This window comes from Mytilus californianus, unplaced genomic scaffold (genome assembly GCF_021869535.1).
Source record: "Mytilus californianus isolate M0D057914Y unplaced genomic scaffold, xbMytCali1.0.p SCAF_5, whole genome shotgun sequence".
Lineage (NCBI taxonomy): Eukaryota > Metazoa > Mollusca > Bivalvia > Mytilida > Mytilidae > Mytilus > Mytilus californianus.
Genome location: NW_026262701.1, coordinates 101231497 through 101295408, shown reverse-complemented (window position 1 = coordinate 101295408; position 63912 = coordinate 101231497). Strand labels below are relative to the sequence as shown.

Below are 63912 nucleotides of genomic sequence, written 5' to 3'. Positions count from 1 at the left end.
AGTCAATTAAGATTGGAGTCGAGTGCACCCGCACGGGCGGGGTTCAAACTCACAACCTCAGTGTTGACTGGCTAGTGATTACAGTAGTAACTACTTAGACCACTCGGCCACCGAGGCCCCCGAATTAAAGTTTGATGTCAAGCTCTTAATCTAAAATAGTTATTTAATAAAGTCATAAGAGATTGTTAATACCAAATTTTCTAAATGACAAAATTACGTTACGATATAACAACAGACAATCTCATTGCTTTGTTTAGATTGTAATTTATATTCTTATGTGACATTTTAAAAGTGCTTCTGGCCCATATTTTGTTTAACTTAATCTGATTCTTATGTGTGATTATCTTATTTAAAATTATATGTGCTAACATTTTTATTGTTATGTGTACCCGTCTCATTTAAAACCTTGTTGTGCTTTGATGCTTTATATATATGTTATAGTCGGTTGTTAAGAGCTTTCTAAAGCTCACGTTTATTGTTGTTTGTAAATATGTGCCGACTCTAAATAAAATTTACTTAATTACTAAATAACCTCTGATGAGGTACAGTAAAAATCAGTGCGTAAAGGAAAAATAGTTAACTTAATAATACCAGTATAAAAGTTCACAAAAAGTTACCAGCAGAACAATTATAACAACTATAGATTGAACACAGTTACTAGCTTTTAACTCAAAAAACTTCACCTGCTGATAAGAAAACTTCTTATATAGATGGCTTTACTTCGGAATAGATCTTTTTACAGCAAAGCAACAAACAACACAGGCTGCGCAACACCAAACTAAAGCGTGTATAGAACTTCAATGCATAATAATATCAATGCAACACACATCCCAGTCTTGTTCGCCGACCGAAGATGCGATATTATCAGACGACGTTAGTATGATCACGCATGAGCGCTCACAAAAGGAGATAATCAGAACAACGTTAGAATGATCGCCAACAAAAGAAGATATATACTTAGACAACGTTAGGATGATCGCCCTAAAAAGGGATAAAGTGACATCGTTATCACGGTTGCACACAGAAGAAGAGATGATTAGACAGATTTAACATGAGACGATATAACCAGACAACGTAAGCGTCATTGAACACAAATGTAAGCATATTAGTCTTAAAGAATAAAGGATATTTAGAAAATTTAAGCATGGAGATATAATAAAACAGCATAAGCATGGTCGTTAACGAAAGAAGAGATTATCAGACGACGAAAGAATGATCGACGACAAGAAAAGAAGAGATAATCACTCAACTTTTGTGGATAATTGTCTCATTGGCAATCATACCACATCTCCTTATTTTTCATAAAAGAAGAAATCAGACAACGTAAACATAAAAACCAACGAAATGAAACGATATTTAGACAACATTTGCATAAACGCAAACAAAGGAAAGTATATTTCGATAGCATAATCACTGTTGCACACAAAAGAAGAAATGACCAGACAACATAACATGATCACCCACAGAAAAGGTAACATGAGAAAAAAAAGCATGATCGCCCACAAAAGAAGAAAAGCAAACAACGTTAACTAGGTCGCTCATTAAAGTAAGGATAAAAGGACAATAGAGTTACCATTGCACTCAAAAGAAAAGATCAGACATCGTAAGCATCATCGCTTATAAAATATGAGAAGACCAGATAACGTTAGCATGGTCGCCCATAACAGAAGAGATTATCAGATAATGGCATAAGCATAATCGTCTCAAAAAGATGAGATCATCATACAACGTAGATTCATCATCGCTCACAAAACTAGAGATTATCAGACGACGAAAATATGATTGACGACAAGAAAAGAAGAGATAATCGCACAACATAAGAATGATATGCAACAAGAGAAGATTATCAGACAACGTAAGAATAATCACCTACAAAATAAGATGGAATCACACACCGTGAGAATAATCACCTACAAAATAAGATGGAATCACACACCGTGAGAATAATCACCTACAAAATAAGATGGAATCACACACCGTTAGAATAATCACCTACAAAAGACGATATAATCATACAACGTAAGAATGATTGCCAACATGGGTGTTATTAATGCAAAAGAACCTAATCATCTTCTATTGGATTTTTTTTACCTTGTCTGATATGTTTTTGTGCTTAAACGACCACGATTACGATTTCTGTTGATCTCTTTTTAGCAGTTTACCTTGATTTTGTTGTTTGTTTCTCACAAAAGCGTCTAGGAATAACTAAAAGATGAAACTTTCGCTTCCTATGAATTCTGGTTCTATTCGATAGAAAAAATATCTTAATTCTTTTTAACAATAGTGTTACTTCTAATGCAAGCAGAAAAAAAACAGCAAAGCAACAAACAACACAGGCTGCGCAACACCAAACTAAAGCGTGTATAGAACTTCAATGCATAATAATACCAATGAAACACACATCCCAGTCTTGTTCGCCGACAGAAGATGAGAGATTATCAGACAACGTTAGTATGATCACGAATGAGCGCTCACAAAAGGAGATAATCAGAACAACGTTAGAATGATCGCCAACAAAAGAAGATATATACTTAGACAACGTTAGGATGATCGCCCTGAAAAGGGATAAATTGACATCGTTATCACGGTTGCACACAGAAGAAGAGTTGATTAGACAGAGTTAACATGAGACGATATAACCAGACAACGTAAGCGTCATTGAACACAAATGTAAACATATTTAATTAGTCTTAAAGAAAAAAGGATATTTAGAAAATTTAAGCATGGAGATATAATAAAACAGCATAAGCATGACCGTTAACCAACAAAATAAAATGGAATCACACACCGTGAGAATAATCACCTACAAAATAAGATGGAATCACACACCGTGAGAATAATCACCTACAAAATAAGATGGAATCACACACCGTTAGAATAATCACCTACAAAATAAGATGGAATCACACACCGTTAGAATAATCACCTACAAAAGACGATATAATCATACAACGTAAGAATGATTGCCAACATGGGTGTTATTAATGCAAAAGAACCTAATCATCTTCTATTGGATTTCTTTTTACCTTTTCTGATATGTTTTTGTGCTTAAACGACCACGATTACGATTTCTGTTGATCTCTTTTTAGCAGTTTACCTTGATTTTGTTGTTTGTTTCTCACAAAAGCGTCTAGGAGTAACTAAAAGATGAAACTTTCGCGTCCTATGAATTCTGGTTCTATTCGATAGAAAAAATATCTTAATTCTTTTTAACAATAGTGTTACTTCTAATGCAAGCAGAAATTTTGTATAATTTAGACGAAGATGTACCGTTATATAGGGGGAAGAAAAATTGGCAACGGTACGCGTAACTTAAAATGCATAAATATAGTTTTTTTTCTATAGAAACATAATGGAGTTGCCCGTAACTGAGTAAATATTCGCGTAACTTTGTCAAGTGCGAAATACTTTATGCCGATTCACTTCACAAGAACAAGTTAACAATTAATCGAATTGTTGAATATGAAAACTCGTTATACTTGAGGGAAAGGCACATTGCCACTGGAAAACAAGAGAAAAAATGGAAAGGTAAAAGGTCTGCCGAACAATAAGTGACATACTTTCTATAGAGTTGTTGGTCATTAAAGTGCAGAGAGCAGGACATTCTACCAAAACTTGTCATTGAATTATCGTTTTATCATAGATAAGACGTTATTAAATTTAGAAACAGACATGCTTTTATTGCTGTTATTCATTTTGAAATTTTACATAATTTTATGCATATTCAGTAAGGTCTTAGAACAATAGGCTTATTTTGGCTTCATATTTTCAAGATAAGTTTCTCGCCTTTTTCTGTTCAAATTATGATGTTTATGGTAGATAGGTAGATATACAAGTTTAAACGATTCAAAGAAAAACTTTGACTAAGATAGTCAGTCCCCACGAATATTACTAGATGAATTAGGTGAAATAATATTAAGGTATCAAGATTTGATGCGAAAATACTAATTAAGTTGTAGTTTTTCACCGCTTTGAATATCTTTCCAAGCTTGTTGCATCACAATAATCATACTACAACATTATATTGGCCATAGAAATATCTTTTTTGAAGGACACACTTTAACAAATGAATAAGGGACCAGTTCCCCCTGTATTTGTTTCACTCGAGGGGCTGAGATACGAAAACTGTTCCAACCTACTAGATTTTGAATATTAGAAAGCCTTAACAATACACGTATTAGATTTTATAAAATTAAACAAATTAAAATCTTTTTGGTTGAGATACAGATTTCTGTATACAGTTTTTACATCTGGAACAAGGGATTAACACTAGGCGGAACCTAAACAAAATATGTGTATGTGAATATTGCTTACCAAGTTACAACAAAACATGAAAACGAAATGTCAAGCGAAAGCCAGTTATTCTGTTTCTGACATTTTCGTTACTTTTTAAAATTGAATGAGATTGGTTTTTCAGTTCATACAAAGTGTGAAGAAAAAGAGTTATAAAGTAAAAATATGATCAAAGAAATCAGGCTTATATTTTTGTAAGCTTGACCTGCTTTTCGTCTACATAAGTCTCACCAGTGACGCTCAAATAAAACAAAAAAATATTAAAAAAGAATAAAATGATGTTGTTTCATATACACTTGTTATTCATTGGGTTCAGTTGTAGTTCGCAAAAACTTATCTACACTTATTTCGATCAATGTAAACATAAAATTAATACAGATTTTGTAATTTTCTTGAAATAAAGAGAACGATACAAAGTGCACTTTTATGGTCGATTTTTTCTGACGATTCTTGAGACCTACATATAGATATTACAGAAAATTCTTGGGACCTACCAATGGATATTACGGGAAATTCTTGGGACCTACATATAGATATTACGAAAAATTATTGGGACCTACATATAGATATTACGGAAAATTCTTGGGACCTACATATAGATATTACGGAAAATTTGTTAAAATGCAGAATCTCGAATATATTTATTTTTAGAAAAAAAGCGATTTAATAATACATCTAGTTCAATGTCAGTGATATAATATAAAAAATAAGGAGATGTGGTATGATTACTAATGAGACAGCTATCCACAGGAGTTCAAATGAAGTGGATGTAAGCAATTATATGCAACCGTACAGCCTTCAACAATGAGAGAACCCCATATCGTATAGTCGGTTGTAAAAGGCCCCTACATGAAAAACGTAAAACAATTCAAACGAAAAACCTAACGGCAATATATATATGTAAAAAACAACAAACGAAAACAAATATGCCCTTTTTTACGACTATCCTAATTTGTCTGATGATGTTTTCATTGTCTTTAAGTTTGTTCGTCTGCAGACACATCGACTCAAACGAATGTTCAAGATTATTTTTCTGTCTAGATTTTAATATTGTGTTCTTACTTCACTTTGAACTTGAAAAAGTGCACAAAGGTAAAACTGCTGATAAAAAGTGGGAGATGATACCAAGAAGCGACCAAAAGCAACGAGTTGAAAGAAAATAGAGCATACCATGGCCTAATGGGAAACGACGAAAAGAAATACAACAGTCCACAAACCCCATCAAAATAGGGGTTAACTCAGGTGCTTCGGAAAGGTCAGCAATACCTGCTCAACTGGTGACACCTGTCATTTTACTCCTGTTTAAAAAATAAATTGATGAGTATTATACTTAGAATAGGCATTGCTTCGTATACGGAAGTAGTTAATGTCTATTGTCTATCTCATCACCAATTTCCTAAATATCGATTCATGTAAGTGCATTAGTCCTTAAGCTTGAAAAAATGTAAAGGTTTGAAATGAGTACACGGTTTACAGGCCAAAGAAAAGAAAAGATGGAAGAACTGGTAGAAAGAACACATCGTTAGAAAGTAAATCGCACAAAATAAAACATTGAAAACTAAAATGATAGTGGAGTTTTGACAGATTTTAATTCATATTTTATTTATTTTTTATTTGCATTATTTCTTATACCTAGTCAAAAAGATTCAATATGAGATTCAATCAAGAAAGAGAAGGATGGACCGAATCCCAATTACTTGCAGATTTTTCCGTCGTCGGTTGCATTCTTGTGTTTTTCCTTTGTCCGTCTGTCAGTATTCGTTTGTGTCCGATTTTTTCCAGCAAGTCCAATTTTCATCAGATTAATTAGAATTTCTTGGTTATTGAATATAATGATAATGATTAATTATCATTTGCTTTATTTTACATATCTTAATAGGTTTTATAAATAATAATAATAATAATAATTTATTTTATTAAAGTGTCACATACTTGTCTACAGATTTATATATATATTATATAATATACATTGCACAATAATAAAATATAACAAATAATATTTATATCATCTTAACGAACCTTTATCTTTTCATAATTTACAATGAAGTTTTGACAGAGCAATACTCATGCCAAACATTTTTATGATTATTATTTATTGATGAGATTGATATATCAATTAAAGCGTTCCATTTTACAGGAGCCACAAGCCTAGTAGATTTTTTTCAGGTAAATAAACGCGGAGTGAAAATGTTCCCAAGGTTAATAACACCAATTCACCACAGAATAAAAATTTATGGTATAACTATTTTTTATCGCATATACGTATACAAAGGGGGAATTAGTATATGAGTCGTATAATAAACTACAACATTGTATCAATTTAGAAAAACTTATTGGAAAATTTATAAATAATTCTTCAAAAAATATCTAAATATAAATAAAAATTCTAGAAGAGATTTACAAGTGCAGATGGGTGGGTGCAAAAAAATTAAACCGGGACTATGTCAAAAGTAAAACCGTAAAAATTTATAACCAGGACAAAGCTAGAATTGAAACTGAGAGAACTAAAATCAGCGTCAAATGTTCAATAAATAATAACTGAAGTAATCGCAAACCCACAAAAATAATTACCTTAACCAATATTCTACTTTCTAAGAAACCTTAAACAACTCAAAATAGCAGAAACCAAAGAGACATATAAAGAAAGTGGAAATGTTTCCAAAGATATAAAGAAACAAATAATCCCCCGGAAATGGAACAACATCAGGTGTGTGTGTAAACTAAGGTATCGGTTATCGAAAACTCCTACATATATCAGAGTATGATCATATCCTGACAGTTGTTGATCAGATATGCTTAGTTTAGTTTAAACATATTTCATTTGCAAAATTAGCAAAACGGATTCGACACAAGTGATAACAACATAAAAGAAGTCCTCTCAGATATCTTAGAAATGTGATAGATTGTTTGAAATATTATGCGTGTTGAAGTTTGTGTTCCACGCCTCAACACGACACGCAAGATGAGTATTTTCTTTTCACACGTGTGACCTAAAATTCTAGAACGCAAAATATTTTATCCGAAATGATTTGATTTCGTTTTCATGACAATAATGTCTGAATAGGGCACTATTTACTGCTGCAGATTTGCGCTATACCACAAAAAGATGGCATTTTATACTAAGAAATACTTTGTAGTCACAAGATCTCTTTTGGAAAAATTTTTGCAGGAAAGTCAATAATAATTTTCTGTCTCCTGTGATTCAAAAGAGTTGAATTGTAATCTCAAGCAGCTATCGATTCGTTGATCTGGGATAAAGCTCGGTTGCATAATACATTATGCATTAAACTCCATCATTTAACCCTAAATCTTGATAAAAAATATTTGATGGTAACGTAGATGACTTCCATGAAAAAGAAAGAGTAGTTGAGTTTTTTTTTACATCTGTTTAATAATAAACGAAGAACTTCAATAAGTGGTTCACCATTTTGAAAATCAGCTCAAATTTGATTCAATTTTATCTTGTTCAGCCATAAGTGATTTTTGAAAGTTTCAAGGTCTTCATTTCATGTGAGTTCCCAGGGTTTTCATACTATTATGTCTTTTGCTTTAAAAAATTTCGACTTTTGACTTTTTATTGATTCAGAAATTAAGCGCTTCATACTCTTAACTTGTTATTTTGTTTATTTTTGAACTCGTTTACCCGTATTGGAATATCTGTTTTTTATGGGTTTTCATGTTACTCAATCTTTAGTGTTCTGTGTAGCGTTTCTTTTAAACGCTACACAGAACACTAAAGATTGAGTAATATGAAAACCCCTAAAAACAGATATTCCAATTGTTGTCTTTCTGTTCGTCGTTGCCGTTTGATCATAAATTTGGTTTTGATGAACATGATAAATTCATATATTTGATTTTAGTAATTTTATAGTCAGTGAATAATAACACGATAGAATTCGAAACGCCAACAAGTATATTCTGACTTCAAGTCAAGACAATCAAGCTGTATTTAAAAATCAGAGAAAATAAAGTTAATTTTGTTTCATTGTGATATTATGGAATAAATCGTTGAAAAGATATATCTAGCATAAAAAATTATCGATTCTATGTTATATGAGAAACAAGAGTCATACTTACTAACATTGATTTTGTTTCAATAAATCAAAACATAAGTAATTTACTTTACAGTTATGAACAGTTATGAACACTTATTGGCCTATATCATGTCAATACTTAAAATTGGTTTTGCACAAGATCATGCTTTTCTCATGTTGTTTATGACGTCTTTAAACATTGTACTGATTGATATTTATTTCAGGTAAACATGATTTATGTTTTAGTTGCATTGAGCTTTAAAGGGGCATTATTTACGAGAAATAAAAAAATTATATACGATTTTTTTTTTTGTTCAATCATTAATGGAAGTGAAATAGTGAAATAATAATTCGCTTTTAACAGCCAGTTTGGTTCAGTTTTGTCAACATAAGCAAAGAGACATTGCTACTGAATTATTCACTTGCAAGTGAATAATTCGACCTCATTGAATGTGAACTGAGCTTGATCCCTATAGCTAGAGATGGATTACGCATGTACTAGGCGTGTTCAGTTATTAAATAGAAAAGAATGTAAACATTGGAAGTGAAACAAGGGTAAACCATTTGATTCACTGATTCAATCTAGAAAAACTCATTCTTATACAGGTAAAAACGATTATTAACATATTTTTTAAACCTATACAATGAAATCAAACAGACCTAGAAAAATCAAATTGCACGAGTTCGCAATCTATTTATATCTATGTTTATGTTTATATCTGGTTATATGAACGTCGGCAGTCTTTGGATGTCATCTCGATAGTGAATTAGATGGCGTCTTTGTATAACTGTTAAACCTTTGTTAGTGGAAAGGTTATTCGCTCAGAAAAATACTTAATCCTGTCACATTCCTAATGTTCCTGACTTATGCCTGTTACAAGTCAGGAACATGTAATTCAGTGGTTGTCGTTGTTTGCTGCATGCAATATTTGTTCTGGTTTAAATATTTAGTATAAATCAGTTCTTTGCTTTTGTCGTTTGAATTGGTTTACATTTTATCATACGGGGTTTTGGTTTTCTCATTCGGTTAAAAGACGATTAGACTGAATTGTCAAATAGAATACAACATTGTATCTACTGACGGTCCCTGGTGTCTTCAATATATCTCTTCAAATCGATCAAGTTATACACCAGCCATTGACTGATAGACCGTCAGAATTGACTCTCTGATAGATGGTCCTACATGTTTATAGACGGACAAACTTATCTCAAAAGACGATCCGATTTGACTATTTATAGATGGCCCGAATTGTCTTCGGGCAAAAACGTTGTATACACTGACATTGACTGGGTCTATTTTTTAATTTTGTAAGGAGTTCCAGTAAGGCGTGATTAGTTGTCCCTTTGGTATCTTTCGCCACTCTTTTGTAAGATACATAAAAAATTCCGGAATAGCTTCAAAATTTACGGAATATGATACTTTTACTTATTATCTCATGTGCATGAACAAAAAAGTCTCTACATAACTTTAAAAAAAATGAAGTCTAATGAATTTATTTTTAAGATAACTCTTGTAAGTTTTCAACATGATAGTATTTAAAAGGTTTTGTCGCTATTTGCAAGATATTTACTTGACAAGCAACGAAACTATAGCACCATTATAGATAACTCAAGCGTTCTTTGAGCTTGAGTTAAATCGACTCCGTATAACAGCAATAGACAGAAAGAAGATGGATTTGCAAGATATATGGACATTATTCAGCCTAATATTTCACTGAAATTTTGATTTAAGTTTTTCATTATGTCTCTTATAAAAACGTCAAAATAAATGTAATTGTGGCGTCATGATTAGCCACTTCTACCCGATCGCAGACATTGTGAATTTTCAAATAGTTATGCTCAATATTTCCAACTCACGAATATGTGTGAAAAGAGCAATTATTGTCATTTTTGTACATTTATTGGAATTATGCTATCGTTTGAGCGTAAAATCTCTGTGAATATTCCTAATATTTCAAAGATCCTACAATTTTGAACTTTACACATACATACTAATCTATTATCTAAAAACAATAATCATCTGATTTTTAGGTCCAAATGGACCCTTAACGCACCTCTTCCTTTCGTGGAAGCTATTGCACACCGTATGCAATGTCTGTTATCGATGTTTCAAGTAGATTTTCGGATGTCTGTAATTTTGTTTATTGCTATTACCTATGAAAAAAAGCTTAAACTCAAGATGTGACAAACTGGTTTGAATATAATTATCTGCTAAATAACAAATTGCTGTTACACATGTGTAACCCAGAGACATTCTTTATGTGCCTGTAATTCTGTTGTTGTCGTTGATTGCAGTCTGACATATTTGTTTGTAGTGTAAATCAGACAGTTGATTTTCTATTTTCAAACTCATTGTTGAAGGTTGTGGCTGTGCCCTAAATTTTTTAACATCCTTATCCTTTGCTCTCTGGTGTATAAAGTTGTAGCATTGGTACTCAAACCAAAATCAAATCTCATTATTTTTAAACAAATAATGTATTTTTTTCATACTGTTTAAACTTGCAATATTGAGGCCCCTCATGGGGGGATCCCAATAATCAAATAATCACAAATTTTTTGCCAATATAATCACAAAATCATTAAATATTTGCTTAAACTCGGTAATCAAATAATCAAAAATACATTCCAAGATAATCAAATAATCAAATAATCATGAAATGTTTGGTCAAGTAATCAAATAATCACTATAAAAACTACCAAGTAATCACATAATCAAAAACCCCATTAGGAGGCTCAATATTTTGTGATTGTACTTTCCCTTCAAGCCCTTACTAACTTATGTATCAATTTGATTTTTTAATCATTTTTATAAAAGATATATTGAATGATGTGTGTTTACCTAACGTCCAGTTATCAATGGATCTATCTAAAAAAACAAATTAGTAAATCAATAAGTAGGGCCTCGTGGGAAAACTACAGTCACCAAATATTGCAAGTATTAACAATAGCAATTTGAGAACAAATGATAAGATTATGGAATTTGTTTTCGTATAAACAGGGTCACTAAAACTGGCTTTTTTTTAACGATATGTTAAACGATAAATTCCACAGGATGAGAATGTCAATTTAGCCATTTTGAAGGTTTGATGCATAAAATGAGGTAAATTTGGTGGATAGTTGTCTCATTGGCAATCGTATCATTTTAACTTTGGATAACTGTCTCATTTGCAATCATACCACATCTCCTTATCTTCAAATTAATATCGTGTCAAAAATTAAAATCATAATTGAACAGTGAGGGTTAAAATAAAAACCAATGAACCAAATTCACCAAAATCAAGATTTGATAAAAAAAAAACTTGTGCCGAAAGACGTTTTGCTTTGTATACACCATCAAAACGGATTATCGCACTAAAGTCTGATGATATAGTGGTAAATGTAAGTTTTTTATGCAAATAAAGTATAGATAAACAATAAAAGTTGAAATAGAAACCGTAAAAACGGTATCATTGTGCCAAAAAGACGTCTTTCTGCTTAGGACACACTTAATAATTTTGTTATAACAAAAAATAAGTAAACATTGAATAACAAAAATGCATTATAAATTGTGTAACAGGTCAAATTAACACGAAAGTACGATTTGAGAGTACTCGCAGTTACTGAAAGCTAGTGAAAAGCCAAAAACAATTAATAATAAAAAAATCATGCATCAGAGACTAAAATCAACTAAAACACATCTCAGGGATTTAGTGTTTCAACGCCATGGACAGTCAAAGAAGACATGACTTGTGCAATGCCAAAGTAAAAGTATCGACAGGCAGTAGGATAGTTTGGATTTAACCTTATGATTAATATGTATAATATTATATATAGATAAAGCAATCTCTAAATAGAAAATGAACGTAAATGTGTATTTATAGATCCAAAAAAACATTCGAAAAGAATACAAATTTAGTTATGTTTTAATTTGTTGATGACAAAATCGATATTTGTGCCAATGGAAACAATATTCAAAGATCTTATTACAACATTAATAAGATAACCTTTTCTAATAAGTTTGTTTAAAGGTTCGATGAGTTTACACGGATCACATAGTACAATATTACCGTAAAATTTAGGATGTGAAATACCGTTTTCAATAAGTTTTCTACAGGTACAGTCAAATTTACTAATCAAATCTTTGTATCTATGAAAGAATTTAGTTAAAGTTTTAAGTAATAAATGTTTGTTTCCATGACAACAGAGCAGAAATTTCCAAATTATTGTGATATTCGTAAAGGTGGTAATATAAATGATCTTCACAACAATTTTCATGAAATTTAAAGACTATGCAGTTCCATGAATAATTGTTTGGCAAAATATTTCTATTAACAATCTAAAGAAGGTTCGTCAAGGACAAAGCCTTTATCAAAAATACATCACATACAATAATCTCATTTAAATCAAATCGACAGTGATAATGTTGATTAAATCATTTGAGATTTGTTAAATGAAAATTGTATCAGATAAAATCTTTGTAGTGGTCTTAATGATGCTAATTATTTCTGCGTGTACTCGATCCAGTGTTATACTTTTAATACTTCACCATTAGAATTATCATTCATTTTACTTAATCGATCATTCGTCGGTTCTGAAATAGCAAGTATGATTGGTTGCCCTTATATTGTTTTTATAAAATATTTCATTGAATAGACTCAAGTCCGGTTACTTTGTTCGTTTGAGAAGTCCGATAACTGAAAATGAACGAACTTGCGGGACAAACCAAATTACCGGTCAATATTGTATGGCTTTTTTTTTTATTTTCTCACAATTATTGTGCTTTGCGATTAATAACTATAATAAATCAGGAAAATTGCTACATGAACGACTAAAATGGAATTTTGATATATTTGGACTAAAGATTCAAGGGAAATCAAACGTTTATCGCGACTCGATGCCATTAATTACCATTTGTATATTATATATATAGCTAAATGATTTCGAATTCAAATTGAAAACAAAAATATTCATATCATGGCAATTCTTGGAAAACTGACAATAAAACGTCTTGACATGAATTCTACTGTGCACAGGTTTTAGTCATAAAATGTTATTGCAATAAAATGACCATATTTCTTAAAAATCATTTGTCTTTTATAAGCTGCGTCGGATAGAAATTATATTTCAAATAAAAGATACCTATAATTGTTCTTTGAACAATTCGCAGTTCAAAGTGGATTCCATGGAACTTTCATAAAAAGAAAGAGATAAAACCAATAGGGCAATCAAAATTCATAAGTCATAAAAAAAAAACCAGACAACAACATGCATGGCCACAAAGAATAAACAGCTGCGCCATGAGCGCATGATACGCCCGTCGCTTTTTTAAAGAATAAAGTTCAATAACTTCTCAATGTCATTTCAGAAATTTATGAAAAACTAAAGGGAGGTTAGCTTAATAGATATAAATCAGTCAACAAAGTTTCATGAAAACTGCTCAAAGCACTTTAAAGATATTGTCCGAAAACTGGAAAATCACCCCCTTTTAATGAATAAAATCCCATAACTCGGAAACGTAAATTCTAAAATTTATAAAAATCGCAAGGGAGCTTATGTCAATAGATATAAACAATTCACCAAACTTTCATGAAAACTGCTCAAAGCACTTTAAAAATATTGTCCGAAAACTGGAAAATCCCCCTTTTTTTAATGAATAAAACCCCATAACGCGGAAACATAAAATCTAAAATTTATAAAAAACGAAAGGGAGCTCACGTCAATAGATATAAACAATTCACCAAAGTTTCATGCAGATTGGTTAAAGCGTTTTTGAGTTATTGTCCGACATGTTGACGACGGACGGACGGACGGACGGACAACGGTATACCATAATACGTCCCGTAAACGGACGTATAAAAACGACGATACGACTAACAACAATAACAAAACATTACACAGAAAACTAAAGATTGAAGTTCTAGCATGTTAACTCCCTACTTTACTTTTTTTCGAAACTATCCTTTTTCAGTTTCCAATAGCATAAGTATTAGCAATACATAACTTGTGACATATCTATACAAACGAGAAAGCAGAATATTCAATATGATTTTGTAGTTTGTTGTAGTCTGGCATAACGTATATTTGAATACAGCAAACCCTTATAACCCTTATAACGACCTCATGTGTTGTCTTGTTAATGGTCACTTGTGTGGAAGTATACTTCTGAACTTCTGAAAAAATACCGCATATGTTGCCTTTGGAAGCGTTTTGATTTTTTTTTTAATTCTGTGCGAAAAATCATTTTGTTGTATAAATATATAACGACATAAAACAGTTTGAAAGAAATTTCATACAACTGTGACTAATTCCTGAAAGAAATCTATATGGCAGTTTCTTGTTTGAATTTCCTACGATTAAATGTCGTTTTTGAATTAATATGAGAATTTTTTTTCATAAAAAAGAAACCATGGAACGTGATAAACAACATTTTAAGAGGACTCACTTAAAATTCAAATAATGAAAAAGAAAAAAAGGTTTCAAATGACATTAAGTTTTACTGAATAAGTAACGGACGACAAGTGGAAGTTATTATGTAAGACCCTACGTTTTTGTTTGTTGTTGTTTCATTTAATGATAGAGAACAAGTGTACTATTGAAAGCTTAAACTTGCTTTGAATTAAGTTTGACTTATTTATACGGAAGTAAACAATATGGGAATAGTGGATTGTGGGGAAAAAATATTGATTTTAAACAGAATGCAGAACATTTTAGTTCAGATTACAAAGCCACACATGATATCATAGTCATTACGGTACCGTGCTGTAGCTCGTCAATGTTAGATAACTTCTCAACACAGAAAGTCATCTTTGTTCAAACTAAAAATCTACTAAATGGAATTGTACAGGATGCTCAATTTCCTAACTCTAACAATAAGAATATATCGTTTTCTCATTTCTGTCTTTCCCAAACAAAATTATTATAGATCGCCAATTAATACATTAGTTCAGATTCAAATTGGTACTTGAACGCTCGAACAATCTTAAAAAAGCATTTGTTCTCATTGTTTGTGAAATGTTAATGAGCTAATCCAGCATTAAATGTGTCTAGCTGAGTCGGTATGTTCTTGGTGTTCACTGGTTTTCGAATCGCCAAAATAGCGCTTACTTTATGGTATGAGTTTTGCTCATTGATGAAGGTCGTACGGTGCCATGTACTTGTTCACATAGATGACAAAGATCCTTATTGCTACATCCTCTCCTTTGTGTAGATATAAGAAGATGTGGTATGAGTGCCAATGAGACAACTCTCCATCTAAGTCAAAATTTATAAAAGTAAACCATTATAGGTCACAGTACGGTCTTCAACACGGAGCCTTGGCTCACACCGATCAGTAAGCTATAAAGAGCCCCCAAAATTACTAGTGTAAAACCATTCAAACGGGAAAACCAACGGTCTAATCTATATAAAAAACGAGAAACGAGAAACACTTATGAACCACATCAACAAACGACAACTACTGAACATCAGATTTCTGACTTAGGACAGGTGCAAACAAATGCAGCGGGTTTAAACGTTTTAATGGTACCAAACCTTCACCCTTTTTCTGAAACAATAGTGTAACATCACAACATAGAAAGACACACTATAAAATATCAACTGAAATAGCTTAACTCAATCAAAGGACATATTAACACCATTGAACATACACTGAACAAATAAATTTGACCTATGATACAATGTAAATACAAAATAAATAAACTAAGGGAAGAATAATAAAAGTAACATGTTATATCGGTATGAAATGTTAAACAATTAAAGAAAAACAATCTGCTCGAACAAAAATATCAGCCGTTTGCAATAACTTTAAACACAGGTAAATGAAAACAATTTTGTTGTTAGGTATACGTATACAGTTCCAATAGAGAAAGGAAATATTTTTACAAAATAAATAATTTTGATGTTCATAGTACGAAGTGAAAATTTATAGTAATACCAAACACTTATAAAAGCTGGTATATAGACAGATATAACCCTGAATAACATTAAATAACAAAAAAGCAATACAATTAGTATCAACAGGTCAAATAAACAAGAAAGTACGATTTGAGAGTACTCGCAGTTACTGACAGCTAGTTAAAAGCCAAAACAATTAATAATAAAAAATCATGCATCAGAGACTAAAATCATGTACATGTTTAGATTATTTTTGTAAATCTTCCAGATGGTGAAATTTGTTCAATTTTCAACACAATTCTCAATGGAGGTTACCCATTTCAGTTATTCAACTATTCATATACACGGTCACAACTTTCCAACATTTTAGAATATTTGTATATATACGGAAAATGTTAACCTCATGTTATGTACACACTTACAGAAATTTTGCAGGTATTAAAGATTTTACAGTAAAATTCTCTGATTGTAACACAATATAATAATGCTAACCGGAACCGCCAACCCCTTTCCAAAACAAAAAATAACAACAAAAAACAAAAAAAGACCATCTTGGTCCATTATTGCTCTTCTGATCTGTAGTGTTTGTGCTACAAATTATTACTTACTAAATCCAATTTTATATAAACAATTTAACGTTATGTTTTTATTCATATGAAACATGATTTCATTTTATAATCCTGAAGCTCGTGGAGGATTGTAATGCGACATATATAATGATTTTTTCCACTGAGATAAAAAAAAAAATGCGTAATAAAGACATAAATTCACCACGTGGACGATAGCATGATACCTATAAATATTTATAATTTATTTTGTAAATACCCATCAGCGATGTTGCTATAGTACACAGTCATTATTATACGTATAAGTTATACGTTTAAACAAGCAATATATTCATAAAAAAGTTAACCAAATTTGTTTATCTACTAGATATTCTGTGTTGTAGTCAATTATTTATTTTTCGAGTTTTTGGTGTCACTGGATTTTTTTTAAATGGTGAGTGGGGGGGGGGTCAAATATATATACAAGCAAGCAAATAAAAATTGAAAAGTAATCCTTCATTTAAATGTGTATTGTTGAAGACACTATGTCTTTTGCCTATTTATATAGGTTGGTTGATGTCTTATCGACGTATTTTTTCGGGTAGGTGTGGGTGCTGCCTCATTGACGTATACCCCATGTCTTTAAGTTTTCGAGCACAGTTGTCTACTCTTTAATTTTGTTTTGTGAACAATAAACATAGAATGGTATATAAAATATCTTGTTTCGGTGTAAATATAACGATTTGAATAAGACGGAGCAGAAGGAGGTGTGGGGTAAACGTCAATTAGACAGCAAGACAACAACAAAAATAACCAAAAGGTATCTGGAGGTCAACATACGGTAAAAGACAGATGGTTATGCAATATATTACAAGCTCGGTATTGCCCCGGCTTTAAAAGTTTTGGAATAAATTAAACAGAGACTATGAAGATCTGTCAACAACACCAAATAACCCTCCCGCCCCCCAAAAAAAAAAAATAAAAATCACGGTGTTAAACTAGTTTTTTTATATCTCAAACCTCTCCTTTGTTACCTCGATTTGTGGACTAATATATTTATCAGTATAGGAAAGGCTCTTTAACCTGTACCAACTATATGTAAAGGACAAAAATACAAACAAACAAAGACAAAAAAATACCGTATTAAAACACGACAGGACAAAGCCGTACAGAATATCAATGCAGAAAAACAATACATCATTTCAGTCTTGCTTCAAATTATAAATGAGTGAATCGATCTTTTATACCCGAAAATACAAGACACAATGATTGTAGAGAAACAGTATAATAACAACTTCCTTTAAAGAAGTTTATTAGGTTATAAAGGTAAGTACAGTGAAGGAAAATAAATTTCTATACGAGCAATGATCTTGTTTCCTAGTCCCATTTTAACTACACGATGTGTAATTCATAGATATAAGAAGATGTGGTATGAGTGCCAATGAGACAACTCTCCATCCAAGTCAAAATTTATAAAAGTAAACCTTTATAGGTCAAAGTACGGTCTTCAACATGTAGCCTTGGCTCACACCGAACAGTAAGCTATAAAGAGCCCCCAAAATTACTAGTGTAAAACCATTCAAACGGGAAAACCAACGGTCTAATCTATATAAAAAACGAGAAACGAGAAACACTTATGAACCACATCAACAAACGACAACTACTGAACATCAGATTCCTGACTTAGGACAGGTGCAAACAAATGCAGCGGGTTTAAACGTTTTAATGGTACCAAACCTTCACCCTTTTTCTGAAACAATAGTGTAACATCACAACATAGAAAGACACACTATAAAATATCAACTGAAATAGCTTAACTCAATCAAAGGACATATTAACACCAGTGAACATAGACTGAACAAATAAATTTGACCTATGATACAATGTAAATACAAAATAAATAAATAAGGGAAGAATAATAAAAGTAACATGTAATACCGGTATGAAATGTTAAACAATTTAAGAAAAACAATATGCTCGAACAAAAATATCAGCCATTTGCAATAACTTTAAACACAGGTAAATGAAAATAATTTTGTTGTTAGGTATACGTGTACAGTTCCAATAGAGAAAGGAAATATTTTTACAAAATAAATAATTTTGATGCTCATAGTACGAAGTGAAAAAAGCATTACAATTAGTATCAACAGGTCAAATAAACAAGAAAGTACGATTTGAGAGTACTCGCAGTTACTGACAGCTAGTTAAAAGCCAAAACAATTAATAATAAAAAATTATGCATCAGAGACTAAAATCAACTAAAACACATCCCAGGGATTTAGTATTTTAACGTCATGGACAGTCAAATAAGACATGACTTGTGCAATGCCAAAAATAAATGTATCGACAGACAGTAGGATAGTTAGGAGTTTAACCTCTTTATGAACGTGGGTGTGTCTTTATACATCCCGTTTGAAAAGAATACAAATTTAGTTATGTTTTAATTTGCTGATGACAAAATCGATATTAGTGCCAATGTAAACTATATTCAAAGATCTAATTACAACATTGGTAAGATAACCTTTACTAATAAGTTTGTTTAAAGGTTCGACGAGTTTACACGGATCACATAGTGATTTCCGCGCTTTAAGGTAGATAGGGTGTCTTCCTCCATCTTGGATTTTGATATACCAGAAAACAATCGGTCTAGATCTTTAATAAAAGGTGCAAATTTTGAGAGTAGTAGGTAATTCATGTGTAAGAATTTTCATTTCAATAACGAAAATGATCTATTTTATCATATTTATGGTTGTATTTTATAAAAACAAGAATACTTTTGTTTGATTCTATTTTTTCCAACTTTGCCACATTAGGGGAGGCAACTCAAATGTAAGGGCAGATAATTCAGATAAAGTTACATTTACAATAGAATGTGTTAGGAATTTACCTATTTTATTATGTAGCAAGAAAACGGGTCCCGTGACCCCATTTTTTCTTTTTCTTATCTGAAAGCATACTAGTAGAGCTACCTTCTCATATTTTATCTCAAAATTCTATGGTGTAGTTTTCGTTTTATGGCAGAAAATTGGTTTTTCCATGCATAATCTATACAAAATCTGTCAATTTTGCACAACCTGAGGCGTGAAAATAAGCCCCGTGACCCATTCTTTTTATTATTTTTTTTTAAAAAGCATGATATAAACTACATTTTGGCAAATTATTAAAAAATTCTATGGATTATAATTTAGACACCCCATCTACCTTAAGTACAATATTACCGTAAAATTTAGGATGTGAAATACCGTTTTTAATCAGTTTTCTACAGGTACATACCTGTTTGTATCATCATTTGTACATGACGATTTCATAAATAAAATGTGTTTTCCGGGTGCGGGAGTTTCTCGCTGCATTGAAGACCCATTGGTGGACTTCGGCTGTTGTCTGCTCTATGGTCGGGTTGTTGTCTCTTTGACACATTCCCCATTTCCATTCTCAATTTTATTTCACTCAAGTTGAGTCTGTTGGTGACCAAAAAAAAAAAGAAGAAGAAAAGAATATTGATTAACATCAATAATAATCATTTTTTTTTTTATATAAATATCAGTTTAAGTCATCGTGATTGATTTTAATAGTCTTCTCTACGTATTGTCATCAAATTGATCTATGTCTAAAAATCTATTTAGTTTTAATTTTGATATGCCCCCTCCCCTTCTAGAATGTCTAGTCTACTAATGTACGTACGAAGAATATTGAGGAAATCTCTGTGACATTTTCAGGAAGAAGAAAAATAAATTGAATATGGTACGGAAGACTTTTGTTTTCATAGCAACAGCATAATATAAAATTAAGGAGATGTGGTATGATTGCCAATGAGACAACTATCCACCAAAGTTCAAATAAAGTGGATGTAAGCAATTATAGGCAACTGTACGGCCTTTAACAATGAGAAAACCCCATATCGTATATTCGGCAATAGAAGGCCCCGACATAAACCTATTTTGCACAAAATTTAAATGACAAATTATTCTCCATGTTTGTTACAGTGAATAAGCACTAGTACATGATAAATCAAATACGATTTAGTGGTGAAGTTGAGATCGTTCCTTCGTAAATTTTACGGACGCCTTCACGAGTTGGTTTACCGTTATGGAATATCCGTTTCACAAATGGCAACGGATATGTTCCAATTGTAGTAACTACAATCCCGTTCCCTTTTCCCCGAATGTGACTTAACGAATTAGACATATCACCGGGTTTGTACTAACATGAGGAACACGACGTTTGCCACATGTTGAGAAGGATCTGCTTACCCTTCCGGAGCACCTGAGATCACCCCAAGTTTTTGGTGGGGTTCGTGTTGCTCAGTCTTTGGTTTTCTATGTTGTGTTTTGTGTACTATTGTTTGTCAGTTTGTCTTTTTCTTTTTTAGCCATGGCGTTGTCCGTTTATTTTCGACTTATGAGTTTGAATGTACCTTTGGTATCTTTAGCCTCTATTTTAATGTTTTATAACATGCTTCAGTATAGTTATAATCATTAAACTCCTCGCGCCCAACATCACACACAACACAAGGTTGAATTTAGAAGGGAGATAATGATTTTTTATTTACAATTCACAATGTCATATATAATATATCGACTTGAAATATTAATGATGTAGACGTGTAGCACAAGGTTTAAACATAATAAACGATGCATTTCTATCGTGCGCAGGACGTTTTCGCTTTTCTTAACGTTTTTTTACAGCGCAAATGTCAAATAAATTGAAGGGCCAAATGTCCACCAACGGATGAAAAAATCTTTTTGCATTATCAGTATCACGTTACCAAATATTACATTTTTTAAATGGATTTTAGAAAAAACATACACTGAGGAACTATAAGACAGCAAAAAAATACAAATATGTGAATCGGAATATGTCTTTTGGTTATTTTTGTCGTTAAAATGCAGTCTTATTGACGCACTCCAAAACTTTTAAAATATGAAAATAAGGAGATGTGGTATGAATGCCATTTCGACAACTATCCACCAAATTTAAAATGAAGTGGTAGTAAGCAATTATAGGCCATCGTACGGCCTTCAACAACGAGAAAACCTCATACCATATAGTCGGATATAAAAGGCCCCGACATGAAAAATGTTAAACCATTAAAACGAGAAAACTAACGGCCTAATTTATAACAATCTAATTTACGAAAAACAAATATGACAGACATGAACCAACGACAACCACTGAATTACAAGCTCCTGACTTAGGACAGGCACATAAAGAATGTGTCGGGGTTATACATGTTTGTGAGCGCTCAACTCTCCCCATAAACTGGGACAGTGGTGTAACAGTACAGCATAGGAACAAACTATAAAAATCAGTTAGAAATGGTTTAACTTAATAGATCGGTACGAAGCACATAAAACGACTAACATAAAAACAGTAGACACAAAGCACCGATATAAGAGTACTCGCAGTTACAGAAAGTTTGTTCAAAGCCAGTTACAACTAATAAATAATTCATGTTCTCCCAGACTAAAGTATCAATCAGTACACATACAACGGATTTAATAAAAGACGTCATTAACACTCTGAAAAACGCATAACCGTGTGCAATGCCAAAATATATAAACAGTATCAACAGGATGTAGGATAATGAGTACTCGTAACTCTTCATATATAGCAATACATATTTAGTTATGTTTTAATTTTTCAAAAACAAAATCAATGTTAGTACCGATAAAAACAATATTTAAAGATTTTACTACGGTGTTAAATTGACAACTTTGAAGAATAAGTTTATTCAAATGATCAACGAGTTTACATAGATCGTATATAAATTTACGGACTCAATAAACATCATCACCGTAAAAATTTGGATGTGATGTGATATCCCGTTTTAATAAGAAGGTAACATCCAAACTTCCTAACAAAATCTATGTATCAATGCAGGAACATATATGTAGGACTCGGAACCGCGATGGTCACGCTGAAGTGCGATGGTCCACGCTGAAGTGCGTTGGTTAACACGCTGAAGTGCGTTGGTTAACACGCTGAAGTGCGATGGTGACATTGTGACGTTAACTTGTTGATAGCTACGCTGAAGTGCGATGGTGGTTACGCTGATGTGCGATGGTCTTCATGTGACATTGAGTAAAAAGCAAAATGTACATTGGCTGCATGAAATAACATCATTAAGATTTGACCAAAGTAGCTGCTAGCCTCGCATTTGAAAGATCGTTTAATTTCTGTTCAGGTCAAACCAAAATTTTTTTTAAATCTAATTTTACAGTTGCCAATTCTCCGATTAGCACGTAGCAGTATGGAGTCAGAAAATAGATTGGATGGTTCAAATAAGCATAATGGGTTTGAGTGGAAGAAAATTTCTTTTTATGGGGTGTTCATGGGCGATAAAAAAAAAGGTCCAGCGTATGTGGTTATATATAGTACTGAGCAGGGTCCATCTCATTTTATAAAATATAATGTGTTCACGTCATGACAAACTTAGAAATTTCTCCCAACAATCATTCATCCATTTATTTGATGTCGGAACAGTGTCAAAGAAGTAAGAAATAGCCAATTATATCTATGCTTGATTTATAGCGTGACGTGTCACGTATTCCCCCAAAAACTTTAAAATTAGCTGCATCTCGCTGAGGTGGAGAAATTTGGAAATACACAAAACTGTAACTACAATAAAATTATGCTAGAGTGCCGGTGTTCTTACAAAGCAGGATTTATCTTGGGAATAAAACAACATTATATCAACTTGATATAGCAAAAACATAGGTAATAATTAATTTTATTATTTAATTGTCTACACAAAATCACGTGACGCATACTTGAAGTCAAAATTTATATCTAAATCAATATATTTTATATATTGTGCAAAAAGTTTGTGGCATACGTCAGAACACTGGTTAGCACATTTGCTGACCAAGTTCATCTTTCAGCTGCTTTGTTTCCCACGATTTGCTGCCTGAAATGGTTTAACATAGTTTTGTAACATCCACCTGTACTGCTCAAAACTGTTCGGGACTTGTATCGTTCGTTACATTTTATTTTTTCATTCCTTTCTTTCCTTGCCTGCGAATCAATGTTGAATTTTTAAAAGTGACATTGTATTTGAAAACGTCACTATATTCAAGTGGCATGCAAAACCATCGCACTTCAGCGAAAGGACCATCGCACTTCGGCGTGGACCATCGCACTTCAGCGTGACCATCGCACTTCATCGTCCCCATCGCACCTCCGAGTCCTACATATATATTGTTAGATATACTGTTCTCAGATCAATGAAAATTTTTTGTAAAACTGTTGATTAATTTGGTAACCAAATCCCTGCCATAACAATTTACCAGTTATACATAAATTACGTTCTTTGAAAACTAAAACACAACTATACAGACAAGGGCATAGCGAACAAGTTGTGAAATATACATACTGTAAAAAGAGGTCAAAATTAAGAAACATCACCGTCTAAAAATGAAAAATGAGAAATAGGAACGAAAAATCGTCTCTTTTTTTCATAAATTCTAGTAAACAATTTCCCGTTTTAAACTGATATATCCAAATCTAGACTAAAAAGGACAATTATTTCTTTCCGCAGTAAAATTCGAAAATACTTGATTATTTAAACAAAAATGTCATCAAGGTAACGGTAATTAAGTATTGGTTAAATATAATTTAAACGGACCTTTGCCGAGTTTGGCCATAAACTGTGATTCATAACAATACAGGACTTCCTATATATTGTAAAATTATTTTCAAAGTCTTTCTTTGAAAGCTCCCATATTTAACGAGTCAAAGTTCATTCACATTTTTATGGTGTCTGTTAAAGATTAATGAATATTTTCACCTTATTCCTCACGGCCCATAATCTTCGTCAATAAAATCTAAAAGAGGAAACAAATCCCAGGAGCAAACATTGTCGTTAAAATTACAATGCATTTTTATTAAGAATGAAAACTATAGTTTCGATATCATATTTACTTATTATTGAACTAACTTCATTAAAAATTTATCGAATGACAAAAAAACAACCTATCTTTTTTTCTCTCCAGAGTATGATTAATATAATAACTGTCACACGTGTATTGTTTCTTTATTAATTTTATATTCGTATATTAGATCAAATATTCTTGCCAAACACGATCTCTTTAAATACAGTCACTAAAAAACAATCACAATATTTTGTTATTTACAAGCATGGCTTTGCATTTGACTCTGGTAACAGTGCGTACTATGGCTCAGATCAAATGTTTGGACCACGAGATTCCTATTCTAATTTAGATTTGCAATAATTCACTAGCGACTGATGAGAACAATAACTTATTTTTTAATACAAAAATAAAACAAATAAAAAACCACTTAAGGTAGCTGGGGTGTCTAAATTTTCGATGATAGATTTTTCTTAAACTTCTGTAAAAGACTTCTTTCAAATTTCAGTATAAAAATTGGGAGTCACTGATCTTGTGTTTTCGTTAAAATACATTGAAATTAACGAAATCTCAGTTATTTTATATGTGTTATATAGGAGAAACTTTAGATCAGTTCTGCCTAACGGTTCAGAAACATGGAGAACAACTCAAAAATTAGAAAGTCGAGTTAGAGGATTTGAGGGACGCTGTTTGAGACGAATTGTTAACATCAGATGGCCAAATGATAAATATTACGAACAGTTAACTACCAGAAAGAACAAGTGTGATGAATATAGTAAATGAGATCATCAGAAGTAGGTGAACTTGATATATTGTACATATATTGAGAATGGTAACAACCGGCATGTGAAAAAAGTGCTGACATGGACACCACAAGGGACAAGAAAGCCTGGTAGACATAAAGACACATAGAAAAGAGACATAACAGGAGAGATAAAAAGACATGGTTACACCTGGAATCAGATAGAGAAAATCGCGAAAGATAGAACGAGCTCTCTTGTTGATGCCATATATGTTCAAGAACATGAAGAGGATTAAGTAAGTAAGTAAGGGGAAACTTAATTTTTCCTTGTTAAGGAAACATCAAACGGTAGAATTGGTTAAAATTCAATGATACAATTGCTTTTCATTTATACTTCAAAAATATCAAATGTAAGAATAGGGGGTCATGGGCGTTATTTTCTTGAAAAATCAAAAAAAACACAAATTGTCCTAGCAAATATTTGTTTTTATCAGTTCTAAAAAGGATTTTTTTCTGAAAATTTTAAATACACTTATTTTTTTAATAGTTTAATATTAAAATTTCAAGTTTTAGCTGTTTCTGTTGAATATTGAATGATACTTGGTCAACCATTTTTAAAACAAAGTATTTTTGAAACATGCCCAATAATGATATTCCCCATTTCCATTCTCGATATTATGCTCAGAAAAAGACACCCGATCTACCTTAACACTTTTGATTGGTTGGTTTTTTGATTGATTGGGTTTTCCTTAAAACGTCCAGAGGCCAATGTTGGCTATGAAACGTCCGAATTATCAAAAAAGAAAAGAAAAAAAGTTTCCTGTCTTTTCCGAAATATCGAGACAATATGATCCTAACTGTATATCAAATAAATCATACTGCACGGGGGGTCTCAACATGGGATTTTGGGTACAGTTGTGCCGCTGGGATTTAAAAAACGCCCCCCATTCATATATATTAGATAATTGTGAAATCCCTACCTATAGATATATTTCACAGCGAAATCATAACCCATTCAGTATAATTTTTATATTTGGCAATCAAATTCTTTCAGAATTTAAAATTAAGCAAGACACACAATGAGAATAAACGCAACAAAATTAGTGCAAATAGATCGATTTATTACGCAATAAGTGCAAAAGGTTCGATATGTGACCTTTTTTTTTACTATACACTCTAGTGGGTAAAGATTATTAATACACCTTATCGCTATTTGTCCGCCATTACTGGACATCACACAGGTTCCCGTAAAATTTTGACGTCACAATACAAAATATCTGACGCCACAATGGAAAAGTGATTGTTGTATGACGTCAAAAGTTCAAGCGGGACAGATTCTCGGGTCAGCCGGGAATAGCGATAAGGTGTATTGTGACAGTGTAATAAAATTTGATCAATAACAAAACTTGTGTCAATAAGTTTCAGCAGATGTGGAAATTTTAATGACAAAGAGTTTGGGAAATTCAGTGAAGATCGTTGCACAACAAACTGAAAAATTATGACCCATTGATATATATCACAATTGGTCAATTTACTACCTATTGATATATTTCATCGGTTAAATTGCATCCCATTGATATATTTCACGTATCAAAAAAGGGAACCATTCCATCGGCACATATGTTTATACCTTCATATAGGAAGAGACCCCCCCGTGTCATACTGTACATAACCAAAAATTGATTTTTTGAAAACATGACTTACAAATTTAAATGTGATTGCAGTATTATGTCATAATGATAGAGTGTTAATATTAATTGCAATCATTACTATGCTTTTAACCGTCTTATGGGTGTAATTTGTGCTTAATAAAGTATTGAGTATTATGTACAGAGGAATTTTATAAATCCTTCTCCGTGACAAAAGAAAGAAAAGGAAGCAACAGCTATTTTAAAAATAAGCTAGATCTAGTTAAGGTGGCTCGGCCCTTTAACAGTGCGCATATTTTAACGCATGTTTCTAACGACGAGCGCCTTGGAAACGGTCGCTTTGAGGGGTTTTCTCAAAAATAGTTTTGACGACATTGGAACGCGGGCGTGTATGAAAGCAACCTTTCCCCGATGTCAACAAACCATGCAAAACGTTCTACAAAACATGAAATTATACGTACGGTTAAGACTACAGAGTGGTTTGTTTATTTTTCACATAAAAAGGACAGAATTATACATGATATATTAAAGCATAACATTAAAAAAAAGAAAATATAAATATTGACATGTACGACTGTATCTGGTGCGTTCGCCCCTTGGATCCGTTCGCACCCTATTTTCATTTAAACACTGGTTGAATATATCAAAAGATGTCTTTTAGATGTATTAGTATATATATATATATATATATGAAAATATTTTGCCAATGACACAACGTTTAACAACGTTTAACCGTAAACAAAGGATAGCGATGTAAACAACTGCATGTCACCTTACGGCTTCAGTGGCGGATTCAGAACTTTTTGTAAGATGGGGCTCACTGACTGACCTAAGGGGGGCCACTGCAGTCATTCTTCAGTGATTCCCTGTATAATCAACCAATTTTTTTCCAACAAAGGGGGGGGGGGGGGGGGGTCGGGCCCTCCCAGCCCCCCCCCTTTTCCCCCTGGATCCGCCTAGCCTATGGGCTTTCAAAAACAAGTAAAACCCATATAGTATGCTATTATAGTATAAAGGCATCGGGTATCATCTGCACGCTATAAATAATAAATAAATAAATAATAGTAAATAAGCGTTTTTTAGAGTCGGCAAAGTATACAAATAGAGTCAACATAAGCTCTAATGAGCTTTTAACCGTTTTATCCGCTTGGCGTATTATAACATTTTGTTACTGTCATACATTTCTTTTTTACTTGAAATATCTTCATTTCCAAGAATTGGTAGGATCTTATTCCGGAGTATGTGAAATATTTTCCGACTGCAAAATTTTGATAATAGTTACGTATTTTTTATTTGCCATACATTTTTGAACATAACAATTCCGGAGTATGTGAAATATTTTAACACTGCAAAATTTTGATAATAGTTAAGTATTTCTTATTTTCCAAAAAAAATTTGGACATTACAATTTTCAAACAAAGACTAAATACTTGACAGTCACACATAACATTTTTATTTAAAGATTTATATACTTTATCAAATAATGGGCACGGAAGTATATCTAACAAATTTTCTCGTATCATGATTCTATGATTTTTGGAACTCTAGTCCTATAACATGAGATCTCGGGGCCAATGTTTTCTATTTATGATATTTTCCTTTTACTTATTTCGATATTTGTTAATTTGTTAATTTTCTATTTTCTGTTGTATCTTTCAATATGCCAACAGAGTTCGCATTAAAAAAAAGAGGAAATATCAGCGTAAAAACTAAAATAATTGATTAAGAATGAGTTATTATAATAGTCTAACGGAACTGGAGCAACACATTTTTTGTTTTACGCAGAAAAAAAACCAGACACGTCAATAATTTGCAGATTTCCACCTTTGATCATGTAGATGAAAATTGGTCAAAAGCAACCGGGACCTTACTAGTATTCCGACCTTATATATCGGTATATGCTATTATCCCTCAATACCGCATGCTTTGCGGAGAAGCGCAAAATATTAGGTTTGACCAAGTCGGGATTTTGCCTAGGACACACATCCGCAGTCTACCGGGCAGTTCCAAACACTACCAGTTAAAGACATTATATATAAACAAAATCTATACTACTTACTAGGTTCAGGAAAAGTTGGGATTGTTATTTAAAAACTCCGCGCCCAGTACACAGGGACGCTATATTAGTCGGTGATATTGGCAAACTTTTAACTTCTGTCTTACTTTTTGACATGCGTTCTTTTCAAAAGGGAAGCTAATAAGGGAAGATCTCGATTTAAAAAAAAATAAAGTGCAGTGTGTCATTGCGGCAAGAAATATAAATGAAACTGACTTTTTTAATGACGTGTGAACACTGGTTTGCCCCACCTGCTAGCTGCAAAGAAACGTAATTATCGGCCTATGATGATAATATGGAGATGACTTTTAAATTTGAAGTTTGGTGGATAGTTGTCTCATTGGCAATCATACCACATCTCCTTATTTTCATATCGTAGGGTATCGTAAGGAGGGGGGGGGAGCACTTCAATACTTAATTGATAGGGGTGCCGCTTAGGCCCACCTTTTGCATATAATTTATATTTCAAAAATGTATAACTTTTCATATATTGCGTAGGTAAAAATGTAATCTTTTCCCTATAATGCTTGAGTTTCATGTAGTGTAATATAAGACTAGAATACCAGTGTTAAAAGAGAAAATTTGGTTGATAAAATCACACCCGGGAACACCAAGAGAGATGACAGACGGAAAAAGTTATGGAAACTTTATTGACCTTATCATATATTTTTGAGTTTTCCCGACCTATTCACATATTTTCAAGCTTGAAAAGGTGACCTATTCCAGCGACACGTCCTATCACCTTGAATATAGGAAATACACCCACCCACCCCGAGATAAATACGCAGCCTCGTAGGGTAAAAAGGAGGAACTTCTTCCATACCAAGCATGCATTGTCCATTCATTTTCTAGTGGCAGCAGTCCATATAATTTTTGTGTTAACAAGAGTGCACAAGCTGAAATGTCTCACCTGCTTTACTAATCACCATTCATGATTGGTTTAAGGTTGATATTCCTAAAGATTAAGTTTTACTACAAGTATCAGAAAAAATTGATATTATCAATGATCATGAAAATGATCAGATAAACCAATCCAAGCCAGCCTTACACAGTGGCAGAACCACAATTTTTCATGAAAGGGGTAGGGGGACTGCCTAAGAGAGGCCTGCTCCAGTCACGCTTCAGTGATTACCTATATAATCAACAAATGGTCCCTCCCCCCTAAATCCGCCTCTGTTACAATCACCCCATCTACCAACTATTTTGAAACATATATATAGTATGCCAGTAACAGACAAAACCATGAACATGAGGTTAAGTTCAGATAGACCCTGCAAGACAGGCATATTTGTTTTTCATTCATTATTTTGTACATAAATCATGCCGCTAGTTTTCTCATTTGAATTGTTTTAAATTGTACATTTGTCATTTGGAGGCCTTTTATACCCAACTATGCAGTATAGGTTTTACTCATTGTCGAAGGTTGTATGGTGACATTTAGTTGTTTATTTCTGTGTTATTTGGTCTCTTGTGGAGTGTCTCATTTACAATCATATCACATCTTTTTACTTAATATTTCAATATATACATTTAATAATCATACCATACACCAAATATAATAACCTATTGATTATACAATGTAGCATGTTAAAAGAGGACTTACCATTGACCAATGAACCTTGCAAATGTGGTCAATGACAACTGCCAGACAGACATGTACTCCTTACATTTGTGAATCATTGCATAGTACATATAGTTTATCTACTACATGTACTTTTAGTATTAAGAAAAAACAGACAAAATCACAAAAATCAAAGCACGAAAGCGCTGTAAAGGCAGTTAATTACAGGTTGTGTGTATTTTAAGTCCAGTTATATCATTATCTTGCATAGTACAGTGTACTTATCAGAGGTGGCTTTCAGTATTTAAGATTTAGAGTTCTCTATGTCATATTCTGAGCACTATATGAAGGCGATTGTTCTCACTTGTTTATGAACTAGTGCATTATGTCCAGTTTGTACCTTTTTTATCTATGTTTATAGTCAAATTAGTTATCAAAGGTACCAGGATTATAATTTAATACGCCAGACGTGTGTTTCGTCTACATAAGACTCATCAGTGACGTTCAGATCAAAATAGTAACAAAGCCAAACAAGTACAAAGTTGAAGAGCATTGAGGACCCAAAATTCCAAAAAGTTGTGCCAAATACAGCTAAGGAAATCTATTCCTTGGATAAGAAAATCCTTAGTTTTTTCATTGGCAATCATAACACATCTCCTTATTTATATAATGATCTATATTCAACGACCTCAGGTATTAAAAAAATGTATGTAACTAAACTATGATGGGAAACCTTTGACTTCTTTCTTTATATAAACTTTTGATTTGGTACCATAGAACTATGTAGAGTAAATGTACATTGCAACATGTCAACTCTTTCAACTCCAAGCAAAATTATATTTCCAAGCATAAAGTAATTTATGAATGAAATAAAATGCTCCGCTGGGGCGCAGCTTGATACGACCGCAGAGGTCGAACCCTGAACAGTTGGGGCAAGTATGAACACAACATTCAAGCTTGATTCAGCACTGAATTTGGATTGTAATTAAATATTTGACACAGCATAGGTTTCTGACACAGAATGAAAGTGGTCTAAGATACTTAAAAAAAATTAATTTACCTATTCAAACCATATCATTATTATTTGCTTTTATATATAAATCAGAAATAACCAATTTAAAATGGAAAATTTTAAAGAAAAAAAAGGAAAAAGAATCCCCCCCCAAATTTTTTGAACCCCCTTATGATTCATCACCCCAAAACTCAATCCCAGCCTTCCCTTTGTGGTATGGTACCTTGCAGTACAATTTCAGAGAGATCCATACACTTGAACACATGTTATTGTCTGGAAACTAGAAAAATGCTTGTTTTTTGGCCCCTTTTTGGTCCCAAATTCCTAAACGTTTAGGGCAATTACCCCCAAACTCAAACCCAGCTTTCCCTTTGTGATATGGAACCTTGTAGTACAATTTCATAAAGATCCATACACTTACACACAAGTTATTGCCATGAAACTAGAAAAATGCTTGTTTTTTGCCCCTTTTTGGCCCCTAATTCCTAAAATTTGGAGGCAATTACCCCCAAAATCAATCCCAGCATTCCCTTTGTGATATGGAACCATGTGATACAATGTCAGAGAGATCCATAGACTTACACACAAGTTATTGTCATGAAACTAGAAAAATGCTTGTTTTTTTCCCCTTTTTGGCCCCTAATTCCTAAAATTTGGAGGCAATTACCCCCAAAATCAATCCCAGCATTCCCTTTGTGGTATGGTACCTTGCAGTACAATTTCAGAGAGATCCATACACTTGAACACAAGTTATTGTCTGGAAACTAGAAAAATGCTTATTTTTGGCCCCTTATTCCTAAAGTTTTTGGGCAATTACCCCCAAACTCTATTCCAGCTTTCCCTTTGTGATATGGAACCTTGTAGTACGATTTCATAAAGATCCATACACTTACACACAAGTTATTGCCATGAAACTAGAAAAATGCTTGTTTTTTGCCCCTTTTTGGCCCCTAATTCCTAAAATTTGGAGGCAATTACCCCCAAATTCAATCCCAGCATTCCCTTTGTGATATGGAACCTTGTGATACAATGTCAGAGAGATCCATAGACTTGCACACAAGTTATTGTCATGAAACTAGGAAAATGCTTGTTTTTTACCCCTTTTTGGCCCCTAATTCCTAAAATTTGGAGGCAATTACCCCCAAAAATCAATCCCAGCATTCCCTTTGTGATATGGAACCTTGTGAGATCCATACACTTACACACAAATTATGTCTGGAAGTTACAAAAATGCTTATTTTTGGCCCCTAATTCCTCAACTGTTGGTACCATAACCCCCAAAATCAATCCCCACTTACCTTTTGTGGTATTGAACCTTATTTTAAAATTTCATTGAGATCCATTCACTTAAACTAAAGTTAGAGTGCGAAAACTAATGTGTCTTCGGATCACGACACCGACGACGACGCCAACGTCATACCAATATACGACCACAAAATTTTTTTGCGGTAGTATAAAAAGGAGTTCTTAATTAAGAAATAAACTGATTCGCTGAGCGCAGCTGGATACACCCGCAGAGGTACTACCCTGAACAGCTGGGGCAAAAATGGACACAATATTCAAGCTTGATACAGGTCTGAATTTGGATTGTAATTAAATATTTGACATATTATAGTTTCTGAATAAATGTAGTCAATGAACTTGAAATCGGTTATATGAATTGAATTTATATTCAATTAAAGATTTCTTGCTGTTGTGCAATACACCGTGCTGTTGTGCAATACTTAATAAATCTGTTGCCAGACTATAAACAAATAAAGTTCAATTTCTTCTCAATGTCATATTTGAAATTTATGAAAATCAATAGGGAGATTACATCAATAGCTATAAATAATTCACCAAAGTTTCATGTGAACTGCTTAAAGCATTTTTGAGTTGTTGTCCAAAAACTGGAAAATCCCCCCTTTTTTAATGAATAAAACCCCACAACTCAGAAATGTAAAATCTAAAATTTATAAAATTCTAAAGGGAGCTTACGGATTGATAATTTAGTCTTAGATGCAAGATTTTTTTATCAGTTGTTAGTGGCTTTGAACTAGCTGTCAGTAACTGCGAGTACTCTCAGATTTGTACTTAGTGTCTTTTTGTTGTTTGGATGTACAACTACCCGACCACGTCCACTTGTATTTGTATTTATCCATCTGATGAGTTTAGCCTCTTTCAACTGATTTTTATAGTTCTTTCTTATATTGTACTGTTACACCACTGTCCCAGGTTAGGGGGAGGGTTGGGATCCCGCTAACATGTTTAAGCCTGCCACATTCTGTATGTACATGTATGTGCCTGTCCCAAGTCAGGAGCCTATAAAAGTGTAATTCAGTGGTTGTCGTTTGTTTATGTGTTGCATATTTGTTATATTTGTTCATTTTTTTACATAAAATAGGCCGTTAGTTTTCTTGTTTGAATTGTTTTACATTGTCATTTCTGGGCCTTTTATAGCTGACTGTGCGGTATGGGCTTTGCTCATTGTTGAAGGCCGTACTGTGACCTATAGCTGTTAATTTCTGTGTCATTTGGTCTCTTGTGCATGTGTGGAGAGTTGTCTCATTGGCAATCATACCACATCTTCTTTTTTATATTTACATCAACAGATATAAAAAATTCACCAAAGTCAAGGTGAGACAACAAAACTTAGTTGTAAGATCTCTGAAATTTTTTACAGGGTACGAGTTTTTCTCATTGTTGGAGATTGTACGGTGACAGTAACACCTGTTACTGCTTAAACCCATTTCTTATGCACTTTAGTTTGATAAACTCACTGAATATCATACCACATCTCCTTATTTTAATATGCATTACAATTTACATGTGCATGTAATTGTAAATATATATATATCAGAACAAAATTCATTTGCGTCACTTTTATTTATGCATCCTTTGGCACAATACAAGTTCTTAAATTACACAACATACAACAACTAAATGTTATTTCAGATGAAAGATTTGTTTCAGTTTCATTCATAGGATTTATTAGAATTTTGTATGTTTTGCCAAGTCCAATAATTCGCTCTATGTGACATAGAGACATAGTTGACTAAACCACCAGGTGTCGAACATTCAAGAATTTTCAGTGTTTCTGTTTTTATTTGATGAAAAGGTTGCCTGAGCTCTAGGAGCTTTAGGTTTTATCACGGGATATTCTGTGCTGTCAATAATAATCCAAGTCGTAGGAAACTTTAATTTGAAGTTGGATGGTGAAAAATACCTGACTAAACCACTAGATGGCCAAGTGTTAGCCTCACACCACTGTTTAGACATAAAAATAATCCATGTATACACAATATTCTTAACACAAGATTCAATCTAGAATCTAGACAGTTCAAAGTTGGTTGTATGATGCCTCAATTTCATCAAAGTCATAAAAAAACTTATTTTCAACTGACACCCTATCAATTTGAAAATATATGTATCTCAAACAATGTGCTGCTGGACCAAGTGTGGTCAAAACAAATAAAAATTTAGTATACAACTCTAAACCGGTATAAAAATGCATGGCTGTGTCACGTGTCTTAATTTCAAAATTCTCTGCTGAAAACATAGGCATTGATGGTGTTTGCGTAATTCCATCTGTGAAGCTCAACATTAGCTCGGCAGTTGGTGGTGGACAGTCATAAATCCTTTCTGCAGTGTGAATGACTTCTTCAGGAAAACCAACTTTACAATCAAAACTTTCCTCTAGATTTCTACTACAATATTCATCAAGTTTAGTTCTTTTGTTTTCACAGGAAACTGCCCTGATTTTTCTTTTTGCGGACGATTCAGTCTCTTGCTTGGTCCAGGAAAATAGGCTGGGAATTGCAGTAGACTTAAGTCTCTGTATGGTGGGTTTGCGTCCTGAAAAAGGTTATAAAACATTAGCTTTTTATAATTAAATGAACTTCCATTAGCAATGTATACTTTGTACTACCTGGCGAAATATTAACTAGATTTATTCATTACAATCTGGATAAAACTATGTTTGCCTGATTCAATGTATGTTATGTAAATCCAAAGGACAAACAATGAGAGACTTATGCAACAAAAGTACATTGTTTGTACCTAAATAACTATAATATAGATGAGAGCATGTCATTGTTTTGTTCCTGTTAACATTGTCATTTATATTTTTCAAGAAAGTCTATGAGGCATAGCTTATGCATTCCTGTCATTACTACATTAGCATAATTACTGCTAAAATAATTCTCAGTATGATATACCTCTTGTAAGAAATCATTATAATTGTAGCAATCACCAAAAAATCTCAAACAGATCACATTGAATCGTAATCCAAAAAATTATGACGTCTTGAATTACCCACCCCCTTTTATTCTAAAACGATAATTGCGGTTGTAAACAGACTTTGTTTTATTCGCATGGAGATTACATATATAACTATATATTTCACAAAGAAAATAGAGTTTTACCATGAATAGTTTCCTGCACGTAGTCTTTTTCAGTAAAACGTGCCTTGCAAACAACAGCTGATTGAGATGGACTCCACGATATCATCGTGTTCTCGTCCAATCTGCGTATGGGCCATGGCGTTGATCCAACTTTTCCTTCTTTTTAAGTCATTTGGAAATGCATGTCCTCCTCTTAAATGACATCCAGGTACACAACAACAAGTACTTGGCATCGTTAATTAAAAATATAACTGAAATAGTTGCACAGTGCAGAAACCGGAAGAAGAGGAACATGATCCGCTACCACGGCGCCACCTATTCAGGAACGATAATTTGCTACTTTATATAACTGCGAAAATAACGTTAGACGGGTTCACGTGCATAAACAGAAATGCGCTTTAAATTGTATAATATAATTCATGTTCAGTCGACCTTTAATTATTATATCAACGACTGAAATGATTTATAAACATCTAGATTGCAGATAACACTCGAAATTAACCCGAGCTCTTTCCACACGGAATTCAAATAATTCTAGTTTGTCAATCGGTTGACTGCTTATAATGCAAAATACTAATATATCAAAAGTTTTTAAAACTAACAAAACACAATGATCGTTTCTCTATTTCCCAATGTAAATGAAATGAAACAAAAAACATTTTATATCGCAATAAGAAGAGGAGAGAATTCAACATTTCCGGATCTACTTGGAGTCTAATGACCCCCCACGTAGATAAGTTGGATATCGCGGAAGGAAGGATTAACCCGGCAACTAGAAAGGCATTAAAGCACTGCCTTTAAAAAATGATATTGACAAATGACCTATTGCAAACAGTATCTGATAAACAACCCTAATCAGGTAACTTTAACCTTGATCATTGATCCATGAAATGAGGTTGAGATCTTTGTAGCAATCTATATCAATTTGAGTGCATATCTTAATTTACAAAACAATATTAATCTGGATCATTGTGATACTGTAAATTTAGAAATTATTGTGAGGTTTTTATTAATGCAAATAATGCGACAGGGTGAATATCACATATAAGAACTTGCATTCTGAAAACTGAATTAATCAATTATAGATCTTGATGCAGATTTTTTTTGTAATCGCAATAATTAAACTTGCAATTTAGTCCATTCGTCAAAAATCGCAATAATAAATGCACGCAATAATTTCTGAATTTACAGTTGGTAAAATGTCAATTAATAGTGAGACACAAGTTTTCCCAGACAATATATAATTCTTTTGTTTTTTTGTTTGGTTGCTGTCTCATTGAACAAAACTGTATTTTATTTCTCCTTTTATCCAGAAAATATAACTATTGAAATAGAAACTGAATAGCATATGGATGGAAAACAAATGCCAAATGATGTAAAATAATTCAAGTTGCAGGGGTTGGTGGGGTAAAAGATGAGGCAAAGGCATGTGCATTTACCACAACTGCCACTTGGTATCATGTTTTCCAAAATTTACAAATCTCATAGCTACCTTCTGTAATAAAGACAACTGCATATATTGCAGTTTGCATATCAATGATTGTGTTTGCAGCAAAATTGACTACAGACAGCAAAAAAAAAATTAATTCAGCTCTATTAAAATTCATTTTTTGAAACATTTTTTATTTTTATTCCTCAAATGTCTATGAGATCAAATTTATAAAACATTTATTAGCATTGTTAATTTCAATATACTAGTAATTGTTGACATGTATACATCATGTACATGTACAATCATTAGCTCTATATTTTCAATATTTTTATATCAATATTAATCTTCAGTGTTTTTTTATAAGACTCAATAATCTGTATTCATCATTGGGACAGGTAGGTAAAGTAGGTCCTTTTGATCTTGGATTTTTTTCATGGATTTTGACAGCACTAAAGCATGATATAATTCCAAATTATAGTTGATCTTTGCTTCTTAAGTGGATTCTGACAACACATTTCATATAGACACCAAGTGTAGATGATCTTGGGATCTCTCATATGGATTCTGACAGTACTTTGATTATACATGTAGTTCCAAGTATTGTTGATCTTGGCTTCTAATGTTGGTTGTTCTTAAGTTTCAGCACTTTACATATAGTTCCTAATTGCAAGACAAGATGATACTGGCTTCTCCTGTGAATTCTGTCAGTACTTTGTCAATAGTTTCAAAGTAAAGTTGAACATTCCAGGACCTTTCACAACAAATCACTCCTTCCTCTTACATGTACTTGAAGCCTGAAATTAAATGTCAGAGTAATTCTGTCAGAAAATCAACCATGATTGACATTTAAAAGCACAATCTAATACATATTTTAAATTGACTATATCAGTCAGGGGACTTACTTAAATGAGTGATTTTCTAAATCACTGATTCAAGTAACATTATGTCCATAAAGGTTGGAAGTAAGAGTTGTCTTTCTTTAATAATCACCTATTTAAGTAGTACAAATTAATCACTAAACTAAGTGATTTAATTTTATTGTAGCTTTAAATATAGAATAATAATGATCCAGGGACTAATTATGTTGCTAGAATTATCAGAACCAACATCTGTGTTGATAGGATGACCAGGTCATGTCAGGTGATGACCTTGTACTAAATCTAGGATAATGACATAAAAAACACTTGTTTAAGTATCATACCTTAATTTCCTTCCAAAAAATCACTTCTTTAAGTATCATTATTTTAAGATGAAACCTTGAATTTTACAGAAAAAATAATCCCACTGCTGGGAAAAATCTGTTAAGAAAGTATCAGTTCATTATGTAAAGCCATTTTTAAAGCATTTTTTCAACTAAAATAGAATTTGCAGCCAAATGATTGTATCAAAGGCATAAACCTTGCTGCTTAAAAGAAGCAAAAAGTTCATTTTTTTCAATTTTACTAATGAAAAGATATTATCTAAACATATGTGTTTAAAATTTTGGTAAAACTACAAAATCACAATTTGTGACAAAACTTCGAATTTGCTACTTAAATAAGTGATTTGAAAATCACTTATTTCAATAAGTCCCCTGACTGCATATAAAGTTATATTAAAGGAACACAACTAAGGAACGGTAAGAGTGACACTACCCAACTTTTTACTTGATCTGAGTTTTGTTGTAATAAGTAATGTGTATAACATGTATAAGTTTCATAACATTTGGATGTCAGAGGCAACCTAAAGTTAGAGAATGGAAACAAAAAATTCAGCAATTTTTCCATTTGTAAAGGGGCATAGTTCTAGAACAATAAAAGTGACACCACCAAAAAAAATCAAATTTGATCTGTGTTCGTTGGTAATAAGCATTTTGTATACGTTTCATAACATTTGGTCGAGGCAAACTGAAGTTAGAGAATGGAAACCAATTTTGGGACGTACATGTACGTACAGACAGACAAGGGTAAAACTTAATGCCCCCTCCACTACGGCGTAAAAAAAAGAAGAATTTGTGGCAACAATACTGAGCAAACAAAATAAAATTACATGCACAGCAAGTGTAAATAGTGATTTTGTTTTTATATGTTGAATACAGGCTTTTCAGGGCATGCTGTTTCGCTGCCAGGGACAAGTTATTTCTCTCCCTAAAAATTCTGAAATGCAGCTGAGCTACATTTGTACTCCTCGTCAACCAAATTATGCTGAGGTGTCTTGTACCTTATTTGGAATATGGAATACATAAATTTTGTATTTAAAAATACTAAGCACAAAACAATAATGAATTTTTCAACTCAAATGTATGTGTTATTTGGTAAACAAGATAAGCCCTACGTGTATGTTTAAACCTGATACTTGATGTTATGAAATTTTTTAAACCTAAGAGAGACGGGTGGGGGGGAGTTTAATCGTAAACAAATTGTGATCAAGACAAATCCATCAATAAAATGTTTACAAATTAGGCCATTCATATTCTCAAAAAAACAAACGAAACCATCGAACCCCATTAGGGGACGACCATTTGATATTCTGGGGGGGGCCAGGAGGATTTTGAAAATAAATAACTCAGCCTTGATAATCACAAAAATAAATGGTTTGTTCTGTGGTAGTTTGAAAATAAATAACCTGACTTGCAATGTATTAAAAATAAATAACTCGGCAGGTCTATTTGAGAGCACGAGATTGCACCAGATTCTTCATAAAATTCAACTTTTTTTTCAAAAAAAATCGGGAATCACTTCCCAAATCTTTGATTAATAAAAGTATAAATATTATTTAAAAAACTTGAAATGTCTGAAAAATGGGTTTCATTTAACTTGAGGTATATTGTCTCAGGAACACTTAACTCACTTTTATTACATATGGCAGTAACTACATTCAGGCAAATGCCTCATGTAGGAAATTTCAAAACCAAAAGCTTGTCTTCATATCAAATTGTTTTCACGGCAAGTGTCTTGTAAGAAGCAAGTTCTGTTCTCCCTCAGACGTAGCTCCTGTTTTTTGGGGATCAATGTTTCTTATTTATTTGTCTTTTGTTCATTGATTGCCCTTCTGTATTCTGTTAGTGTTGCATTCCTTTTGTAATTTAGTAATTTTGTTATTAACTTGATCAAGAGTTTAAAAAAAAACAGCAGCCACATACTTAACTATGTGAATTAAATTTTTGCTTTATATTTGTCTTTTGATGTTGTTCCTAAAAACTTAAGTCTTACACTGAATCTATACATGTTGCTTTGAGACCAAAATATTGTCAAAAAATGATTAAAACAGAACTTTCATTTTCAGATTAAGAAAGGGTATGGGAAACACATTTTGCATCATTAGTTCTATAGCAACATGGGGCCTTCAGCGGCTCCAAAACCCTTCAAATTTTTTTAGCCTCGCTCCGCTCGGCATAAATGATTTGCAATACTTTTAAAAGACACTAGTTACAGCCAAACTTTAATATCTTGTATGTATGCAATACATGTATATGCAGTTGGGAATTCAGAAGATTCATTTCTACAGATGATGATGATTAATTCTGATTAAATGGTACATAATGATTGGACTATTCATGTATTATTTATAATAAAAAATGAATTTAAAAATTGTATGTTTTCAAATATTATAAATATAGTTGTGAAAATAAATAATCAGTCCCTTGCTTTAATGAAAATGAAAAATCTTGCTTCAACAGTGCAGAAAATGGATAATCTGTCCTCTTAGTTTACAAAAATAAATAACCGATCAAAAACAAATCCTCCTGGCCCCCCCCAGAATATCAAATGGTCGTCCCCTTAGCGGGTGGACAGGGGTAAGGGAACATGGGAATGAGGGATCAAGAAGTGAGAAAAGGGGGTATTATGTGCATGTCCGTTAGTAAGCCTGGTCTGAAGTGAAAATAAAAGTAACTAATTTGGTAGAAGTAAATCTTATGAAGATTATAAATAGAAACACCCTTTGATCTCGTGTGAGTCACTTTATTTTCAAACAATAAAAATAAACTTAATATATCTTTATTTTATTGTGTTATAGAACTATACTAACAAAAGCATGATTTAGATTAAAGGAAGGGTACAAACAGACTCAGGGTGCAAATGTAAAAGGGATGAACGTGAATTGGAGCGAACATGATTTTGGGTGAAAAGACAAGAATCCGAAAAGAGGGGGGATGAATAATCTGGGAAATATATTTTGCCATTTTTTTGTCTGGGAGCAAGGGGGATGAAAGTAGAAGTTAGGGGAGAAAATTTTTAGAGTCAAAGGGAAGAGAAATAGAGGTGCGGATGGGGAGTGGGAATCATGTTGGACTACATGATCCCCTGGCCCTGTCCGAGGGAAGTTATGGGGTACACCATTTTACTAGTCATTATAGACGTTAACGATAAATATTTTACTCCATTTGACCCTAACGTGGCTACAAAATTAGATTTTACGAATGACGATATAAAATCAAGTCTCATTTGACGCTAAAGGTAGATGCTGAAAATGACCATCCCCTCCACTTTGACTGTTTGACACTGATATTTTTCAAAACAGGCTATACATGTTCAAAACTTGCCAGTTAACATGTTAAGGGTCAAGTAAACACAAACATAAGATACCAGCCATAACGATTATACATAGAACAGAAATTTAGCCCATGCAAGGTTTCAGCCGCAGTGATTTTCTACGTAGCGAGTACTTTGAGATAACCCCCCACTTTGTATTTTTCGTAATACTGATAACATTTGGTTGTCTAATATATTAAAATCTATGTTTTCTTATGTAATGACTCTACCTTTATCGTTGACTATTCGCCAATATGTCTGTTATTCATGCACATGGTCGTATTTATCAGTGCAGTATGCTGCTCAGCAATGGCGATCCTGAAATTTCTGTTGTCCGATTATGGCGCCAAATTACAGGGAAGCAACTCGCGCCAGAAAAAATTACCGTATTTCACCAAAATAATCAAAATTTCGCTTTTTTATAACAAATAGTAAAATGTTAATCACATTTATATTCTGCTGTGGTTCAATGATATAATTACAAACATTATTTTATTTAAAGACATCAATAAAAATTCACAAGAAAGTAATTAATGGAGTGCACTGAAATCAGACCTCATGGGGTAGAGGGGTTAAACAAAAGCTCGTAACTTTTTTAAAAGCCTGGTGACCCCCATTTTATTTTACCTTAAAATGCTCGAAAAGTTCATAGCTTTGACATATCCGTTTTTAAAAAAAATCTACCGGGGAAATTTTACGAAAAATCGATTTAACCAATATTTTTAGGCTTAAACTGAAATTAGAAAATGCCAAATTTAGACATAAATCTGAAAATAAAAGGATTTTAAAGTCTAAAACAACCAAGGGGAACGTTTACATTTCAAATTTAATTGTTTTTTCACATAATAATCAAACTGACATGGTTCTAAAAGTCTTTGAATTTGATGTAGTCGTTATTGTTGTAAGGGTGGAAAAGTTTGGAAATAGGGTCAAAATAGCACATTTCGCTTCCATTTGAGGGGAAAACGAGCCTGGTGACCCCCTTTTTTCTTTTCATTTTTGGATTCAGCATAAAAAAATCTACAAAATATGTGAAAATAAAAAAATTCTACCGGGGGTCCTTATTGGGGTGAGCCACCTTAACTTAACAATAAATATCGTTGAATCTTTTCTATACCGGCGGACGACGAGTGCTAAGTGAAATTTCTAAGTGAGGTGAAGTGCATTGACAAAATAATGATTTGTTGAGGTTGAATGATAATGATACAGCAGCTTGAATTCTTAGAAGACCCCGTAAGACCCTCAAAAGGAACAACAAGTGGCTTTATTGTGACGTCTTTATCAGTACAATGACGTCAACACAAATCTGACGTGTACACAACGGACCCTTCATTTCGCTTCGACGTTGAGAAGACAGGAAAGAAAGTTTAGGACGATGCTGCTGTATTGATATTTTTTTCAAACATGAAAAGTAAGTCACCTGAAACATTCGTTTCACCAAAAACAAGAAGATCTGGCATAAGAAAATCTCCACGTTTTTCAGAATTTGAGAATGTTATAGAAAAGACTGAAGATCCGAAAAACAATGAAAAGGTTAGCAGCTACAATATTACGTCAAATGAACCAAATAAAAAATTTTTACATGACAACCCATTCGATAATAACCCATATGCAACAGAAGAACCTATTGATAAATGTACAGCAAATTTCAACCATGACAACAAAATACATCGCAATATCAAGGCTGATATTGATAAAATACCATCGCCAAGACAAACAGTAAGGCGTAAAATATCATTCGATGGTTCAGAAAATCTAGGAACAGTTCGAGATAGTGAATTGATTTCAGATGAAATAAATGAGGCAGAAATACCAAGACGAAAAAAGTTACGCAGCGAAATGACAGATGATGAATTATGGGAGGGGTTTCCACAAAATATTCGGTTTAAAAGACTTACACCACAAAAATGTGCGCTTGGTAAAATCACAGCTGAACAAAACGGAACCGCAACAACCAATAATGAAGCCGATAGTATAAAGATATCAGAAACGGTCGATAATATTGTGATCAAATCGGGCCTAAAAACATCAGCGACAGAATGGTCACCAGTGAAATCTAGAGCAATTGTTAATGTATTTGCTGATTTTCCTAAAGTGGTCCATGAAAATAACACGTGTTCTTTAAAGAATCTTAACCTCAATTCGAGTCCAAAACGACACTTCCCATTTACTACACCCACTAAAAGAAGCGCCAGATTACAAGAACGTCGAAAGAGTCCATCATTGCAGAACGACGAAGACTTTGCTTTGAAATATTTGACGAAAGACGACTTGTACAATGGTATTAATCAAACAGAACAAAAAAACAAACTTTATCCCAAAAAGCAGGTTCTAGAAGCTAATAATGAAGATGCAATTTTTAATCCTGATTTACAAAATACAAACGATAATGAAGCAATGAAAATACTTTATAGAGATGTTATTTCAAAGGAACACCAAGAAAATAACTGTGAAATCGATACCATGAATAACAAAATTGTTGAATTTGAGACAGAGAGCGTTTTATTACCTGAAATATTGCAGCAGTCTAAAGAGTACTGGAATACGGAAAAAGAAAACATTGGACATAACTTAGATACATCTGTTAGCAGTATTGACAGTATTGAGGAAGTAAACAATGAGGCATATCTAGAAACAGAAACAGAGACTAGTTTCTGTTTTCCACAAGACAATAATGAAAATACAAACAGCAAAGCTGACGATGACACGAAGTCTTCAATAAACCCCCGACCAGTAATAGTTGCTTCTTCACATATTTTACAAGACAAATATCCGGACAAAAAAGAAACGCTACAAATTTCAGTACAGTCTTCGTGTGAAGCTGTAAGTACAGACAATCCTGGTGTACCATCGTGTGAGAGATCTGCACTAAAATTGAGAATCAGGAAACTAAATGACAGGGCTGAGGTTATATGTTCCGGTAACAAAGACGATCATGCATATGTACTGAATACAACAAGGAACAATAAAGGCAGGAACACATCACATAAAAATGAAGCAAGGTCAAAACGGAAGAGGTTCTTATATAGCGATGGAGAATCATCTGTGAAGAGAAGAAGTCATAGAGTAGCCAATGCTTCTACAGTTGGAAAAGGTCCCGGTATGGCAGAAATCGAAACACCAGAGGAATTGGAAAGGTATTGTCAAAATAACAGTGCTTTGAATACTTATAAAAATAAGAAGATGTGGTATGATTGCCAATGAGACAACTCTACACAAGAGACATTGACATTGCCATTGAATCATAATTTGCAAGAATAGTGTATAGAATGGATTTAGGTATAAAGATTCCTACTGTATTCTATTTTACTATTATTTTATTATTCTATAATTCATTTCTTCTATGAAAATATTGGACTTTCTTAGCAGAAATAAAGTTTGGATGATCCCTGAAATAAAAAAAACAAATTTATTTCGTGTCGACTGGGCGATAAACATAAACTATGGAGGCAACTCTTGTTTCTGAACTACCAATTTTCATTTTTTCTTCTTTGAACCTACAAATGTTTCTATGAACTTAAACATAAATTAACTTTTTTAGATTTTGCATTTCACAAATGTCAAAAAGTCCAATTAAATCAAATCTGTATTGTTAATATTCATCATTGTATTCAACTATTGTATAATTTCATTGAGTATTTTTCCACATGACAAACATTTTTTCAACCTAGTATATATTTCGTTTTGTCTTCATAATATATTAAAGAATAAATAGAGATTTTTTGTATGGGTACGTCAATGAACAGCAACCCCCAAAAAAAACCCGAAACCCATCTAGTGGGCACATATAGATACGGTCGTCAACCAAAGACAAGTGTCAATACAATAAAACTCAAATCGCTCCAACTAATCAAAAGAAAATAGTAAATAAATTTCATAGTCTATGAAAGATCTGCCATTTACACCAATTCCCAAAATGGAAAACAACAAAAACATTGAGATGTGACAGAAGACAATCACTACTTGGATTCCTGACTTGTGACAATATTGTACGTGACTCATTCGTTCTTTTTTAATTTTTTAATAAATAACAATACTGTTTTTCAGAACAAAGACTGAACAGTGTAGCCCGTTAACAAAACAAGAGAAAACGAAGAAAAAGAACGTTCCAGAAGATGAACAATTATTGAAAAATAATCGAGTAGGAAAATACGCATGTATACTGTGGTCCAGGTTGGTATTAACTCTTAAAAGACTTGAAATGGTAGTAAGACTCGATATGCGAAAGTCTCCATTGGTTATCAATGTTCTAAATTTTAGGAAAAGGTACTTTCTATAGTAAAGCGCTGCGCAGAAATTTACTTACGCGTTCAAATGTAATGTTATACATGAACTTCTAAAATTTGCACTATAACAACAAATGATCCGCGGTTTGTTCTTCACAAAAGTTTTGGTGAAAAACGACTGATGATCTAGGTCTATCAGAGATATTTACAGAGATGTATTTAGGCTCGTGCGTCGACGAACAGCGAAGTCAGTTGGCTCGGTAAATTAGTCTGAATTACAGGACTCATTAAACAAGACAACTTAAACGTTCATTGTGTGTATGTCCTTCATTTACAGAAAGTGCCTATAAACAAAGCGTTGACATTTTAACCAGATTGTAATGTAATTCATTTTCAGTGAACATAGACGTCATTTTCAGCAGCTTCACACTGGTTCGTCTACAGAAGAGGTTGACAATTTGATGCGTAAAGCTTGGGAAGATCTTGAAGATCGAGACAAATTACGATACTTCACAAGGGCCAAAAACGCCATGAAAGATGAAAATAAACACTCAACTCAAACTGCAGCAGGTATATTGCATAATATGTACACAGAGCATGGCCGTAAGTATTCCGGCGTCACCAACAACTGTTTGCTATATATTTCATATAAAAACACAATTTCGAAAAATATTATTTTGAATGCATTTATGGTTTGATTCGCTGATCTTGTCTTTGACTTTTTGAAAGATATTCGAAATCCTCTGGTTTTATCAATGTTGTGCCATAAACAATTTTACTGCTAGCCCCTTCTTTCATAATTTCATTGCATATATAGTTTAAAACGCCATTTTTGAAAATCGCATAAAATCATAGTTTTTTTAAAAAAAAGGTGCCAATTTTAAATGTTTGAAAAATCTAGAGAGAATCATTTCCCATCATATTTTTAATGACTTTAATCTCAAAAACAAATGACTCGGACCTTCCATTTTTTCTGCTTTTAAATTTTTAGTTCCGTTATTTATGTACTCTCAATCTATAACAGTCTTTTAAAAAGCGTGTTATTTTTGAAACAGTTCAGTTGAAAGTCGCAGAATTGTCTGAAGTATATTTGTTTGTTTTGTAAAAGTTTTGGATCTGTTCAATTGTAAATTTTTTAACCTGATGTGAACATGTATGTTAATTGTTTATTATTTAGTTTGGTTGACATACACACGTGTTACTTACAGCAGAGACGCATGTATGTTTCTGGTTCCAGTGTAAGGCAAATGCCAAAAGAAATAACCAAATTGAAAAAATAAAAAAATAAACCTGTGACAGTTCTGCTTCTATTGGTACCAAGTTGATTAAAATTCAGCCAGAAATGATCCCATAATATTTTTTTTTAAGATAAAAGTATATGAAACATATAGCAAAAAAATGTATCTGACGGGCGAATATTTTTGGCCATGAACTTTACATGGACAACATAGGGACTGAACCACTTAAATTCGTGATCTTTTTTTGGAAATTCACATCACTTCACATGCTGAATTGATTTCCTAAATTTCGTCCATATTTGCAAGATCCAAATGTCTCCTACATGTATTAATGATTTTTATTTAAACCATTTGTCTTATATCAAGCTTGTAGTCAAATGGACTTAAATTAATAATAACAATTCAAAAGCAGACAAACTGAATATTTTCTGGTTTTGGCTCCATAAGTTCTTCCTTCAGAATCCGTGCTTATGCAAAAACGTCTGAATTTGAACTATATAGAAGTGAAGCTAAATTTTGAACATTTCAGGCTTGTTGTTCCCGTGTTTTGCCCTAAAAGGCTAAATTTTGAGGCGAAGTATACGTTATTACACGCCTCTAGCGGAATGGGATAATAAATAATGCGTCGTTTGTTATGCGGGTTATCTCCCTTATTCCAAGAAAGATAAAAAGGGCACACAACCGAGAATTGCCTTCGTGCGGTTTATCATGAGTGAAACAATACACCTGTTCTGTCTCAAAACTTTAACAACATGTTTAAAAAAAAATTCAGATCGACTCCAATCAGAAATCTGACTATCCGATTGTTAGTGAACATCACCCTGTTACCGCTGTTACCGTTTCAGACACGCCGGAGAGGGTACAAAATAAAACTTTTATAACAGAAAATGAATGAAAAGGCTTCACAACAAAAATATAACCAAATAAACAAATAACCTGTGACAATTCTGCTTAGATCTATTGGTACAATTTTGTTGAAATCCAGCTAGAAATTATCTCACAATATTTTTTTAAAAACCGTAGTTTCATACAGTAGCATAAAATTGTAGGTGACGAATACTTAAATGACATGATCGCATTGTGAATTTGTGTTGTGATCTATAAAGTTTCAAACAAAGACGTTGACATGATTGCCAATGAGACAACTCTCCAATAGAGACCAAATGACATAGAAGTTAACAACTATAGATCACCGTAAACAATGAGCAAAACCCATAACGCATAGTCAGCTATTATAAAAGGCCCGAAACGACAAAATGTAAACATTCAAACCTTAAAACTAACGGCCTGATTTATGTACAAAATAATGAACTAAAAACAAATATGATATACAACAAACGACAACGATTAAGTATATATTGCAATTGAAAATTTTAGCACATGTCTCCATTTTTTATAAAAAGTAAGAAGATACCAAGAGAGTTACCGCACATTAGTAGTACAACATTTACATGTCGAAGAACAAAGACGACGAAAAAAGAAATTAGAGCCAGTACACAAAACACTAACCAGAATCTTAAAATTCGGCACGAATATGATCGCATTTCTTAATTGTGATTTGTGTATCTTTCAGAAGAAGTGAATGAAAGTTTGAAGTCGAATCTTGTTCCTCAAGTCTCACTCTAAGATGATGACTAAATAGAATTTCATATGGTGGCCGGATAAGGCCATTTCGCGTGTTCTCCTTTCATATTCTGTAGGGCGAAAAACGCGAAATGGCTTAACTTCTCATTTTCGCGATTTCGCGATTGTCAATTACTGTCCACTTCTTTTGGTCATTTCGTATATTTGATCTGATTGGATAATAATTTTGATGATAACCTGACTGGATAGTATTATTTAAGTGTTTACGAATGTAAACTATTTGGTAGTGATAACGGGTAGCACTTGCTGTTTTTTTTTTTTATTTCATTACAGTTTCAGGAAAATAATCTGACACCTGTTTATTGCAATTTTACCCCTTCAAGGCAAATGGAGAGTATGTCATTCGATTTTTGCGAAATGATAGATGAAATGGGTTTAGACTCTTACATTTTTAAAGCTATTCAAAGAGATTTTATCTCTTTAATTTAAAAACCAATTTTGTCCAATTTTCATAGATTCTGCAGCTATACTACAAAATTCAACATACTCTTCTCTATCCCGATGATACTATCATCGGGATCAAAAGGAGTATGGCTAGGAAGACCTTAAATTGGCACTAAAAATAAAACTTTGTAATATCATATTTAAAGACTAAACTTTATTACAAAGATTTTAAATATGCAATTGTAGAAAAACAAAATACCTTTGTTGTCTGTTGTTCGTTTTAACAATGTAGGCAGCTTCAAAAGTATATGTTAACTAGTGGCCAAATTGTCTGTATGTATGCATTTGTATGGTATATATCCTTCGACCAAAAGGACTTTTTTTACAAAAAGATGTATATACAATATGGGTCAGATACACATTATAACAAAATTTTTGTGATCCTTGTATGATTTGTACTCGTCAGGTATTTTTATTTCTAAAATTAATTTTCACGGAATTTAAGTGCCAATATGGTCCTGAACCTACTCTTTTTAAAACAAGCATTATATTAAATGTAATCTCTTTTCATTATCTGAAAACACAATTATTATCGCACTGCACTAGGTAAACTCTTACAGCATTACATTATGAAAAGTATCCTAGAATTACGCTAGTTACATTCGTACAGCATACTGAGTACATTCTAATTGCATTGCACTAGGTATATTTATAGCATTACACTAGGTATATTTATAGCATTACACTATACACAATGTTATAGCATTACCCTATACGCAATGTTATAGCATTACACTATACACAATGTTATAGCATTACACTATATATAATGTTATAGCATTACGCTAAACACAATTTTATAGCATTAAACTATACACAATGTTATAGCATTGTACTATAGGCAATGTTATAGCATTGCACTATATACAATGTTATAGCATTGCACTATACACAATGTTATAGCATTACACTGTATACAATGTTATAACATTTCACTATACACAATGTTACACCATTACACTATATACAATGTCATAGTATTACACTATACCATATGTTATAGCATTACACTATATACAATGATAATTCTTATATGATTTGCATATCTACAGATACTTAAATTTGATTGGTCCGTTAGCATTTTTTCCCTTGGTTTACACTTCGATAGACCATGTTGCCGAAACTATTTTCGTAACCTTCATTGTGATCTATTCATGCGCGATACAGATGCATGGGAACAAAGGGTTCAAGCAAATGGAGTTTGAAAAAAACCAAATACATAACTGTTATTTCTATTTTAGTGAATAATAAAAAGAAATGATACATTAAAGCTTGGAAAATGTATAAATTTACAACAAAATAAAATTCCGCGAAATTTCATGAATGAGCTTGCCGTATTAACGTCATGGGAAACTTGACGTCATACGAATGAAAACTCTCAAGATGAAGCCATTCAGTTACTTGTACGCTTCAAATTTAAATAATATCTCATTAAAATGAAGTTTTTGAGGTATGTGTTATTTCATTTTAGATTCTATTGCATTAATCGAACATTAATGGATTTCAGAAAGTCAATATGGCGGCTTACTCCTTAGTTACGAAATGTCAATTGTGCATTTGATGATAAATAGTAGCCAATGTACCTAAAATTGTTAATTAAAAATTGCAAATGTTTGAGTTGAGAATTATAAGGATTAAACACATTTTTTCTAGCGGTTATTGATGTGTAAACTGGGCCGCTGACTCACAAACTTTACATAAATGTCCTTCGGACTTTTATTCAGTTTGTGAGTTAATCGCCCCAGTTTACACATCAATAACCTCTAGAAAAAATGTGTTTAATCCTATAATATAGCATTACACTAGGAACGTCTTGTAGTAAATGCACTGGATATGTCTATCTTTTAGTATTACATTAGGTGCATTTTTTTGTCTTGAATATGCATAAAATAGGTTCCACGGGAAGTTAAATCAAAAAACTTCGATCTGTTCTTTTTTGTTAAAATGTATAGGGGGGGGGGGGGGGGGGTCTACTTTTGACCTTTTACAGACATGAACATGTTCTGAATAATATGAACTGGATACTGAAAAAATAATGCATTAATGGTTCAAGAAATATATTCTTTTGTTTCTGCAACTCCGTTCAGCCAGTAAACATTATACACGTGTTTTGTAATGTAACTGAAGAAAAGAGCAAGCAATCGAGACAGGAAATTTTGTGAAATGAAATTGCAGAATTGTGTTACGTGCATGTGTGCGAATTAGATATTTCGTATTTATAGCAGCGGAAATGGTGAGGATGAAAATATGCTGAAAATGAGGCTTACTTTTTTGTGAATTGATAAATACAAACACGCAGAAATAAAATTTTAAAAAGACGTGTGCATTGGACCCCAATATTATAATCTTTCAAAATGTATAGATTAATCATTCTGATGACGAAATCAAACACGATCAGTAACTTTTGATATTGGATTCGTAAAAATCAGGACAATACAAGCATTACAAAAAAGGCGTGGACAACTGTTCAATTTAGATAAGATGGAAGTATACTATATATTACTAATAGAATAACTAATCGAAGAATTCAAATAGAGAAAAATATTCAACGAGTGACCGAACAACACATTAACGAGTTCTGTGCCACAGGGCCGATTATCGGCCCAAAGTCATACTCCTGTCAGTGCCAAAGGGCCGATGAATTGAAATAATGTTATGAACTACGTAATGTACTATGACGTCGCCGTTTTTGCGCTAAATTTAATTCCTCCATCTTGTAATTTTCGCGCGCTTTTTTACCAATATTAAAAAATATGGTTTATGAAATTTATAAAAATAAAATTATGTAAGGATCCTTTTATAAATATTATAGAATAATAGATATATAATAATTTTATTATATTTAAAAGTATAGAATCTAAAATTTACTTTCTTTTTTTCGGCGCTTTTGCAGTATATTTTATATATGCATTTTAGGCTTACTTTCCTGAAATTTTCAAGGGTTTATTTCAAAAAATGTATCATAGTAAAAAGAATAAAAGTAAAAATGTAAATACATAAAATATAGAAGATAGTAATTATTAAAATAAGAACAAAATACCTTTACAAAGAACGGGTGAGAAAAACGCAAGTAAAAATTTAAAAAAAAAACCTCAAAAACGTGAAAAGATGAAAAGTACGCCAAAAAGTGCAGTGCACATTAATGACGTAATTGAGCTAATGACGTCATCCATTAATGTATCCACCGGATTATGGCTTATCCTAACCCTTGGTTTCGTGTTTATCCTCCGGCCGAAGTTAGGGATCACACACAATTTTAGAAATGTAGGACATAAAAGAATGCTGCCGAGAAATGCCAGACCCATTGCCTATTTCATGCTGATTTTCAACAATTCATTCAATGAAGAAGTTTGTCTTGAAAACAAACAGGTAGTTTTAAGCCCATGTTCCTTTAAAAAAAAACACCAGTGAATTTTTATGCATGGAATAAATTTTAATGAAAAAACTTTACTGCGTTCAAATTTTTGAGACTATATTTATATATACGGCATACGTTAGGAAAGGCCAAACAGTTAAACAGAAATAATAAATCAAGGGGTTGAATACAAGAGATACAAATAATCTATCTTCGATCGGTTCATGTGTTTACTCATTTATTATTTTGTCCCTTCTCTCAACGTATTATCCCTCCATACTAGTCTTTATAAAAAAAAAAGAAAGAAAGAAAAAAAAAAGCGCACACAATCCTCAGAACTTTGTGAACAATTATAAAACTTTAAATTACAATTACAGTGAATAATTATTGTACGCCTGTCCAGAATTAAGAACACGAACACATTATTTTTCATATTAAGGTACGATCCCGGGGGGGGGGGTTACTGACTATCCTTTCGGGTATAACTGTGCCGACAGCACTTGCCAAATCATACCCTGTTATAACCAGAAAACATTGAAAAACATATCCAGTTCTAAACAGAAATATTGAAAATATACCCTGTTCTAGACACGCTCAGAAAATGTATACCCTGTTCTAGACACGCTCAGAAATATGCACCGGGAATGATCCTGTTCTAGACCGTATAAAATAGATGCTGTTCTAGACCCGGGTTCTAGACGGTATCTTAAACAGTCAAATAAGCGATCCTGTTCTAGACAAATCCTTTGTTTAAAAAAGACCATGTTCTCACCAGCAGGGCATGAAAAAGCGACCCTGTTCTAACCAGCAGGACATGAAAAAGGGACCCTGTTCTAACCAGCAGGGCATGAAAAAGTGACCCTGTTTTGCAGCACACTCGTACCACTAAAAATATAGGAAGTAACACCCCCGGGGGTACGATAGAAGTTTTATATTAAGAGAACTCTCACAATGTTAGATCTCGCCTCCATTTTATACAATTATTAATTGATGACATTTTCCGAATTTTCCGAAGATCATTTGACAAGAAATCGTGCCTCTCTTGGGGTCTTGAATGATGAAAGAAATAACCAACATTTGAGAAAATTGCCTGGTCGAAACTGAAGAAAGAGATTGTTCTGTATATTCTGTACGATATGTCCCTGGTGGCAGGAAAAGGTCGAAACATATATAATTATATGTGTTCTCTGTCGTAAAGTTGTTCATAAAACATGTTATAAGAAACACAGCAGACGATGTAACACTGATGAATAAAAAATCTTTCTTGATAAATGATTATATGATATGAATCTTGACTTTTGTATCCCAAGCTCATGTAATGAAATTATTCATAAAGAATAATCACAAACTTTCTTTTATAAGTAGTGATAACTTAATTTGAAATAGTTCTTTTTCATATTACGGACTTTTGACTCAGTCTGAAGTATATGATTTTTAGACAGGTTACCTTCTCTGTGGTAGGACATTTCTGGTCTCTATTCAAGTAAGAGCAACTGAAAGAAGTAGGGTCATGCTTACAATCAGTGAAATTAGTTTGTCATGTATAGAAAACATAAATCAGTTTATCCATCCCCCCCCCCCCCCCCCCCCCCTCTCCAAAAAAAAAAAGTTTTACCAATTGTAAGCTTGATTTTACTTTATCTAGTTGCTCTTACTCGAACGGGGACCAGAATATCTTTCAACAGAGTAGGTAACCTGTCTAAATATTATTAACTTCGGAGTCAAAAGTCGGTAATATGAAAATAAACTATTAAAAGGTTGAATTCCCGCCAATTTTCAGTTAAAATCTTTTGGCGCTATCAAACCTGTACTATGACGTCGACGTTATTTGCGTAATCGTAAAGACAATAAAAAAAGCCTTGGCATTGAAGGGGTTTTGTTTACAATACACCTTATCGCTATTCCCGCTTGACCCGAGAATCTGTCCCGCTCGAACTTTTGACGTCATACAATAATCACTTTTCCATTGTGGCGTCAGATATTTTCTATTATGACGTCAAAATTTTACGGGAACTTGTGTGATGTCCAGTAATGGCGGATAAATAGCGATAAGGTGTATTTGTTTGGCAGCGAAAGGGTTAATTCACGAATGCGCGTAGCGCATGAGTTAATTATCAGTGTTGTTCGGTCACGAGTTGAATATTTTTCGATATTTGAATTCTTTTTTGGTTATTCTTTTTATTACATTGGCAATGGGATTCACAATTTGTTTTGATCCGACGTTATGGACGTCTTGACAACGCCTATTGTTGTATGACGTCAGAGAGTGAAATAACCACGTTTATTTCACATGTGAAATTATCGGTTTTTATTTGACTGGGAAATCAATGTAATTCAATGCTACCAATGTAATAATATTATATGATAGATATTGCCATTTGAAAGCCGACAGTAACTTTCTTTCATTTGCAGTACAAATATTCTGCGCATTTGCATTTTTTTGGCCGCTAAAATATCCGTGAAAATTATTCAGTCTATCTTATCAATTGAATACTCTTTAGCATCTGCAATAATTTATAGCAAAATGGCTGGTACACACACACAATTTGCAAACGGCATGGCACAACAGTGCAATAGCGTTACTTATATAAAGCGTAGACATTGTGACGACGTCACTGTAGACATCAATAACGTTGCCGAATATTTTTCATTTTTTTTTCTCTAAACAAAAAATTAAACTTTCAAAAGATCTAGTGATATATAGTACAAGGCCAACTTGTGTTTTTTCACTAAACATTTCATATAAAACTACGTTTTTAAAAAAAAATATTGTGGGGACATTTCTGGTTGGATTTTAATCAACTGGTACCAATAGAAGCAGAATTATCACAGTCTCATTTGTTTATTTGGTTATATTTTTATTGTGGCGCGTTTTCAATTTCTGATGATTTAAACACAAGTATTATTCTATGTTCATAAATTTGTTATATATTTCAACCAAATTAAATTGTAAAAAATGATCATACATGTTCATATTTTGAATCAAAAATAATTGATGACAAAACTATGACCAAATAGACATAGATACTTTAGACAATTCTGCGCCTTTTAACACCGGTTTTATATGAAATATATATAAAAAAAAAAAAAGAAAGGTGACGTATAAATTGTGCCATGCACAGTAGCTTGAAAATAAGCACATGTGCTAAGGACTTTGTTGGCACCATTTTTGAATCATACATCGAAAAAAAAATACTGTGCACTAATAAATTAAAAAAATATTAAGAATGTAAAAATACCTGCCTATTTTCATGATTTTCCCTATATATTTTTTGTATTTTTTTGGCATATCATGCTCTTGATTTCAACAGCTCTTATCTCAAAAACAAAAACGGTTACCTTCAATTTTAATGTCATTATCTGGTTTATTTTAAAAGCAAAAAATCAAAATTCATATATGTGAAATTCAAGAAATATTTGTGGAGAAGTTAATTACAGACACTTCGTCTCGACTTATGATATTATGCTTTAACAAAATCATTAGAATTTCTCACATAATTTTATGAGTTTGAATTTTACATGATATTCGTCTTAAATTTCTCGGTGTGCTGAACTCAGTCATTGGTTTAGGGCAGTTGTATTTTTGGATATTTTTTTCGTTCTTTTTTTGAACTATATTTTACTTTACATATCTTAATACAAGTCTGAAATCAATTTTACATAATTTTATTATTTTCCCTCATATAGACATAGCAGAAGAAGATAAACTTTCTTGTCCAGCTATGACAAGGTTTCTGTCCCTGTCATCCTTAGAACAAGACGACGAACTAAAACGTTGGCTGAAATTCTTTTATGAAGTTTCGCCAAATGAATATGCAAAATTAAAAACTTTGGAAAAACCAAAACAGAGGAAAGAGGAACTTAAGTCAAAACAAAATAAAGACCCACTTCAGTATTACAGGAGGATTTTATATCAGAGCATTTTAGACTCAAAAGACAAAATTAAAGAGATATATGAACGCAAAAGGCAAAGACAACAAGAAATTGTAAAAGAATCATTTGGAGCTATTGTAAAGCAACTCATTACAGGAAATTCAGCAGACGACATGAAATTTTCACGAGATGTAGTTTCCAAAAAATTGGCAGAAGTTCTTTTTGATTTGCAATATCTTGAGAAAGAACGGAGAGTTGGTGTCTCTGGTGCTCCAGTCCAATCAGAAAGCTTTGAAAACTTGGTAAATAATTTGAAAGCAGATGATAGGACAGATAACAGTACAATATGTGAACCGGTACTAGACGCAGATAAAGGTTATGAAAACGAGAAATGTGACGTTATTAATTTAGACGAGGTGAATGACAATGAAAACGTTTTTTTACAGGAATTACTTGATAAGGTGAATAGTATTTATATCATATATGTTTGTATAAATGAACTTTACATGATTGAGGAAATAAGCAAAGTTCTGTTTCTTAAGGGAGCTACCATTGGATTTTTATGGGGGGGGGGGGGGGGGGGGGGGTTGGCTAGGATGAAAAATTTTGTCCAGCCTATTTATTTTTCCCTCTATTCGGTCCTGCCTTTTTATTTTTCACTCTATTCCGTCCTGCCTTTTTTTTTAGTTTATCCTGACTTTTTTTTTTACATAAATTGTCATCCTGCCTATTTTTTTTGCAAATAATCTCATCCTGCCTTTTTTTTTTACTCAAAACTCCTGTCCTGCCTATTTTTTTCAAATTTCATCCTAGCCCCCCATAAAAATTAAATGGTAGCTTCCTAATACAGATTAGTTTTACAAAAGTAAGGAGATATGATTACCAATGAGACAACTACCCCAACTATTGCAATCAGCTTGTCCACTCGTCCATCAAATACTGTCCTCGCACTTTGTTTGAAAATAAACAGAATAACTTCATATTATTTAGTTATCAGCTTGACAGTGATTAGTTGTAACGTATGAACTCTTTCCGGATTTGTTAGATACCTACAGTGGAATGACATAAGTATTTGTCATTTGCGACTTTTCGCTTTTAATTTCATATAATACTACATTAATAAAAAAAAGATATTGTGGGGTGATTTCTTTTCGGATTTTTATCAACTTGATACTACCAGAAGGAGAATTGTCACATGTTGAATTGGTTATTTGATTCTAAATTTACCTTTGCAGTCTTCACGATAAACTTTTGAATCCACAAGCCCGAAGCTCAATTTTACGAAAATTTTAGATGTATTATGTTGGCTTGTAGAGAAGAATTTTACCAGCCTGAAAGCAATTTTACAAGCCTGGGCTTGTGGACTTGTGGTTTAGCGTGAAGACTGCATTGTCATATTTGATGATTTAAAACAAAACAACTGAAGACAAAAACATCAACAACTAAACAAATGAAATTAAGATAATTCTGCATTTTTCTAAGCCTGGTTTGTAAAAATCAAAACACAAACACTTTTAAAATAATTTTGTGATAAAATCTGTGATTTTATAAATGTATAGGGGGAAATAAAGGTAAGGTGACGAATACTTATTTTATGCACAGTACTTCCTATCAGCCGATACTTTGAATTTTTCAATATGTTCAATTAAATCAAAAATTATCGTCACATATTTCTCAAACACCTCTATAAAATAAAAGGACTTCAAGTTGGTTAGCAACTCAACAGTGATAAGTTGTAATGTGTGTTCGTTTTTGGATCTGTAGGACATTACTTCCTTTTTTTCAATACTTTGAAAACGAGTTGGGATATGCTTTATAGGACCACAACGCATGAATTCTTGTTTGAACAATTATCATCAATATTTGATAAAGACTAGGAGCCAGAGAGAATCGAAATTATTATTTGTATTTATAATACTAGTATTCATTATGTTGGTTTTAAATGCATTAGGATATATTTTGAAAATGTCACTTTGTCAATGGTTAGAAAGTCAGCTACAGATGTGTAAATGATGGTTGTTTTTTTTTTCGCAATATCAAATATCAAGACGAGTTCTTATCTTTATTTCCAGATTGTCGATAAAGATTTGCCCCTTTTGGAAGTAGATTCTCTACAGGAAGTTTTAGAACCAAGTAAGACTGAAACAGATGACGAGCAGATGTTTTCAGCGGAAATATTCGAACAATTGTCTTCAATATTTGAACAACACGCAAAGAAAGAAGTGATTATAAACGACGAGAAACCCGAAATACGTAACCCTGCAAGCATTCTCAACAACTGGGTTTTGGCTGATCAGTTTAGGTCACTGGCTAGAGGCACAAATTATAATTCTATGTACTCTCTTATAGACAGAAAACATTTGTTACCATTCCTTCATGCAAGAGAGAGGACAAAGTGTTACATGGGCGTAAATAAGCCACAAAACATTTCACCTAACTCCTCAAAACCAAAAGCTGAACGCGAACGGTATCAGGCTAAAATTGATCGGTTAAATTTTCAGAAACCAACAGTTATACATACTCGTCCTACCCCAGCTATACACATGGTTGGGACTCCGAGATATAGACTACAAGTTCCACAGGTTAGACCGGCGATTCAAATGGCATCACCACACAGTCTTATACGTCGGGCACCACTTGGCCAAACATTCGTCAAATTCACCTCCCAACCTCTTGGTCGTTATCGTGTCTTCTCTGTTAGGCAAACTAAGGGTAATTGATGACTGCTATGATTGATGGACAACTAACTATTCATAAAACAAACTTGAGCATTAGAAGATTGAAATTCTATCTCCAGTGTCTTTCTTAACCGATAATCTGTGATATATATCTCTATTTCTATTTTAAATATTCGTATCTACATTGTTAAGAATTAACATATATATTGAACTGTTATATCGTATTGAATTAGTTTCCAGGAAAACTTATTCGCTTTAAGACCTCTATTCTTTGCATGGCAGTGCATTGCATTTCTGTGGAAAAATTGCATTTCGCTTTATTTGCTAGATTATGTAAAGATGGATGTCAGAAGAAGGATCTCATGAAAAATATACCGTGCTCTGTAAGATTAAACAAATGGAGGGAGACAATATTTATTTTTATATTTGTATGGAGTTGCCTTCGGTTATGTGACATTTAAATCTGATACATTCTAGACAATGTCTTTGTCACAAAGCATATTACATTTTGGTTTTGGGCGCCTTTATTTTTTTGTTGCTATATTGTAATACAGTTTTTCTAGAATTCGTTATATATTGGTAAAAATAAGATGTCACGATTTGGAGATTGGATATATACATAAAGATGTTTTACGTCTACAAGTCGACGAATGATAATTAATATGAAATAAAACATTCTGAAACACATTGGTAAAACGTAACAGGATGACGTTTGCTCACGGTTTATGTTTTGAAACTTCCTTAACCTTAAAATTTTCGAAAGTCAAAAATTGTATATAATAATATCTTTACTAGCTGTTGTACCATGTGTGTAAAAGAACTGAACCTTGTCCCCAAAAAAAACCCAACAATATTATCAAGAAAATAAAAATTGAATTGTGACAGTAGTATCTTTTGAACTGAAACATGCTAATGTCACTTTTTCATACTTATGCTAGTTGGTATATAGTATAAATACAAATCACATGTAGTAGAGCCTATCCTTACCTTTTTTATGCCCATCGCTGCATATGGTATAAAGTTTAAAGCCAGTTCGTCCATCTGTCTTAACTTTGTTGTTATAATTATAGGGTCCTCATTTAAGTCTGATTCAAATTAAAAAATGAATTTTTACTGATATATGACAGTATTTGTTATTTTTACTTTTATATTATTTATGACAGTTTGTTATATAGTTTCCTTGCTAGATGTAATTCATAATTTGTTGATATTACCGCGCAGCTGTGTTCTTTGACATATGCACAGATGCATTGCGACTGAAATTCTGTCAAAGGATTATGCTTTCACCGATCCTAAGGTCGTCTTTAATTTGCAGTTAGATGGCGTTTTTACTGCGTATTGAAGGCCTGGACCTTAAAATGAAGAACAGCAATAAAAGCACCATTCCCTTTATTATTGGTTTTCCATGATTTTGTGTCATAAATTGATACACCATATGCTTTATTGACTACTATTTGTATTTGGAGGACAAAGGACATGTTTTACGTTAAATTAAGGGCACTTAACTATGATAAAAAAAAGTCATAAAAAATCGATGTTTAAAAAATATGCTCCCATCTGAGGGCGTCAGATAGCACTTGTTGACTTTCGTTGCCATGTGTTAGATTTCTTTTCATTTGGTAGTGGTGTTTTATTTGCTCCTATTTGTTGAACGTAAATTTCTCAGTATGTTCTGCCTATCTTTATTTTCAGTGATGTTTTTGATTTAAGAGATAGTATTGTTTTCATTGGTGAGGGACTTTTGCAACAGCGATTATAGTGAACGTTGTGTCTTATTTTAGGGCAAATGTCTGTTCGTTTGTTGGTGTTTAAGTGAGACAGGTCATATTTATATGTTTCGATAGTTGTTCTGCATTGGGTTCTGTAACGTTTGCTTTGAGCATCTTAACAGATGATGACTTGCTTTACTCACTATATGACAGTGCAGAATGAAATTTACCCCGAAGTACATCCGCCGATATTAGAGTATAATGGCATGAGTTCAAATCAACAGATTACTTTGGGCTTGCTTTCGGTAACTTTGAACATATGACGTTGATGGCAGATCTTTGGTAGTCTCCTTTTAATTTGATCGTAAGTGTTCTGGACTTGGGTAATGACGAGTTTGATAAATTGTATCGACAATTGTCTTTTGTTGAAGACTATCTGTTGACCTCTAGCCCTCTACTTTTATTTTGCTGGAATTGATAGGCTAGCCAGGAAAAAAACTAAAATTCGAATACCAGCAATGAGCTAATAACATGAGAATACTTCATTAAAATGAAAATAATGATATTGAACACGGCTAATATTTCATGCATCTGATTTGTCTGATGAAATTTGTGTACAAAGTATCGTACCTTGTCTAATGCATACGGGTAAGTTGAAGTCTATACAAAAGCGTTTCGATAAAATGACCTAAATGATAACAAAAAGCTCTAAGGAGCCTACGGCTAACCAGGCCGTGAATACTTTGTTTGAAATAGATATACCGGTAGTAAGTGGCTTATTCCATAAATGAGATATTAAAAGTGGGGTATTGATGGAACATGTAATGATACTGGCTACATTAGAAAACAAACTAAATTCCTAGGACCATAAATTTGGATCCAAAATATTTTAGAGGTGAAAATTGGATACTATTAAAGTTTCCACCAAGTGTGAAGAACTTTCCGTGTGTCTTTTCTAGAAAACTGCAATTTTGCATAAATTTGCACTTTCAAGGACCATAACTTTAGAAGCAAGAATACCTTGTGCTTTTTTGCGATCGGAACCAAGTGAGGGTAGTTGGTAGAAGTCCTTCCAAACATCATTCTTGCCAAGTTTAACGCGCGTCTGACGTATAAGACTTTAATCCTGGTGTCTATGATGAGTTTTTTTTTTATTTCACATTGGCCTAGTGATTTTAGAAAAGAATATGCCTGCAAAAGGGTGATTTTCCATAGCTTCTTAGGAAAAATGTTCGAAATGCTAAGGATTTTCGACCCCAGGAATAGGTTCTTATGTAAACTGTATTTGGCAAAACTTTTGGAATGTCGGGTTCTCAATGCTCTTCAACTTCGTACTTTTTAATTTTTTTTTATTCAAGCGTCACTGATGAGGCTTTTGTAGACAAAACGCGAGTCTGGTGCACAAAATTATAATTTGATGATGTTTTTCAAAATCATAAAAAATATAACAAAACCAAACACCTTCAAATTGACTGTTAAACTGTTATTGCATTGATACCCTTTTTAAATGTATGCATGATTATTATAAAGCAACGAACTATTATATAGTGCAAAACTTATTTGAAATTGCAATACTTTCTGTATTGAAGTCAGTATGTTCTTTGATAATTTTATTTACTAGTATGTATTTTGTCATTGAGTTGAAACTTTCCTTGGATCATCATCAGATTGCTTTATGAATGGAATAATTGTTGCCTGCTCAGATTTTAAATGTTGTCATGGCAGTATGAATAATATGAATCAAAGGAGATGAATTAAAAGGGATTATTGGTTTTTGTTTATATTAGCAATCTGTACAATAAAAAGAATACTGCTGTGTTTAGCCTTGACGAGATTGCTTTGTGCACTATGTTCTCAACCTTGGCTACTATTTTCACATGGTCAATGCTGAACACAGCATACACATTATTCTATGAATGCTGGAGAGAAAAATGTCCATATATGACTTCGATCGAAAGGTATGAAGCAACCAGGTATTCTGCATTCTGAAATATTAAACTTTACACAAATAGTTTACGCCGCCATCAGAAAGTAATTCCTGTCTAGATAGCAATCACTGAATTTTGTTCCTGTGAGACAAAAATTAAAAAAAAAGGAACATATACTTTCTGCATCTACTAGCTCACCTAGCCCAAAAGGTCATGTGAGGTACAATCTAAACATTTCAAATCTTTCTTGCCAACTGAAACCAAAATTGGCAGGAATCTTCATATTTGAAGGTACATGTACTCTCCATTGCAAAGTTTAATTTTATTTTACTGTGAATCTGAATTTAAAAATTGCTGCAAGGGCCAAAATGTATACTGATTGATTAAATTGCACAGATTTTCTGATTGGCATACTGATTCAAAATATTGTAGGAGTGATCCATTGATAGTCTAATGCCAATTTTGAATTTGTTGGCAATGGCTAAATTCAAGATGACCACCACCCGTGACTTGCACCATTGAACGATTTTTCATGTAGAACTATGAGAAATACATACACATAGATTCTTGTCAGAAACTCTGTTACAGATTTAAATGAAATCTTGCACAGGTGATACTAACGTCATCATCTATCAATTTGCAGTTTTTATTGTCAAAAAGAAATGACAACCAGGGCGAAACACAATAAAACCGTATGAAAAATACGTACATACAGCTCATCTCGCTCATTAAAACCAATTCATGCACAAATGCACCTAGGGTATTCCTCTACTAATTTTGAGATTTTTTCTGAAAAAAAGTCACAACTGTGTTGCATAGTTTAATATAGAATCATGTTGGAAATCCATACAAATAGCATC

General features: G+C 32.8%; 3 protein-coding genes across 3 annotated transcripts; 2 read left to right on the top strand and 1 right to left on the bottom strand.

Annotated features, from left to right (window-relative positions):
- Nucleotides 1–34482: 34482 nt before the first annotated feature.
- On the bottom strand, nt 34483–36301 carry LOC127702172 (uncharacterized). The gene is made up of 2 exons (XM_052206279.1): nt 36036–36301; nt 34483–35466 (listed from the first exon to the last, which is right to left on the bottom strand). Exons 1-2 carry the CDS (start codon nt 36118–36120, stop codon nt 34952–34954), a joined length of 600 nt encoding a protein of 199 aa, XP_052062239.1. The 5' UTR covers nt 36121–36301; the 3' UTR covers nt 34483–34951.
- Nucleotides 36302–43279: 6978 nt separating this feature from the next.
- Nucleotides 43280–49047, top strand: LOC127702836 (uncharacterized). The gene is made up of 4 exons (XM_052207138.1): nt 43280–45094; nt 46005–46130; nt 46581–46753; nt 48995–49047. The coding sequence occupies exons 1-4, from the start codon at nt 43362–43364 to the stop codon at nt 49045–49047; spliced, it is 2085 nt and encodes a 694-aa protein (XP_052063098.1). The 5' UTR covers nt 43280–43361.
- A 7518-nt stretch (nt 49048–56565) lies between these two features.
- Nucleotides 56566–60484, top strand: LOC127702149 (uncharacterized). Its single transcript, XM_052206253.1, has 2 exons — nt 56566–57198; nt 58810–60484. The coding sequence occupies exons 1-2, from the start codon at nt 56587–56589 to the stop codon at nt 59455–59457; spliced, it is 1260 nt and encodes a 419-aa protein (XP_052062213.1). The 5' UTR covers nt 56566–56586; the 3' UTR covers nt 59458–60484.
- The last annotated feature ends 3428 nt before the right edge of the window (nt 60485–63912 follow it).

What these genes read in the sequence shown, in the direction of transcription:
- LOC127702172 (XM_052206279.1), bottom strand. Translation starts at nt 36,120, where the DNA reads ATGATATCGTGGAGTCCATCTCAATCAGCTGTTGTTTGCAAGGCACGT. An exon ending in CGTGCAGGAAACTATTCATG is followed by an intron (nt 35,467 to 36,035) that starts GTAAAACTCTAT and finishes AACCTTTTTCAG; the next exon opens with GACGCAAACCCACCATACAG.
- LOC127702836 (XM_052207138.1), top strand. Translation starts at nt 43,362, where the DNA reads ATGAAAAGTAAGTCACCTGAAACATTCGTTTCACCAAAAACAAGAAGA. An exon ending in ACACCAGAGGAATTGGAAAG is followed by an intron (nt 45,095 to 46,004) that starts GTATTGTCAAAA and finishes ACTGTTTTTCAG; the next exon opens with AACAAAGACTGAACAGTGTA. An exon ending in CTCAACTCAAACTGCAGCAG is followed by an intron (nt 46,754 to 48,994) that starts GTATATTGCATA and finishes TGTATCTTTCAG; the next exon opens with AAGAAGTGAATGAAAGTTTG.
- LOC127702149 (XM_052206253.1), top strand. Translation starts at nt 56,587, where the DNA reads ATGACAAGGTTTCTGTCCCTGTCATCCTTAGAACAAGACGACGAACTA. An exon ending in TACAGGAATTACTTGATAAG is followed by an intron (nt 57,199 to 58,809) that starts GTGAATAGTATT and finishes CTTTATTTCCAG; the next exon opens with ATTGTCGATAAAGATTTGCC.